We start from the raw sequence: 72,089 nt of genomic DNA, 5'->3' as shown, positions 1-72,089 counted from the left end.
GTTTCGAGTAGGAAATTAGGGGTGATTGTTGGTAATTCCATCTTATCGGCCCCTCACGTGTAGGTGACCGAGTTGGACCTATTGTGCCTATGAAATTCATTAGTGATGTAATGGGTATATGGGGTTACAATTGGGCTTTTATATTTGGTAACTACTTGTTAACCAAGTTAGGGTATCCCTATATATACATAGCCATGTTAGGGTTATTGTATGAGTGGGAGGAATTATTGTAATTGAGTTTTGTGCTAGTTTTTTTATAATAATAATACGTGAGTTTACCCTAAATATTGTGTGCTCGTTTGAGTTTCCGTTATCAATTCGTTCTTGATCATATATGGAGGGGTTGCATGTCTCTACGAATGCAACACTATAAAAATGTGTCACCTTTTGCACTAAATTGCACGGGAGGCTCGGAGGGTGTGCGAGCCGCACCATCAACCGGGGCACATAAGTTTCGGGGGCATAAACTTTTAATACATATTACATATATATGTTTTTTATTGTTAAAAATAAGGTTATTTGTAATGGTTTATGAGATAATTACATGCTCATGATGGAATCTGCTTATAATGAATCGGCCGATAAAAGTTTTATCCATGTACATTATCGAATAAAATTTTTTTTATTAAGTCATACGGGCCTATATATTTAGGCTCCGCTGAGATATTTAAATTCTCGGAGACAGCCCTGTTAAATTGCCACACTTTTTTCAATTTTCTCGTCAAACAAAAAGTGAAACATTTGAACCATTTTCTATCATACAAGTGCAACACTTTCTATCCAATCATACATATATTATTTCAAATGTATAGTAAACTAGTGGTATTCACCGGAGTGTTGCGACAAGAACGCAATAGAAATGCAATCGGTACTGATTCGGTTTGTTACGGTACTTGCATACATTATATAATGACCAAAAACGAAAACCCAAAATCTAAAGTCGTACACATGTTTGGTTTGTTGCGGTGGAACCTCGGCTTTGCACATCGAACCCTAAAAATGAAAAAAAATGAAGGAAAAGAAAAAACAATGCTACCCGATTAAAAAAGGAGGTTGTTGGGATCAGACCGACCAAGGGGTATATATCACCGTAGGCGGCATTCAAACTCCATGACCCACTATTTACTCTTCTAGTAAACGAATAACTCAACAAGCCATGTTTATTGTTTCTATCTTGTTTCAAGTTGTATACATTGTATAACACATGCTAGCTTTAACTAGTTCATCCTAGAGAAAATGAGAGGTTACCCCCTTAGTTTAATTTAAAAATAATTTTTAAATTATTATGTATGAGTGTAGAAGATTTTATCACTTTAACCTAGCATGTCTTTAATACCATTAACCCATGAAGGGAGTATTGTCCCACTCGTTAATCTTTTCCATATAAGCTTTAACGACCAAGACATTAAAGTATACCCCTGGGTAGAGGTGGGCAAAAAAAACCCGTTAACAGAACCAACATGAAAATCAAATCAATATCAAACTGGTTTGAAACCAATTATGTAGAAACCAGTTTAGAACCGATTGAAACTGTAGGTTTGGAACCGGATTGTAATACTCTCTACTGAAACATGTTTCGAACTAGTTAAGTGAACCGACCAAAAAGCTATTGTACCCCGAACAAAAAATGATCGTATACCAATCGAGGAACTGTTCGGTTCCAGTGATGATCAGTCAACGGTTTAACAAAATTAGTTTCATAATTAGTAATCACATTAATAACAAAATACGCAGCGGAATACAAAAACGAGTAATTACCATTTAATGGAACCGTACAGGGTCCGGTTACAAACAATACGAGTACGAGACGAAAAACAACCATAAGTAAATAAATAATAATCACGACATTATTTAAGTTTACCTTGGTTAATAAATAACCGGTTGAGAAACCGAGGTTCAACGAACAAATGCTAGATGACGAACTGAACAAACGAGCAGCGGTGGTGCACTACGGCAGCGGCGGTAGTGGCTATAGACACGTCGGACAACAGCGAACAAGCGACTACAACGGTGCTTATCAGCGAGGCTTCGGTGAGCAACGGTAGTGGCCTAAAGTTGGCTGGGTTGCAGAGGCGACTTTGGCGCAAAGTAATAGGGTTACGACTCTGAAGTAACCTCCAAGTTTTGTTCTCTGATTATGTATTATTTTCATAATGATTGACACAATCGTTATCTATATTACATATAAAACATTTTTTATGGACCAAATGGTAATTTTACAACTTTCAGTCGCCGTTTACAATTAATGGGGAGATGCCGCTAAATTTATTACACGGTGGCCGGCCGATGACTTTCAACTCATCCGGTGACGTTACAATTAATCATACGACGTTACAATTAATCATCAATTGCAATCAATATTATTGAAATCCCAATTGGTCATCCATTATGGTGCTATCATATTCATAATCATTAATTTCATTAACTCATCGGGGACCCTTCCTATCCCCTGCGTACTGTAACATTTCGGGTTTTCGTTTAAGTATCCTTGTAATCATACCCGACCCGTTTAAGGGTTCGGGTCACTCATTTAATAAAACCGACGCATTTATTGAGTATTTTTATTGTCTTAGTTTTATTATTTAATAGTTTAAGTATTCAACTTACAAGAACTTGACAATTTCCATCCAAACTCAAACTAAAACCCATTCTTGTTCCCATCTACCAACTTCAGGGACTTGTTATGTAAATTCTGATTTTATAATATAATATATTATATTCAAAAAAAATTATCCTAACCCACCCTTGGATCCAAAACCGACCCGACGGCACCCCACATCTTCAAAATCATCAATTCCCGCTCGTCTTGACCGATTACCTTAGGAAATTAGTATATTCCACCAAGTAAACGCGTAACCGACACTTAATTATAGTAGGAGCGTGTTAATTAGTCCGTAATTTGATAAATTAACCATTTTAAACCAAAACGAACCCTAATTTGTGATCTTATATAATCCCCTCGTTACGAACCAATTAAACTCGCTAAAACCTTCTCCTCCTCGTCGCTAACTTTTCCCCTAAACCTAATTTGATTTACACTATTATCCCGTCACTCAAATTACCCCTCCTTTGGCCGCAACTAACCTGATCGGTTTCACCATCTTAACCACAGCTCTAATCCAATTACAAGGTACACAAGAATTGCGATATGTCAAACAACATTATCCCTAAACTTGTTTGAAGGAACATGAACCAGATTATCCAATTGGATAATCTAGGGTTCATGTCCCTTTTAAACATGTGTTTATATTTTTGGATCTGCAATAGTTAACAACTGGCCATGATGGCTCAGTTGGCTAGTCCACTGGTTAACACAGGTTCGGTCGCGGGTTCGAACCCGGCCCAGCCCGTTTTGGTTTTGTTTTCTTTTTTTTCTTTTGTTAACTTTATTTAATAGTTGGTCCTTTTAATATTAAATAAATCCCTACACAACTAATCATTTAAATATTATAAACCGACATTTTGAGCCGTTTCCCCGTCATCCTAAAACCCGATTTTCTTTTATTTATTGTTTATAAAAATATATATATCAAATAATAAATTTTATTTTTCTTAAAACCGAACCTCTAAGTCTCACGAAACCCGGTTTTTTTATAGCTTTATATATTTAAAACCTTTTTAATCAAATTTTTACATTTACTACATGTAATACAATATTTTGATAAACCGAACTTAAATTGTTCATAATAAATATCCTTTTATAACTCCACGTTAATTTATATATATTACATAATATTTATTTATCAAAAATAATTAATAATAATGATGATTAAATACTAATAATAACAAGAGTAATAACTAAAACGTTAATTTAATACAACAACCATAAATAAAATGCCAATAAGATTAATAACCTTATCGATATCCAAGATCCATTATTTTGTCATTTATATTTAACTCATTTTATCGTTAACAACTAGGATTAATTGTCGGCAAATCTCGGGAAGCTTGATCGTTTTCCATCATAGCATTTTCTTTTATTATCTCGTCCTCTTTTACCCCTCATTAAAGGTAAGTAAATTCACATCCTCTTTTTTTTACCATTTTAAGTTTTGGGGGCGTTATGCGTTCACAATTAAATTATTGTTTACACTACGATTCCACTATATACGTAATTGAAATTGCTCGATTAGTTGAAATGTGCAAATGTGACTATGTGTTTACTTTATGTTGGTTGGTATCCTCATCCTCATTAGTATGATCATACGCCGTCGAATTAGCTCGTTATCAAAATGATTCGAGTGAAAAGACAACTTTAATTTATTGTTATACTAGTTGTAGTGATTTACAATTATCGCACGAAATTGTCATATTATTATTATATATACTCAAAATCGTGATTTACTTGCTCAACTTTATGTTGACAAAATATATATTTTCACGCATGGCGCAGGTAGCTTTATCGGATGAATCAAGTATTGGAAGTAGATGAGACCTTAGGTTGCTTAATGATTGAAGAACACTTTTTCTTGTTTTAAATTATTTATTATCGATTTGTAACGTTATTGTTAAGACAATGTTTGTGCTTTTGAAAATTGATATATGAATTAACAATTTAGATATTGGCACGTGTATTTTACTTAGTGTATTCTGAGCTATGATACAATCAATGTCGCGCCCCGGCATGTTCCGCCGTAGGTTGGGGTGTGACATATTGGTATTAGAGCCGAAGGCTATAAGATAGGTGGTTAGACGTAACGACCTAGTAGCATGCTTGGGGTCCCTATATGTGTTCCTATACGTGCACCCTACTTGTTTAAATTTTTGTACATAGCTTAGATTATTTATATTGTTCATCATATACAATTGTACACAAAAGCACACACTTAATCCGAGGCTATGCCTCACCCTCCAAAATTGTATTTTTTTTAAACTCTAGGACGATTTTTTTTTATCGGGAAATTCCTTAGGAAATCCCACCTTTTTTTACTCCCCTCTCCTTGAGGATGATTCGTGGGACGGATATGTAGTAACTGCAAGAGGGACACACTTGTTTACCGAACCCTTGACACCAAGGCTTGCGAGCCTAAAGAAGTGCAATGCGCATAAATCTCAATCAACCGCGAGACCTGGTTGCCTTCCTGGAGTGTTCGGTAAGGGTGTGGAACGTATTAGGCCAAAGCATACCACACCAAACGTACCCGAATCTACTACCCTCATTGTATCAACGTGGTCATGTGACGATCACATCCTTAAATTTATAACCGAATTTACGGTGATTTCGTGGCTAAACTAGGTTTTTCCGTATTGTGTTTTGTTGATCGGATGAATGAAGTATGTTCAATTTGGTGGTTCCCGAACTACTTCAACCATCTACCTCAAAACCCCCCTCAAATTCGATTTTCGATTGATTTTGTTTATTTGGTTTTTGATATTTTTCATTTGTTGGAAGGACCCATGGTGGTTCATGAAGCCCTTACCGACAAATGAACCCATGCATTTTAATTCAAGTTATGTTTTTCTCAAAATGTTAAAGATGATAAAATGTTATAAAATCAAGTCTCGTAAGTAATGAAATTCTCAACCTCGAACAAAATCCCAACCTCAATGCACGATTACTATATTTCGTCAACTAATTATACTTACGAACTTTACACCTTTTACCCTTGCAGTATGTCTTCTCGCCTCTTCAATCGTAATCGTCGCACCGGCAACTCTGGCCGCAGTATGTCATCCCGTATTGCTAAGGGCATCGTAGACGCCCTCACAACGATCATCTCTCAATTGCAAATTGGGAATGCTTCTTCATCATCCGCAACTCCGAACCCAAATGCTTACCCCCTCAAACAATTCAAGAGTGCCAACCCGCCCAAATACTTCGGTATCGACGGTGCTACCATTCTCTTCCAACGGTTCGAAGAAATGGAGAGCATATTCCTCCATTGTGAATGTCTCGAGGACAAGAAAACCACTTACGCCTCCAGCATGCTTAAGAAGAATGCCCTCAGTTGGTGGAACGGTGAGAAGCGCACGCTTGGCGCTGAGGTTGCCATGGCCTTGCCATGGGACGACCTCAAGAAAATCATGCTCAAGAAGTTTTGCCCAAAACATGAGCTTCGGAGGTTGGAAGAAGAGTTTTGAAACTTGAAACAAGAAAGTGGAAATGACACCATCTACAATGACCGTTTCCATGAACTGAGCCTTCTCATTCCCCACATGGTCACTCCCCTTGAACGTGCGATCGACAAGTACATCTTGGGTTTGCCTATGCAAATCCAAGACTCCGTTCTAAGTCGTGACCGTCAAACCCTCCATGATGCCATCACCTTAGCCGGTACCCTCACTGAGAACCACGTTAAGGCCGGGACCTTGACACGGAAGAGTTCTAAGAAGCCCAATGATAAGCCCACACCTGAGCCCACTAAAGAGTCTAAGCCCGAATCCTATAAGCCCGAGTCCTCCAAGAATAACAACCACAACAACTCATCTCACTACCGCAACAACAAAAGAAAACCCAACTCCCAAAATTATGTCCTAGCCCAACCACAAGCCCAACAAGCCCCTCTTATCAATAAGCCCTACACCGGCCCACACCCGTATTGCAACACTTGCCAACGCTACCACCCGGCCCAAGCCACTTGTGGGGTGTGCACCAATTGCCACCGATTCGGCCGCCTCACCCAATATTGTCAAGAAGCACCTCGTGTACAAGCCGCTCCACCGCGGTTCACACCATCAAACCAACCCAACCAAGCCATCCCTCGTGCTCCAACCATTAACCCCGCTAGGGCTTGCTACAATTGTGGTGACCCAAATCACCTTCGCAACGCGTGCCCTCGACCCGCCCAAGTTCACCAAGCCTATGTTGTACCACAACCTTACTACACCTCCCAAGCCTATCAAGTGCAAGCTTATCAACCCCATGTACCTCAACTCATGGCTCCCCCACCCCTTCAAGCTCAACCCATGGTCATGAAAGCCTATCAAGCTCCAACCTCTCAAGCTTCAACTCCTCAAACCCAAGAACCTCGAGGAACTCAAGGACAAGCTTTCACTATCAATTCTCATAAAGCCCGAAACTCGAATGATGTGGTGAACGGTACGTTTCTAGTTAACAAGCACCATGCTTCGGTACTATTTGATTCGGTAGCCGATAGGAGCTTTATTTCCTTTGATTTTGAATACATACTTGATGTGCCCCGTAGTAAATTATCTAAGCCCTTCACGGTAGAGATAGCAAACGGTAGTTCGATAACTATTGACTCCGTCATTCGAAATTGCACGATTCCTCTTAATGGACAAAAGTTCTCTATTGACCTTATCCCTAAGAAAATGGGTAGTTTCGACGTTATCATTGGTATGGATTGGCTCTCTCTCCATCATGTCGAAATTTTATGTTTTGAGAAACTCATTCGAATCCCTATCGATGGAGGCGTTATTCTAAACGTTCGCGGTGAAGGACCCTTCTCAAAGCTTAACCTCATGTCGTGTCTCGAAGCCCATCGTTACTTACGCAAGAAGTATGTCGTCTTTTAGCCCATGTCACCACAAAATCCGATGGAGAAAAGAAACTTTCCGACATCTCGATTGTCGGCGACTTCCCCGAAGTCTTTCCCGATGACGTTTCCGGATTCCCTCCCATTCGTCAAGTTGAGTTCCGTGTTGATCTTGTACCCCAGAGCAAATCCCATAGCCAAAGCACCTTACCGTCTTGCACCTTCCGAGATGCAAGAACTCTCAAACCAAATCCAAGAACTCACGAAAAAGGGTTTCATTCGTCCGAGTTTGTCTCCATGGGGCGCACCCGTCTTGTTTGTTAAGAAGAAAGACGGTACTCTTCGTATGTGTATTGATTATCGTGAGCTCAACAAGCTTACTATCAAGAATCGTTATCTCCTTCCGCGTATTGATGATCTTTTCGAAAGGAGCCGCATGTTTCTCTAAAATTGATCTCCGTTCGGGTTATCACCAACTCCGTGTCCACGAAGATGACATACTCAAGACCGCCTTCCGTACTCGTTATGGCCACTTTGAATTCCGAGTTATGCCTTTTGGTGTGACTAATGCTCCTGCCGTTTTCATCGATCTTATGAATCGCGTTTGTAAACCCTACCTCGACAAGTTCGTGATTGTTTTCATCGAAGATATCTTGATATACCCTAAATCCGAGACCAAGCACAAAGACCATTTGCGCGCCATTCTCGACTTGTTACGAAAAGAACAACTTTATGCTAAGTTCACCAAATGTGAATTCTGGCTAAAGCAAGTTCAATTCTTTGGCCACATCGTTAACGACAAGGGTATTCACGTTGATCCCGCTAAAATTGAGGCCGTTAAAAATTGGTCGACCCCGTCTTCTCCAACAGAGGTTCGTTCATTTCTAGGTTTAGCGGGGTATTACCGTCGTTTTATCCCCAACTTTTCGAAGATTGCTTCACCCTTTACCACACTAACCCACAAAGGGAAGGTTTACGAATGGGGTTACGATCAAGAGGAAGCGTTTCAAACTCTTAAGGACATGCTTTGCAATGCTCCAATCCTTGCTCTTCCCGAGGGCAACGACGATTTTTTTGTCCTTTGTGACGTTTTCTATTCAAGGTCTTGGTTGTGTTCTTATGTAACGAGACAAGGTCATTGCTTATGCTTCGCGTCAACTCAAGGTGCATGAGAAAAATTACACGACGCACGACCTCGAATTTGGTGCGGTCGTGTTTGCCTTGAAAATTTGGAGACACTACCTTTACGGCACGAAATGTTTGGTCTTCACCGAACATAAAAGTTTACAACACATTTTCGACCAAAAGGACCTCAATATGAGACAAAGACGATGGGCCGAATTGTTAAGTGATTATGATTGCGAAATTCGCTACCACCCCGGAAAAGTGAATGTTGTGGCTGATGCTCTTAGTCGTAAGAGTCATGTTAAACCTGTCTTGCTCCATTGTGTCACCATCCAGTCAGACCTCCAATACCGCATCTTCGACGCACAACACGTCTCCGTCACCGAGGGTAACTTACACGACGAGATGCCGTGTGGCGCCGAACTCCAACTGGACATCGGTGGGGCAGAAAAGTAGGGCTATCCCAGGACATCGGTCCCTTTAGAAAAATTCGGTGGGGCAGAAACGAATATGGTCTGCTTTAGAAAAATCGACCCAGGACACCGGTCCCTTAGATCTTTCAAGCCACATGTGCCAATGTAGGGCTATCCCATCAAGGTGGAAGGAAGTAAGATGGACTTTGTCGATGTCGGCTACCTGTTGAAAAGAAAAATACTGCTCCGCCTGGTAAAGCCACCCGGCAGGATCCTCCCACTATAACGAGGAAATGAAAGCTTCAGGTAAGATTTGTGGGTGGTGGTGGTTAGTTTGCCACCATCGGAGAAAGACCTAGACGAGTTGTTATCACGCACGGCTTGCATGGAGACGTTAAGGCTGCATTTTAGCCAGTATCTTCTTGAACATGGACGGGAGAAGGTGATAGAGATCACCGCTACTGTTGCACCGGAGGATAGGAATTTTGTAATCCTTTACAAGAAAACCAAACGGATCAAATTAAATGGATATCCAATTATCGGTTGTAAGACGACGAACCAAAATTAGATTTTTAATTAGTTTAGGGGCATAAAGGACATTATTAAGTTTAAGAGGTGAGTAGGGTGGTGGTAAGGTTTGGTTTCCAAGTCCATGAACCGGGATGGTCGTGCCATTACCAACTATAATATTTTGTGAAATGCCGTTATTAAAAAAAGATTGAAAATTACCAGGGTTATTTGTCATGTGAGTGGTTGCTCCAGTGTCCATTACCCAACTTTGATCCGGAGGATTAAGAGACACAGTGTACATTGCATGCTCAACATTTGTAGGAGTGTAAGCTGAGTAGTTGGCTTGATTGGGTCGGGGTCCTAGAATACCACTGGCAGTAAGAGTGGGCTGTTGATTAGATGCAGTGGGATAGGGGCCTGGTGGTGTTTGGTTTTGGAAAAGAGGTATTTGGTTTTGATGCCAAGGATAAGGATGAAGTTTGGACTCCATGGAGATGGTGTAGAAGTTTGAAGAGAATGAGGTTGTTTATCGAAGAGAGGTGGCAGCAGAAGGTGGGAAGGGGGAGGTAATTAGGTCAGTCTATGATACCATGAAAGAATTAATTCGGAATGATCGCCCCCTTTTCTCATTCCTTATCTCCTTATATAATTACAATCGGTATCCCAAATATCTTCTAATATAATACAAGATATGAACAAATATTCTGAGTAAATATATTATTCCTATTACCGATAGCCCAGAGACCGGTAACGATATTTGCACAACGCCTGCGAGCGGCTAAGGCTATGATTTAAGCTCGGAGTCAACCCCCCCCCCCCCCCCCAATCCTTCCCTTTGTTTTTTAGGCTCGCTCTATGGCGTCACCATGTCACTAGGTTGTCGAGTGGGTTCATAGTTAGGCCTGGCTTATGCCATCGGATCAAGATTATTAGATATTCTGTTGTTTACGATGGCGAATAGTACTTTTCTCCAATTGGTCCATCTGGGATCCTGATCGGATGATTGCAACGTTTCTTTCTTTTTTGTTATTTGTTTTTAAATATTCATTCTATTACTTCACTTGAAATCTCTATTTTTTTTAGTAAATTTTTTATGAACTTTCTTACTTTCAAAAGCGTTATTTTTTCCACTGCTATATCGAGTGTCGGTTTTGAGATGTGGTGGTGAATTTATTTTTATTACTTTTTATTTTTTTTTCATCTCATATTAAGTTCATATTATTTTCTAACGGGTACAACGAAATCGGCCGAAATCCTGCCCATCTAAGCGCACATTAAATGTAACACCTTAACTCTTTACACATTGACGTGTCATTATTACAGATATCAAAACCAAATTCATAAAAGTCTAAGAGCATTCACATCCCATCCTCTAAATTTATGTGAGGAGAGTATGTAAATATAGGGTGAGGTTTTGAGTGGTTGTGAGTGTAAATTATAGGGTGGAGAGAAAAATGCAGTGATTTTTTGTAAATTTAGGGAAACATTTAGGGAACATTGTTTGCCCCTATTTATATTTTAATATTTGTTGGATTGGTTGTGAGTAGAGGAGAGAGAAAACTGTAATGATAAATGTATAAAAAATATTATTTAATTGAACAGGAGAGAGAAATATAGTGTTTTTTAGTGCAATTATAAGGATAAAGATGGGGAATGGGATGAGAAGCTCTAAGTCAAATTAAATTTACTCAAATAACTGAAAATGAAAGTCTTTAAAAATCAACTTTAATACTCTCTCTCATCACTGGTTCCCAGATTACCTGTCAACAAATAAGAAAAACACAACAAAGAAAAATACGGCTGAGCCAAAAGTTACCCAGTAACAAAAAGAACAATACATGTAAAAACAGACCTACAGAAAACAAAATATATATTGAACTGAAACAAAAAACTAACTTGACACTAAACTGAGACGAACACAAACTCGAAATCCAAACCAAACAAAAATAGTTGCTTAACAAAACTAGAACCATGATCTGATACGCGATCCTAACGTAATCATATGCATAAATATAAACACAATAAAACATATTAAAATTACCACATAAGCATATGCACATACTAAATTACACGACTATGATGTAATAACAAAATAGGTCGTGTAACACAGAAGCACCCAGAGTCAAAAATAGAGGGGTACACAACTAGCTAGTCCATGCACCAAGGAGACGATGTTGGTGGTGTGCCCACATTGTTCCATCTCAAACATGAGTCTGGAGTCGAAGCTAAGATCGATATGTACGCCTCTAGGGCCAAAGTGCTACACAAGCACAAGCTAGAGACGCCGTGAACTTTGATTACGCACTGTCATGATAAGTGTCATGTCGTTGACGCCCAACGACAAGTCAGAATGCTCGGGTAACAGAGTACTGAAGCTAAAGTCATATAACAAAACATATTTAAACAGGAACATGCTACAATGAATACCAAATATATAACCTATTGTATGCTACAAAATTAATATAAACATATCATACGAATAAACTGAACTCATTATGTAACTGAAAGATAACAAAAATCCGCATTACGAAGTGACTGATATCGAATATAAAATGGAATAGAACCAATATTATGAGTGAAGAAAAATAGAATCTGTATCTTAAACAAAGCAAAAGCAAGTACAGACGAGTCACCCTCAAGTCGTAATCCTAGCACCTACATTTTAGTTATTATCTCACGCAAGATTTACTTAGCTTACGTTATACTATATTTGCTTAGCTTACGTTACGCTATTCCATTCTTTGGTCGATTAATGTTCCGGTGACGGAGACTTTTATGCTATAACAAATCTCTTTTTAATATCGTTCAAAATTATAAAAAACAACTTATTTCTTAAAATAAATAGTAAACTTATAACCATTTTAAGCAGCAGAACCCTTGGTTGTTAGTTAGACAAATTATTTTTAAAGAAATTAGAGAATAATCTTATAAATTGATTGTATTAACTTGTATATAAGTAACACATAATATATTGAAATAAACAATACTATATGAATTAAATTTTATATAGTGTTCCTAATAAATAAACTTTTAAATTCTTAAGATTTAGTCATTTATGTATACTATTAAAACAATTAAGTTTGTATAAATTGGTTGTGGCTCAATTGTAGAGCACTTACTTTACTAGTGAGAGGTAGGGGGTTCAAACCTCACTATCACCTATTTATATGGGAGATATGAGGGATGACCCTAGCTTGGTAGGGTTCGAGTCCTGATTTTACCCGGTTTTACCGGCTTCTTGCTGTCGTGCCGTTTGGCGGGCGTGGGGGTCGGGTTTTATTCGAGGAATCCCTCAATAGGTGGACCGCTAGGGGCTCCGTCCGTCCGGACTCGTGGCCGGAACGGGCTACCTTTAGCCAATGGGGGCCTCATACGGAGTACCCGGCGTTACTTAGTTGGTTGTTCCAAAAAAAAAACAATTGAGTTTGTGGACACTTGGCTTCTTTCTATTGAACAAACTCTATTGTTTCCATATATAGTATGTGAATTAAATGTGGGTTATTGATTAATTTAATTAACTTTTGAATTAGTAGAATAAAGCTTTATTGGTTCGATTTAACTTAATACATTTAACTAAAAGGTATTTGAATTGAAATAAAACAAAAGTTTAATTACAAAATAATTTATAATAAAATATACATTTACTTATTTATTAATGTTGAACTGAAACTCATAATACCTTAAGACTTTAGTTGTATATTTACTCAGGTTGCTATGATTTACTTTGTTTTTTATATTGTGAAGCAAAATGACTTTTTTTTGTGAAATGTCGAAGAAGTTGACGGTGGGCTAATATGATAATAACATGTTCATGTCTTCGTTTGGATTTTTAATTTAGGTGTATAGTAAGTTTGTGTAAGTATTAACTTTTTATGTATACAATCTAGATGTTTAATATTTTGGTTACAAACTTATGCTAAATATTTGTGTTGGTTTAATATGTTAGTTATAAAATTTTATGGTTACCTATATTAATATGATTGTTTTTATGTTTTCAACCCATGTGTAACATGAGCTACTATTATAGAAATATATTGGTGGGTTGGATACTTTTACATAAATGAATTTATGATCATTTATGTCGATTCAAGTTAGCCAATAGTCTTCATATCCAGTTGTTGTTTCATGTGTAATATATCTATTTTTCATGTCCTTAATATCTCTGTGAACACCAAATATAAATAACTTACAATTGTCACTAATGTTAACAGTACTTGGTTTTTCAGTTTTCTAATTTTTATGTTTTATGTAATAAAATCATTCATTAAGTCAGCAAAACTGAAACATCATGCTCTATAATATTCTGATTTTATATTTATGTTGCTCATCTTTTTCATATACTAACCATATTATATTCTATTATAGATGTCTTCAAAATTAAAGAAAACGTAATTTTTGGTCAATCAACGTCTTCCAATAAGAGAAGTAATTCAAACGGTTAGTCATTTTAATATTTTTTAGTTACCTTTCAAATGTTTTTTAAGAATGCATTTTTTTATAAACGTGCAGTTTCAACATCAAGAGAACTACTTACTAGCATTTTGAACGGTAAACACGTTAATACACTATATTGTATTAAAATAATTTTTTTATTTACTAAAATATAGAAAATAAAAATTAATATGTTATTAAATAAAAATTAGGCATTTGTAACAGAAAATTATAAACGATTTTTTAATATTTTTATTATTAACTACATTATCCCTTTTTGATAAACAAATTTTTATTAGCATTGAATGTATGCTTACACATTTCTATTTTCTATTTTCTTTTTTAGAATTAACACGAACCATAATTTTCAGTTATCCAATACTATTTTATTTTCTTAAAACAAAATAAAATATGTGTTTTAATTAAGATGTGTATACGAATTAATTTATGTTAATTAGAGGCACAAATATATTTCTCCATTATTTTTTTATTTATATTTAGTTAACTCAATTTATATTGTTTCCATACTTTGCAACAAAGTTCACAAATTTAGTTGTGGTCTATTTAAAAAGTCAGCCTTTTGGTTTTTAAGTAATATCAAACCAATTATTTTTTTTATATTTTAATTTGAACTAAAATTTTCATAAACACATTATGCTAAATAAAATCAAAAAGACAAAAATTATTTTGATTCATAGATTAGTTCTAAAAGTCGGTGTGCCAATAATGTGTTTTTATGGTATATGGATAAGAAGAACGGTTTGTGTGATGGAACTAGATTGCCAGTAATTAATTTGGGTAGGCGTTTTGTTGTAGTAAAAGTTATTTCAGGTACTAATACTGGTTATCACACTTATATAATACGTTGTGGTCTAACACCTTCAGATAAGAAACTTTAGTTTAAATTGAAGAGAATGTATTTTTTTCCAATTGTATTTTGTTTTGCAATGACCATTAACAAAAGTGAAGGTCAATCTATAGTAAGAGTTGACATATATCTTTGAGACCCGGTGTTTACACATAGATATACAACTCTATGTAGTTTTATCAAGAGCGAAGAGTGGTGTTAAAATTCTTATATTAAACAAGAAAGACAAAGTTACAAATAAAGAATAAATATTGTTTATAAGGAATTTTTTTTAGTAGCTTATGAAGTTTACATTTTCAACTTTTGATTGTGTTTTCAAAGATTGTAATTTGAATGTTGTTTGAGTTTATCTTTGTAGGGTTTTTGTACCAATATTATTTACAACTTAAAGTATGTTGTCGTCCCGAATAACATATAACAGCTTATGTTGTCCTTTTAAATGACATGTGTTTGTTCGAAAATTTAAATATTTCCACCCGTGTTATACACGGGTTAATAACCTAGTTGCGTTAATAGAACAAAGATTTCATATTATGAAATTAAGTGTGCGTAGGTAGTAAAAGTCATCAAAACAAGAAGCTCATAACTTTTAACATGTTTACACCTGCTCAAACTCTCTAATGAACTTAAATCTCGGATTGACAAATAGAAATCAAAGAAGTAAATGGACCTAACTTAATGACTGGGTTAGAGCAGAAAGCTATAGAGATGGAAGAAAAACCGATTTCTGGATGATTGATCGGATGCGATTGGCGCTAGGTTTTATAACAATTCACTCAATTATTCAAGGTTACAAAAGACACCACAAACAATACAAAAATACCATAATGGTCCCCTAACACATGCACACCAAACAAATAAATAAAAAACACTAAACAAGGAAATAAGACTCATAGTTCGAAATCCCCTACCAAAAGAATATACCTTTTACCCGTTGAAGCGTAGCCTTTACCCCCGAGTGCCCCCCCCCCCCCCAAATCGGAGATTCATGACATAGTTTGACGATTTTTCCCGTAAATCACCGTCTCCACACACTACCATACAATTTCCCTTGGTTAGCCACTTTCCATTTCATTTAAACCTTGGCAAGTTCTCCCCACTTTTAAGCTTCTTTATGACATGTTGGATTTCAATATCTTTGTCTTGACTTTCCATAATTCTTTGTAACAGTATGGGTTCTATTTGTGAAACTGTTGCAGTAAATAAGGTCGACCCTTGAACCCGTGACAAAGCATCTGCTGCCACATTATCCTGACCCTTTTTATTTCGATAAATAGTCATACCCCATGAGTTTCGTGAGTCATTTATGTTGTAATGGAGATGTGCTAAAAGTAGTCAAATAATTATTAACTAAACTACGCTTAACTAGAAACTTAGTAATACTTTAGACTCCACAAAATATCGACTAACCTACTGACCGAAAAGTGAACCAATCGACTCTAGTAAAGCTAAGTAAGTCCAGATATCGAACCCACAAGACTCTTTTAATTACGTAAATTAACTAATTAGACTCAACTGACCGGCATGGCTATTTATCTTATAATTATTAAAGGGGGGGTTTTTAATTAATTAATATTAAACTAATAAAATAATTAATTAATAAAAGTCAAATAATAAAACACAAGAGAATTTAGTTTGACTGATTCAGATGGAGATGCAAAACCACCTAGGTTGGAATCCCCAAAGTTTCAATTATCAAATAGTTGGAAAATAATTGTTTTGGAACTGGGATCATAAAACAGACACCTAAAAGATAGCCCGAACATGACCCTCACCCTTCTCAAGAAGACACCTATGATTTCTAATAAATTTTATTACACGCCAGTTATATATATATTAAACTCTCTTACGGTTATTTAAATAATTATGAACGAGGACCTTTATAGTGAAATCCTATCTTACAACGTGGAAATCGAAGGTAATTTGATAAATTCAATTGACTCGCTAGACAATTGTAACATCCCGAAATTTCTAGAATAATAATTAATGTATTATTTGCGTCGGGTGAAATAAACGAGTTAGTGGAACGATAATTATAATAATAAAATATAAAAGAGTAAGTAGGCTAATTAGATGGGATTAGTTATGGACCAAAAAGGGAAAGATGGGCCTTAGGTCCATGGGCTTAAGGGAGTATAAATACCCCTTAAACCCTAATCCTTTCCATTTTTCACTCATCTTATCCACCTTAATCCCTACACACTCAAAAACACACACATATCCCTACACCCTAAATACGGCCGAGATAGAAGAGTAAGATCCGAGCCAAACAAACGTTGAATCCTTGTTACACAAGATAGATACAAGACCAAAAGCTCATAACCAAGCTAAACCGTAACCTTAGAGCACGTAAAGGTATGTCTTTTACCTTAAAGTTTACGTTTTTATAAACGTTTAGTCTTGGAACTTGAATCTATAATAGATCGGGTATAAACGAAACATAAAGTTGTAAACTTGATGCTAAAACGAACCTAATAAACCCGTAAACCTAGTTGGAACGATTTAGCTTAAAAGATCGAACTTTATGATTCGTTCGGGCCAAGTTTGGGCCGAAATCAATCTAGGAAACGGGTGGGGCTAAGGCCGAACCATAATAATCGAATTAGGGGCACGAAGTGCGTGTTTTGGATGATAAGATGAACCCGAGCAGCCGCAGCTCGCTACAGCGAGCTTGCTGGTTAAGTTCGCCGCGGACTAAGTTCGCTGGTGATTAAGTTCGCCGCTGACTAACTTCGCTGTTGATTAAGTTCGCTGCTATTTAAGTTCGCCTACCGATAACTTCTCTCAAGTTAACTTCGCTATTCAAGATCGCTGAATGTTAAGTTCCCTTAACTTAGGTTCGCTTAAGCTAAGTTCGCCTAACACGTATGTTCGCTTACATTTAAGGTAACGAATCGGATGGCAAATCAGACTTAATTCGTTACGAAGAATGGGTTAGCGAATTAGAAAATAAATTAAAATCCTAATGGAAAATGTGTTACGACAAATAAAATTAACCCCAGCCAGGGGCTCTGCCCCTTGGACCCCGCTAGGGGCTGCCGCCCCTAGAACCCCGCTGCCAGGGGCGTTGCCCCCGGACCCCCGTTCGTTGTGGGTTATATAAAGATAGTAATACGATGCTAGTAGTAATTGTTAATTGATACGTGTAATTGTTATATAGTTAGTCGTGCACAGCTCAAGGAAGAAGTAACCATTAACAGTGAACGTAATCGAATTCAGGTGAGTTTCTAGCCCCATTTCCTTGTTATGTTTTCGGGGCTGTGTGCCTACTCGACGTGAAGTGTGAATACACTTACCTTGAGTGGTAAGTGTATGCTATAATATTTGATATGATATGTATATAGTTGGTATGAATAGATGACTGTCGATGCGTGAACGATCTTCGGATATTGCACGTGTAGACAAGGAAGGTAACGTTTGTTGGTGCGTGAACGATCTTCGGATATTGCACGTATCGTCAAGGAGAATGATATCCAAGTGGTTATAAGTGTGTGCGAATATTATTATGTGGTTTTCTTGTTATGTAAATGTTGTAATGATAGTAAGTGTGTTGTAGTCTAGTAGAATAAAGTGTGATAGGAGTGGAAAGGGGTCTGCTAAGAGTGTTAGTGGCATGACGATAGTACGTGGTAGGGTAAGCCTATGCGTGCCTTCGTTATTAAAGTGGCATAACGTGAGTGCGTGGTAGGGTAGCCTATATGCGCCTTCGTTATTAAGTGGCATAACGTGAGTGCGTGGGAGGGCAAGCCTCTATGTGCTCCCGTAAACAAGTGGCTAAGACGTAGGGGACAGTTAAGTGGTAAGGTGAACAGGTCAGACAATGGACTATGTGTCTTCAGGCACGTATATAATTGCACGTAATGGTTGTATGGTAAGTTTCTTGATTAACTAGAACTCACTCAGCGTAGCTGACTTTTAGTATGCACGCAAGTGAATATGATTAAAGAGCTTGCATGAGGTTGGCACGTGACATGGATCGAACGGCTGGCATTTGAAGATGGAAGAAATGATGTTTTAATATGATGATTTATGTTATGGTTTTAAAGAAAAGATTAAATGTTTTGTAATAAACGGTTAAAGTTTTATATTCCGCAAAAGTTTTAATTAACTCTGATATTTAGAACTGTGTTTATGAGTAAATCCAACACCAAATGTAGGGCACCGGTAACGCACTACAAAAAAAGTGACCAGTAGGGACTAAAGTATCAAGGGCTGATGTATCAGTTTCTAATAAGTAGTTTCTAGGACTGATTTATAAGTTACTGTTAGTATTCGGGACTAATTTTTATGTAACATGTTTTAGTGACTAATAACCAGCCGCTGATATTTAAGCACCTCATTTGGAACTAAATTTCAGTTGCAAATATATGTTGGCCACATATATTTTTTAAAGAAAACTTAGTGGCGACCGAATTTCAGTGACAAATGCATTCTCTCTATAATAAAAAAGTACATACATGTATAGACGACTGACGTTTAGTCTTTATATATGAATGAACAAGTAATAGAGACTAGAAATTAGTTCTTAAAACTCCAAAATGGATGGAATCAATCAATCATGGAGTAATATATAGTCTTGAATGTCGTTTGTATATGAAATTAACAAAGAATGATTTTCAGCCTTTAAAATATTTGACGAAAGTTATACTGTTTTAAAGAAAGTATCATAGAATGAAAATTATTCTCAAAAATCTATTAAGATACCTTATTTGGAACTGATATTTAGTCTCTTAATAGTTTTTAGGCTATATATATTTAAGGACTAGTACTATTATATCCCTAGTATTCGACGTAAGTTCTACCACTTTTTGAAAATCTAGTAGAGATTAAAAATCAGTCGTAATAAAGATTGTAAACTTTACTAGGGACTCATATTTAGTCTCAAATTTCAATGTTGTCATAAAGTTTTCATTAGTCTAATGTATTAGCGGCGAGTCTTAAGTTTACCTTTCATTTTTTTTTAAATTTTGTTTCAATTATTGAAAAACATTTTCTATTTCAAATAAGTATATTTATTATTATTTTTATTTATTAGAAAACGTCTTGATTTGTTAAAAGCCTTTTTTTTATTAAATACGTAACTAGAGTTTTTTTCAAATTATAACACACTATGTAACTCAAAAATAAAAATAGACTTGAAGGTAATATTCAATTTGATGAGCCTTAAAACTTCTCCCCAAATTCATCTTTGCCGCTCATATCAATTTTGAAGGTTTCATAAATGTTTTTCTGAATCCGTTTAAAATTTTCACCCTATTCATTGTTGCCACTCATATCGCCGCTCTTAATTCCGCATCGTCATCCCTGCTATATCCTTCATCCAAAACCCTAGTTCCGATTCCCCTAGAAAAAGCCTTTTTCTTTATAACTGCAACATCTGGCAGAAATCGATGGTGATTTATCGACTGAACTGAGGTTCAATTGCAACGAGATTGACAATGGCGGTACCAGAGGCTGGTTGTTAAGTGGCCACTGAATAAGATTGTTAAAGATTTGAAGTATGTGAAGAAACACTAACCGGACCCCGGGCAGATTACGGGTAACCTAGGGGTTAGATAGATGTTTCCCACGAGGGGTTAGACCCGGCAAAGATGGTTCTTCTGATAACCTGCAAAACAGACACCGTGAGCTCGTCACTGAGAAGGGGGGGGGGGTTCCTCCTTGTGACCACCCTCCGGCGTGAGAATCAGACTAGATTGCTCTTGAATATAAATGTATATTAAGAGATTGCTAGAGCAGATATCAGGTATAATATGATGATAATGTGATGAGATGATCATACCATTTGGGGTATTTATAGCCGAAGGTAGGTTTCCAAGGAGGTATTGCCGGCTGAATAGTATTCATGTTCTACCAGTTGTGGCCTACGAACGTGCCGTGCTGGTAGTTGGTGGGTAGGCAGCGGCTGACAGTGACCAGGCCTGCTGTGTACTATTCCTTTTCCACCAACTGCCGGCTATGCACGTGGTATGACAGGAGTTGGTGAGTAGGCAGCGGCTAATAGTGACATACAGCACAAGAGCATGCTGCACGCCATACTGTTGTCAATAAGCTGTCGTATCTTTAGTTAGATCTTTTGCCCATACCTCGTCAGGTACAGTACAAAAGATCTTCCCGTATCGTACGGACTGGCTTTTGGGCGGGAGTATTCCCCCTCCCGCCTTTGTGCGGGATTTTTCCCGGCTTTGCTCATTCCTTCAGGTGACACTGAGTGATTGAGAGCTAAGTGCCTTGTGCGTGTAGCCTTGCTGCGCGGGTGGCCTTCCCTGATGGCTTGTATCCGCAGCTGCGGGAACAGGCAGAGTACTTCACCATTGGGAGGCATTTCCTGCGGGAACAGCTTGCGTACTGCGCGTAAGGACGTCACGTCTCTGAGCATGGTTGGTCCTGCGGATCTAGTTGGTTTCTGCGCAGACGTCCCTCTTCAAGGCGGGTCTTGCGGGTCCAACTGGGCTCTGCTGGGACCTACCTCTTCAAGTCCCCCCAGTCCAATGTTCTTCTCATGAATGTTTAATAAAGTGAGGTGAACTTTTGGACTTAAGCAAAGGGTTTTGAAAAGGGTTTAGTTTTAAGGTTTTCCATGGGGATTCTTCCCGCGGAAGTCCTTGTCACTTGCAGAAATTCCCGACTTTCCTGCTTGATCTTTGGGTATGATGCGGGTAGGTCTGTAACCTCCTCGCAAGTCAGGAGCGTTGAGTCCCATTTGTGTGGATTCTCCATGAGGTTTTGGTAGTTTTGAACATAGTGATCAATTATGTTAAAACCACAAATTCCATCCTGGAGCTTCAAACAATGTAGTTTTCGACGTTCCCGCTATGCGGGGATGTTATTTCCGTTTCCGCAAGCATTGCCCAGAAGATCCTTCTTGGTTTCAATTCCCTGCGGAGCGCTAGGTATGTGAAGGGTTTTGCCTTGACACTGTACCCGCGCTCGTCTTACGGTTACTTTACTTCCAAGGTATTCCTGGCGTCAATTCCCTGCGGGTGCTAGGTATGTGAAGGGGTTTTGCCTTAACACTGTACCCGCACCCGTCTTATGGTTACTTGGTTGCCAAGGTATTCCTGGCGTCAATTCCCTGCGTGTGCTAGGTATGTGAAGAGTTTTGCCCTAACACTGTACCCGCACCCGTCTTATAGTTACTTGGTTGCCGAGGTATTCTTGGCTTCAATTCCCTGCAGGTGCTAAGTATGTGAAGGGTTTTGCCTTAACACTGTACCCGCACCCGTCTTATGGTTACTTGGTTGCCAAGGTAAGGGGTATTTTCCCGCTTACTTTTGAATCTTTTTGAATTTTGAAATTCGAAGAGTTGGTGAAAGGATAAGAACAGTCCAAACTTCTGAAACGTCGTGCGACGGTTTCTTCTGACTGTGTCAGGACGTGCAGGAAGTTATGGTGACGTGACAGTACCTGGTCATTCCAGACGCTTTTTCAGGCGCGTGGGCGCGATTTTTCGGGCGTGTGGCCGCGAAATTAATGGTACGCGTCCTTTCAACAGCTGTTGCCAGCTTGCTTTTTGCCACGTGTCATAGTTTCATTGCACCTTCGATTTCTCTCTCTTCCGCATTAAATTCATCGCATTAATTGCGATTAGTATATAAAGGGGGTGAGGGTTCTTTGTAATCCACACTTTCACTTTTCTCTTCATCTTTAACGATTTCCGGCGATTACTCACCTTTTCAGTCGAGCATTCTCTTGAAATCGTTTTCTTCTTCCATCTGCAAGATGTCTTCTCACGATGTCGAAGCTACAGCCCAGGAGGCTGGGGTGTACGCCGATGACAAGAGTACTGCTGGCGAGTGCCAGTGTGCTCTGCCTGTCGATCTATATCAGTACATCGTCAGGAAGTTCATGCTCGAGTCTCTCGAGCCTGAGTTTCCTGAACCCATTAGACGGTGTATGATGCCCCCAGAGGCAAGATCGGGGTTTATGCTGCATTCTTTGTTTATGGGAATCTTAGGTTCCCATTGACAAAGTTTGTGTACCGTGTCCTGGAGAGGCACGGTGTACACCTGACCGAGGTGCACCCGATGGCGATCGCCAAGATTCGCCACTTCGAGTGGGTGTGCCGGATTCTGGGCATTGAGCCCTTCGTCGACCGCCTGATGACCTTCTACTCTTGGAGGTGCATCCAGGGGTGGTATACGCTGATAACCCGGATTAAGGGTTTGAAGATTTGCGCAACCGAGCGCAATCTTCGCTCGTGGAAGCGGGAGTTCTTCTACATCTCCGCTCGCGCCATCCCCATTGCCATGAAATTTAAGAATGGGCAAGCTCTCCCCAGCCTTCACGCCTCCAACTACCAGGAGGCGGAATGGTTCTCGAAGATATCCCGAGTCCAATCTCCGGTTTACCGGTTTGCGGAGTCCGGGATGGTGATGCTCGGGATGAGCCGGGTGTGGAAGGATGCGGATGCGCAAAAGATCCCAATCGTCCTTGAATACGGTTCGAACTCTGTTCCTTACGGTATGCTCTGTTTCTTTTTGTTGATTTAGAATCTCTTCTAACTTCTTTCCTGTTTATTTCAGAGGGGAACGACTTGCAGTCGCTCCTGTATCCGCGGGAGGCTGACAGTCCCGCTCGGATGGGTACTCGTGCTCTAGATGAGAACGAGTTGCCCATCCCAAACGGCGGATCGGTTCGTGGAGGTCTACCCGCTAGGCCACGAGATCCTGAGCGCCAGGCGGCCAGGTAAGGCGCTATTCAACCCTCAACCCCTCAATGTTGAAACCTCTGCTGGAATTCCTCTAATCTTATGTTCTGATGAGGAATCCGCAGATGGTCCTCCGTTGGTGCGGAAGAAGAAGGCTGCCGGCGGGAAGGGAAAGGAGAAGGTGGCCTCCACTGCCGATCCGGTGCCTCGGTCTGATTCAGAGGCCGAGAGCGAGGAGGTGGCGGGGAACCCGGGTGGTGATAGGACCACTGCTCCGGAGGCTGTGACTGTCACCTCCGGAGAGCCCCGGATGACGACGGTGAGCGGCGCAAAAAGGCCGGCTCCATCGGGTTCGTCCCCGCCTGTCCGCACTTTCAGGCTGAAGAAAACCCGTAAGTACAAACTTTATTTTTAACTTCATAGCTTAATATCATTAACACTTGTCTTCTTTTTGCAGGCGTGGATGTTGACGCATTCCAGGGTGGAGCGCAGAGGAGTACCCCTCCGCCCATGACGGTAGGCTTGGTCAGCCTACCTGAGGCGACGACACAGGCGGCTGCGCCTGCGCCTGCTTCCGCTGGTTCAGTTGCTCACTCCGTTGAGCCGACTGTTCCAGCTGTGATGACATCACCGCCGGCTGTCAGTGCCATTTTTACCGCATCTTTCACTGAGCCGGCGGTTACTTTTGCTGCGGATTCCGCAGCGGCGACCGCGGCGGCTTTTACCATGCCTCCTCCGTCATCGGCAACGACGGCCGATCCTTCAGGTATGCATGGGGCTTATCGCCAACCTCTGCCTCCTTCCCATCTGCCTGACCTCTTGGATGGATTTCCCTTGGGTTCAGGTGATGGGTTTGGCGACTATCGGCCTGTTGTTGACCCTACAGGTGCGTAGGGTTCTTTTGGCCCTTTTCATATTTTTATCATCTTTTCCTAACTGCTTTATGTTTTTTGCAGTGTCGGATTCCAATGAAGTGTATGTTCCACGATGGAACATCCGCTGAGGAACAACCCTTCGCACACCTGTGGAGTGCGTGGAGTGGGCTCGTCACGCAGCTCCCAGTGGTGCGTTGGGGGAAGCCATGGCTAGCTACCAGGAGGGTAGGCTAACCAAAGAGCTTCGGGTTCTCCTGGCCCGGATGCAGCCGCGCGTCGAGCTGCTTTGTCGTGAAAACGACAAGTTAAAAGCAGCTCGCCTTCAGGAAGTAGCTCGGGCGCGGGCTGTCCGGGAGGAGAACGTAAAGCTTACCGCAGTGGCTGCGGAAAAGGAGAAGGCCTTCAAGGCCCTCGAGGTTGAAGTTCAGGCCCGGCTCGAGGCCCGTTCCAAGGCTGCCCAAGCTGTTAATGAACAGCTTCGGCTGGCTAAGGAAACTGCACGGAACGCAACCGAGAGGGCCACCAAGGCTGAAGCTGTTGCTGAGCCTCTACGCGTGGAGAATGAGGAGCTTAAGGCCAAATTAGAGGCTCTCCAGTAGGCTCATGATGCCTTGGCGATGGAAGACGCCAAAAAGCTCCAGGAGATCTTGGACCAGAGGGGGGTGCTTGACCATACTGAGCGGAAGCTAAAGGGCGTCGAAGAGGCTGCTGCAAAGGAAGTGTTGCTTGCCAACCTCAATAAGAGTGAAGCCGAACGCGCCCGTAACGAAGCTCAAGCTGCCCTCCAGGAGGCTCTGGTTGCCAAGGAATGGCTTCTTCGAGAAGCGTTGTCTCAGGTATGTTTAGCTTTATAAAGTCTTCGCGCTTTTCTTTGTAAATAGAAAAGGTTTTGATACTTGTATTTTTTCTTGTAGGTTGTGCATCGAGTCTTCACGGAGACGTCTTATGACGATGCTATGAGCGCAGCCCTCAACGCTTCTCATGAGGATGGGGAAAAGGCCGGCTTCCTGCTTGGTCTAGGGTTCGTTGAGAAAGGCATCCCGCCTTCCAACTTCCCTTTGTATAATGTTGATACTGAAGCTGTTTATGACCAAGCAGTGAATCAGTATGCCGCCTTCCCGCATCCGGTGGTGGAGAAGGTGAACCAAGTTGCTGCTGCTGATGATGGGCTAGCTATCCTTAAAGCTTTCCTTGAACCGCAACGCTCTACTGATGGTGCTGGTCCAAGTGGAAGTGGCCCTGAAGCTTGATCCTGAAGATCCCTTCCCACTGTTAGGATAGGTTTAGCTTGTATAGATTTATTTTCTTGTAGGCGGGTAGTTACCCGGCCATTCTTGTAACGAATATTATGAAATATAAATCTTTGTGCGGGTAAGACCGCTATTTTCACTGGATTCCTTGCTTTATAAACGTTACATGACTTGCATACTTTAGTTTAAATTAGCAATTTTCCAAGTGTTTAGAATAAGTTAACCTTTGAACGTGGTAGATAATAGGTTGAAGTTTTGCTTCCTCTTTCGTGATTGTGCGGGTAGGACCGTCACTTGCACTTAGTAGGATGGCTAAACTTTACCTACATCTGACCTGCGTGGAGGTTTTCCTCATCTTTTTTGAAATTTCTAAGTGTTTAGGATAAGTTAACCTTTGAACGTGGTAGATAATAGGTTGAAGTTTTGCTTCCTCTTTCGTGATTGTGCGGGTAGGACTGTCACTTGCACTTAGTAGGATGGCTAAACTTTACCTACATCTAACCTGCGTGTAGGTTTTCCTCATCCTTTTGTTAAAAATTCTCTGCTTTGAATAAGTTATCCGTTCGACGCACGGTTGTCAATAGGTTCGGTTTCCTCTCATGATTTGTGCGGTTAGGACCGGCACTTTCATTTAGTTGACCAAAGTTTACCTATGACTGACCTGCGTGAAGGTTTGCCATTTTTTGGGTTTATGCGGGTTTTGCCGCCTTCCCCACGCAACGACTTTCCACGTAATTATGCGGTGAAAACCGGCATATCCGTGTTGAATAAATTAACCGTTCGACGCGCGGTTGTTAATAGGTTAGTGTTCAGTTTCCTCTCATGATTCATGCGGATAGACCGGCACTTTCATTTAGTGGGATGACTGAACTTTACCCTTCAACTGACATGCGTGAAGGTTTGCCGTTTTTTGGGTTTATGCGGGTTTTGCCGCCTTCCCCACGCAACGACTTTCCACGTAATTATGCGGTGAAAACCGGCATATCCGTGTTGAAAGTTCATAAAGTAAATGTAAAATCATCAGCGTCGATGTTCTAAGGAGAATCATTTCCATTAGAAGTGGCTCTGGGCCTTTTCTTTACAAATTTGGAATTGATCTACATGCAAACTGTGTAATTGAGCTCCCTTCCATGTTGTTGGGATGGGAGTGCCATCGAGCCGATATGCGCCTGGTTCGGGATCTTGTTCTTTACGCAGCATGTAGTCTCCACATTGAAGCTGCAATTTTATTCGTGTTTTCCCCAGCTGGGGTTCTACACGCATCAGCCTGCTCAGCGTTCATTGCGCCACGAGGTGCGCGAGCGTCCCATCTCTGACAAATGCTTCGACCATGTCCTTAACGTCTGTGCATTCTTCAGTGTTGTGGCCTTTTGTCCTGTGAATGTCACAGTATTTGCTCCGATCAGCATTGTAACGATGTCGGATTATTGGAGCCTTTGGCCATGGGAGCTCCTCAGTGGCGAATATCTCGGTGACGCTTTTGGTGAGTGGCGTCCATCTGGAGTTCTGGTTTGACTGTACGTTATCCCTTCCGCCTAACCGATGTTGCAAGCCGGATGAGGTGTCAAAGTTTACCCTTGACTGCCAAATGCCTAGCTTCCGCTTTTTGTTTAGTCGGGCGGTAAGGACGTTGTCTTCTCTTGTTTTCTGGGTGTAGAAGTTTGTGCTCTGAGGGAGATCTCTACCCAGTTGCCTCTCAGTTTCCGCAAAGCGTTTAGCTGCTGTCATGATGGCATCCCATGTGGATGGCATGCCATCTTTACCCGTTAAGGTGCGGATGAGCTCTGGGTCGTTCGCGCCCTGAATAAAAGCAGCGCGAACAAGATCTTCGCTAATGTTACCCAGACTTAGCTTCTTTGAGTTGAAGCGAGTGATGAAATCTGGCAAAGATTCATCTTCCTCTCGAATGCATTTTAGGATTGTCCATTGCTCTTCGGTATACTTTCGTTGCTGGCTGAAGTGTTGGCTAAACTTCTGTTGGAAGTCTGCCCAGTCGTAGATGTGGTTGACCGGTAGACGATCGAACCACGCTCTAGCTGGCCCAACAAGCGTCATTTGGAACATGTAACACCACGTAGGTTCCGTCCAATTGCTGACGGTTGCCCCCACTATGAATCTGTTCAAATGATCATCTGGGTCAGATATACCATCATATGTGCCTATGTTGGACATTTGTTTGGCACTTTTTGGGGCAATTGCTTCCGCAATGTCCCTTGCAAATTTGGACGTTCCCGCATTTGCAACATTTGGTCTAAATGTTTTGGAGAAGTCACGTGGGCTTCCACCTGGGTTTTTTGGTTTGAAGGCTTCCCCAAAACGCCTTCTCGGTTGGGAGTCCGTTTCTTTACGCTTCCCTTTCGCCTTATGACGAGGGTTTGCGTCTCTATCGGATTCCTCCGAATCATCGTCCAAGTATTCTTCGAATTCGTCAGCCTGTTGGACGGAACGCAAGCGTTCGTCCAACTCAGCTTGGAATTCCTTCTGACGTGCCTCCGCCCATGCCTTAACTTCATCGAGTGTTTGGCGGGGGAGCCTTGTTCGTTTCTCTAACTGGGTATCGGTGAATCCCAGTGAGCGATTATTTACTGCACTTGCCCCAGCTTGGGTAACTGGGGTAGTGTTCGTAAAATTTACTTCACTTGCCCCGGCTTGGGTAACCGGGGTAGTGTTTGTAAAGACTGTGTAGCCGGTATTCCCCCCAGTAGCTGGGGTTGTGGTTACCGGAGTTTCTTTAACCATCTTTCCAGAAGTTTGAAAAAACTGAAAAGAAATGAAGTTATAGCTTTTGTCCCACGGATGGCGCCAATGAAGAAACACTAACCGGACCCCGGGCTGATTACGGGTAACCTGGGGGTTAGATAGATGTTTCCCACGAGGGGTTAGACCCGGCAAAGATGGTTCTTCTGATAACCTGCAAAACAGACACCGTGAGCTCGTCACTGAGAAGGGGGGGGTTCCTCTTTGTGACCACCCTCCGGCGTGAGAATCAGACTAGATTGCTCTTGAATATAAATGTATATTAAGAGATTGCTAGAGCAGATATCAGGTATAATATGATGATAATGTGATGAGATGATCATACCATTTGGGGTATTTATAGCCGAAGGTAGGTTTCCAAGGAGGTATTGCCGGCTGAATAGTATTCCTGTTCTACCAGCTGTGGCCTACGCACGTGCCATGCTGGTAGTTGGTGGGTAGGCAGCGGCTGACAGTGACCAGGCCTGCTGTGTACTATTCCTTTTCCACCAACTGCCGGCTATGCACGTGGTATGACAGGAGTTGGTGAGTAGGCAGCGGCTGATAGTGACATACAGCACAAGAGCATGTTGCTCGCCATACTGTTAATAAGCTGTCGTATCTTTAGTCAGATCTTTTGCCCATACCTCGTCAGGTACAGTACAAAAGATCTTCCCGTATCGTACGGACTGACTTTTGGGCGGGAGTATTCCCCCTCCCGCCTTTGTGCGGGATTGTTCCCGGCTTTGCTCATTCCTTCAGGTGACACTGAGTGATTGAGAGCTAAGTGCCTTGTGCGTGTAGCCTTGCTGCGCGGGTGGCCTTCCCTGATGGCTTGTATCCGCAGCTGCGGGAACAGGCAGAGTACTTCATTGGGAGGCATTTCCTGCGGGAACAGCTTGCGTACTGCGCGTAAGGACGTCACGTCTCTGAGCATGGTTGGTCCTGCGGATCTAGTTGGTTTCTGCGCAGACGTCCCTCTTCAAGGCGAGTCTTGCGGGTCCAACTGGGCTCTGCTGGGACCTACCTCTTCAAATTATTATTTTTATTTTTATTTATTAGAAAACGTCTTGATTTGTTAAAAGCCTTTTTTTTATTAAATACGTAACTAGAGTTTTTTTCAAATTATAACACACTATGTAACTCAAAAATAAAAATAGACTTGAAGGTAATATTCAATTTGATGAGCCTTAAAACTTCTCACCAAATTCATCTTTGCCGCTCATATCAATTTTGAAGGTTTCATAAATGTTTTTCTGAATCCGTTCAAAATTTTCACCCTATTCATTGTTGCCACTCATATCGCCGCTCTTAATTCCGCATCGTCATCCCTGCTATATCCTTCATCCAAAACCCTAGTTCCGATTCCCCTAGAAAAAGCCTTTTTCTTTATAACTGCAACATCTGGCAGAAATCGATGGTGATTTATCGACTGAACTGAGGTTCAAAAGCAACGAGATTGACAATGGCGGTACCAGAGGCTGGTACTGAATAAGATTGTTAAAGATTTGAAGTATGGAAGATTCAATGGTCGCCCTCAACAATCAATAAGGTCAAAATTAGGGGTTCCCGCTTCAAGTTAGATGCCTATATTTCCACAATGCAGGTTGGGTCTTGTAGCCTATTTTGTTCAATTCCATTTACAATGTTATAATTATAATTATAATTATGTATAACTAAAATTTTCAATTAGTTTATCAATTACTACTTGCCTACAATGTAAGATGTTTTCAGTAACATATTTGTAATTAGATTAAGATATTTTAAAGTTATAAACCAGTGTACTTGATATATATATTTTTATATTTTTGTTTGGATTTTTATTGTTCATTTAGCTACAATGTGTCGTTGTCTCTTGTCCTTCGAATTTATGGTTACTATTCTGAATTATTAACATGGTAATTTTATGTGTTTTGTTGTTCTTGTATCATGATTCATGCCTTACAGTAACTATTTGTAGGTAATGATTGAAATCAAGAGTCACATTAACTATTGTTTAAAGACATTTGAAAAAGACCACAGTGAGTTACAGATAAGGAGGTGATAGGCTTCTCAAAGCAGCAAAATGATATTTGCTGTTGGTCATAAGCAGGTTAAATTTTTGGTCTTCTTTTTTGTGTTTTTTTCTTCTTGTTGATGATGATAAGGTATCTATGCTATTTGATAAATTTATGGATTTGATACATTGTCTAGTTAGAAGAGTTTCAATGTGCCTGCTAAGATTTTTTTATGTTTTTTGTTGGTTTCCTTGTTATTATTGGATACTAAATTAATGTTTGGTTAATGAAACTTTCATATGCAAATGTTAAGATTCACATTACTAGCTACAGTTCATATAGAGAAAATGAGTGGTTACTTCATACTATCCTATCCAATCTGAGTTAAAGTCTCCACACTACAAAAAATAGTCACTCTTAAAACTTTTAACTATTCTTCTACATTTAGTTTTGTATATTTTATTCTGTTAGAATAATATTCTACATCATAAAGACGAGGCGGTAGCTATATTAATTTTAAAAGGAATAGCCATAACTATTGTTTTGATACATGAGGTAGAAAAAAGAGAGAATTATATAGTGTTAATGCTAAAGACAACAACAAATTCTTCATTGGATGTAGGTGTTGAACTTGTTTTGAGAAAAAAAAAAGAGGATCACTGGATGATATTGGCAGCTTAATGATCTCAATCACCTTCAAGTGAGACCGAAGATATTTGAAATCTGGTTGTTGCATTTGAGGAGGTACTGAAACATTAAGGGGAGATATGAAAAGAATGCCATTTTTTATGACTTCAAAGTTTCTGGGTTTTGAGAGCAGAGTATCCACATCAGCTAGTAATGGTGCAAATGGATCGGATGGACATTTCATCAAAAGGGACAATGTCAACTTGATCAGTTGAGACTTATTTTCTTATAGTTTATGAGTGGATTTAGACAATATGTTTTACAGTTCTATATGATGAACTAAGTATTGTTTATTCTTATGTATGAGTTGTTACCATTTTTAAATTTTCAATTAAAGTGTTATGATATTGTTGGTTTACTACATTAAGAATGGAACGACATCTTATCAGAGACCAGCTTCAGTCCGAAAAGTAAATGTATCAGAAACATGTATATAGCTAGGACTAAAGAAAGATGGTATCAAAACTACTTTTTAGTCACTAAAAGAAACACATTAGATTTGAGATAATATTATTAAGAACTACTTTTTAGTCACTGAAAGAACATATTGGGGACTAGTTTTCAGACTCTAAGCATCTTGGACAAGGGGAAAAATTTTATAATAAGACTGAGTTTTAGTCTGCTAAACATATCTAGGACTAAATTGATGGTATTTGAGAGTAATATTTAGTCTCTAAAGAAATAGATCAAGGACTAACATGACATGTTTAGAGGTATGATTTTTAGTCCCTAAAGTTATACATTAGAGACAGAAATATCATAGTATCTGAGACTAATTTCTAGTCACTGGAAAAAGTTTTGAGGACTAAAATGATGTGGTACCAGTGGGCAAATTAAGGACTGAAATTTTACGTAATGAAGACTGATCATTAGTCTCAGTTGGTGTTAAGCAACGAGGACTGATTTTTAGTTACTAAAACTACTATCTAGGACTAGGTATCCGTTACTGGCTAGGGACTGGCAAATCAGTCCCTAATAACCTTTAGATACCGATTGTGGAGTATCAGAGACTGATTTTTCAGTCCCAGATAACAATCTTTTTTGTAGTGACGAGGCCTTAAAACAATGTTAATTAATCAAACCTAGACGGACTCCTTACGAAGAACTAATCTAGCAATCTTAATCAACAAAGATCTAACAGATAATCTATCACCTTACAACTTTCTACGTTAGCAACACACTTTTATTCGTTTGACTAATAATAATATTCCTATGATCTTACTCGAATTCAATCACAAACTAGTCAAAAACACACAGTAGATGACCTAACAAAATCTTATCATATGAAATAATCACCAAGGATAATGTGGAATAATAAAACTAGATCAACCAAAACCAAGTACACATATGCATCAATTAAATAAACCAAACATTTACCGATTCATAAAACCATAACGAAAAGTAATAATCCAACTAAAATCAAACATCAACTCAGGTTCATCGATAGCCTAGGCAGTCTATTAAGTTTAGCCAAGCATCTTAATATCAAACAAAACAATACTGAAAGAAAACATGTTGAAAATAATGAAAACAGAAGATTTAAGGTGATAAAACCCGTAGTCTTCAATCTTGAACGTAAAGCTCTTCACCGGATGCTTCCTAGCCTTCAAAACCGTCAAATAACTCGAATATATTCTCCAAGAAACTCCAAATTCGTGTGGTGGTTGTATGATAATTTTCAGGTTAAGGTTAAGGGTGTATTTATAGTGAACTAGGCCTTAAACTAACCAAAATATTGGAAACTTTATGGGAAAACTGAGTCTATGCGGCGCGCGACCAGGGCCTGGCCCCCTAACCGTGCAACGCGACGTGATCAAATAGGAGGGCTGGTCTAATTGGTTCCTTTCCTGATACGTTTCGGCTTCTCGTTTAGGCTTATTTTAACTCGTTTTTCGTCCTTTTCAACTATGATCAACTTCCGGAACCTACAAAACACAAATATGTTAGTTGTATACAAATCTTAACTAAGAATAAACAAAAACTAATAAAATATTATATAAATTAAACAAGGGAAATATATATATTTATCATTATATCAAATATCCCCACACTTACTCATTTTTTGTCACTGAAAAAGTCTAATGCAATGAAATCAGAATCATAAAATATAGTCTTAAAACATATAGATTATATTAAAGTTTGGAAAATGCAAAAATTGTGATAACCGATATTGTTGTCCACTTAAACTCTAGCCTTGATCTTTACCAGAACAAGTAAGATCCAACAATTTCTTTATTTATATAATTATGTGGTTTACACAGTTAAGACCCGTTTATTTTTAGTTTTTACCGGACCAGACCACCCAACTTGACTTAACCCTCAAAATCAGCAGATTTGAAATTTTTTTTGTCTTTTTTTATGAAGAGTTAAGACGATCAAGGGTATTGTTTATCCATATAAATTTAAGCATCAAAGTTTACCGAAGCAGCCATTAGATATGATTAAGGTATAATTAATTAATTAGCTAGTGTTCCCCACAACATGACATACCCCCGTTATCAAGCAATACCCGGAACCCATCACCATAGGTGAGTATGCACGAATTAATATGTAGGGTTTACATGTGGCGTGTTCCTTGTGGTCCGTTTCTTAATGGTAATGAGGCGTGAGAAAGGGGATCCCACATGGCTAACATCGTGGATGATCAAGTCAGTAGTGTATTTGTACTTTAAGTACGTAATGATCAAGTTTAATGACTTATGTTTTGCAGATAACTACGGGTTTGCTCTTTTTTTAGCTATTAAATATTCACAAATCCACTTAGGAAATGTGAATACCCAAATGATAAACCACAAATAGACCCATAGTCTTCGAACTCGAGGCATCCCATCAATACAATATTTAGGGTTATAAAACCATACGCCAATAAAATGTAAAACACTAAAGCTAGACAGTTTAAGATTTATATCACCGGCTACTTGGCATACTCTAACGTTGAACCTACCTAAGCATCATATGATAACGTATTCAAATTTTAAAAGTTATAATATTTATAAGGAAAATTGGTTTTAAATAATCCCAACTATGCCCTATTGGTAAATATCAGTCCCAACTTTAACATTGCCTGGTGGCGGTCCCAACAATAGGGGCATTTATTTTTAATAGGTTGCGACTAACGAATGTTAACTCCGTTAGTCTGATGCTTACGTGGCATGCCTAGTTGTCAAGAAACTGATTACGTGGTAGCTTACGTGGCAACCAATCATAATAATAATAATAATAATAATAATAATAATTAATAATAATAATAATAATAATAATAATAATAATAATAATAATAATAATAATAATAATAATAATAATAATAATAATAATAATAATAATAATAAAACCCTAACTCCCTACCCATTTCTTTCCCACCATAACCCAACCACCGTCATCATATAATCATCAAATCAACCCCCAAATCATACTTCCAACACTAATTCAGGGCCTAGATCGTGTCTCCTTCAAGATCAACATTCATTTCCCCTCTTTTAACCCTAATTCAAGGTCTAGATCATGTCTCAGATCGGGTCTAGATCTGAGATTCAGTTGAAGGGGTAATAGATGGAGGTGTTTCCGGCGACGTTGCAGACGAGGCGGTGGCGGCGGAGTGCCTGAGATTAAGTTGAAGGGGTAATATATGGAGGTGTTTCCGGCGACGTTGCAAACGAGGCGGTGGCGGCGGAGTGCCATCGTGGTGGCGGTACAAAGATCAAGCGGAAGTTGCAGGTAGAGAATCGAGCAATAGTTGCAGGGGCCGGAGAACATGGTGGTTTCCGACAGTTTCTGTTTAGATGTCCACCGCCGGTGGCCGACGAGTAAGATAATGATTGTGGTCATGGGGTCTGGTGATGGTTATAGGGATGGACATGGTGGTGGTCATGAGTTCCGATGGTCGTGTCTTCCGGTGATGGTTGCAGGGGTGGTGGGTTGCATAGAGTGAATATGATGAAGATGATAATAAGTATGTATTTAGTAGTGGGTCCAACAAGATAGCCTACTCAGCATCAAATGCCACGTGATCTGCCAACTAGACCTTTTTGACACGTATGCAAGCCAACTCAGCAATGGACTAACGGAGTTAGTAAACCGTTAGTTGCGGCCTGTTAAAAACAAATGCCCCTTTAGTTGGGACCGCTACTAGACAAGGTTAAAGTTGGGACTGATATTTACCAATAGGGCATAGTTGGGGTTATTTGAAACCAATTTTCCTATTTATAATATTTCCACATTTCATACCAAGAATTGAGGTTGAGTATGGCCTGACCTTTCATTACTTATTTTCCATGGACAAAACGCTTTACCCACTAAATATTATATCTATTTGTTACCCATTTATAAAATTGCTCTTTCATTTTCAAGGCTGAGCCTACCGACACATCCCAAGTTAAGTGTGTTTTCTTTTATCTTATCTCATATTATTAGTAGTTTGAAAAACCAATTTCCGGTAATTATCATCTTCCATTTTTAAGCAAAAAACTATATCCAGGGGATATTTTTCAAAACTTTTTCAATTTTATTATTATTATTATTATTATTATTATTATTTTAAGTTAAAATTAAAATACAACTCAAATATCCTATCCACACTTAAATTTTGCATTGTTCTCAATGCAAGGATAAGGATGACTTAATAACAATAAAAAAAATAAAAATAAATTCGGACTACAAAAAAACTAAAAATCTAAAATTAAAAATAAAAATAAAAATTAATAAGCTAGAAAATGGAAAAGACTTAGGTGTTGTTTGTTTTTGAAGATAAAAACTGTCTGCAATCTGATTTCATGTCTGCAACTAAAGATGTGGTATGAAGGTCTGTAATATGAATATAATACTGTTTGTTTTATAAATTGGATATCGTCTGCATAAACTGAAAACTAGTTACATATCATATATATCATAGTAGATAGAAGTCATTTAACGTCTGTAAACTACTAAAATAATTAGTGGCGGTGTACGAACTATGGAAGTGAGTGGTGGTGTACGAACTATGGAAGTGGGTGGTGGTTGTGACATTCGTCAATTTCGGGTCACTTTTGTTATGTAAACCCGACCCGTTTGTAACCCGAACATTTCAAATATATAAAATATTAGATCTTGTCATTTAAAATATATAAAATATATAAAATATTTTTTTTTATATTATGCATTGTTTGACCATTTAAACATACCCATTTTTATGCAAACCATAAAAGAATCTTTATACCCAACCCTTCACTCCTTCCATATATATACACACCCATCTTCTTCATTTTACTCTTGCTACATCTCCAAAAAAACTCTCTCAAACTCCATAGATTCAAGGTTGTTATTTCTTATGTATTTTTTGAAGTTTTGACTTCTCAAGTCAAACTAACTATAGTCTTTCATTCTAACTTGTTCATCTAACATTACTAACTCTTGAATATGGTGGTACAACATATATATAATACACACCCCTTGTTTCCTTTATTTGTTACTTCACCGACTTTGGTTGGTTAAGTTTCGAATGTCATAAGGCAAGGCTTCATGGAGGATTTCGTGTTCTTGATATATATTTACACACACATAACTTATTATACATATCACTTATGACTAACTTCTAACCCTTTAGTTTGTTCATCTTATTTACAAGTTCCATGGTGTGGGTTTGTATAAGACTAACCTCGGTTTAACCGAAACTAGTCCAAACCGGAAACCGAACTTTTGTTTACTAGTTTTGTTAAAATAGTTGTTTAAACATGTTTATTGCTAGATTTGAGTTTCAAAAATCATTTTTACAAGTTCTTTGATATTAAGCATATGGAATCCATCTATGAACTCGTTGGGAGATGGAAACCGAACTAAACCGAAACTTTTGCTTAAAAGACTTGTAGTTAACTTTTTTTGTTGTAAAATTTAAGTTTTCTTCATTTATAAACCAATATACAAGTTCTATGATATTTGGGCATGTAGAAACCATCTATGAACTATTTGTGAGATGGAGACCGAACTATACCGACTTTTACTCGCTTAAGACACACAAGTGTGTTTTTAGTTATCAAGACTTGTATATTTCTTTAAAAAAATAGTTTACAAACTGATTTTAATTATTTTCTTAAGTACTTGGAATAGTTGGATCCAACTTGATCTCATAACATAGCTTGGACCGACAAAACCGAACACTCGCTTAACGTGCGTTGTTAGTTCTAAACAATAGATCTACATACTTGTTTAAGTGTTAGTATGTTTTAATGAGTTATCTCATAACAATTAATATTTTGGAAAGTTGACTTTGGGTTTGACCATTTGTCAAGACCCGAACCGACAACCCGAACACTCGTTAAAAACCCGTTTTAGTATCTTTAGCCTAATGGAACTTGCATTTTAGCATTTTCCCCACCTTATTACTTAACATTGGTTAAGTAAATATTAAGGTTAGATACTTTAACCCGGTTTTGAGCAAACTTACATTTTTTAAAAGGGTTATTATTATAAATTCTTAAATAGTTACATTTTAAACCTTGAACTTTAATTGATTAGTTTTTGCAACAATTATTTTATTTAAAGATCTTCAAGACAACCTTTCTAAATCCAAGACTTTCTTTTATTTAGGCTTCATACGTTAAACTCGTCGTTCCGGCAAATCTCCAAATAATCAATCTTTCAAGTTTATTACTTGAATGTGAGTAACTTCATACCCCGTTTTCTATCTTTTATTTTGGGGGTGACATTTCAACTTATCTAAACTAAATGTTTTATACTTGGGTCTTAAACCACAAACGTTGTTGTATACCTTACTTGAATAATTGCTCGATTTGGTGTTCTATGCTTATTTGACTATGTGTTTATCGCTTTTGGATGGTGGAACTATAAATCCTAGACCATTTGGCAACCCCTCATGGCAAGGTGTCGTTAACGTAATGCAATTAACGATAACTATAAAATCCTAAACTATTTGGCAACCCCTTATAGTTGGGTGTCGCTAACTTGTTGGCGATAACTATTTATCCAAGTTTATAGCTATTATTTATGGTTTTGTATACTAGTTTTGTGGCTTTTCATACTATATATCTATTGTTCAAACTTATGAATTGCTCACCAACCTTTGTGTTGATAAACTTTATTTTATGAAATGTTACAGGTTTGCATCTAGGTTGATTATGGAGTTCGGTGAAGAAAACGTCACAAATACCGTTAGGATATTAGCAAAACTGAAAAATATTTGATTTGCTATATTTTGTTATATTTTGTTGTATTTGAGTTATGAATATTTGGTTATGTGACATTTTCGATGATGTGAAATGAAATGAGTTTGTTAAATATTGTCGCTTTAAATAGTGTCATGCGCTTATGAGCAATCGTTGCACCCCGGCATGTTCCGCCGCCTTTGGTCGGGGTGTGACAGTGGTGATGGACGGTTATGGTGGGCGGTCGACGGTGATGGTGGTGGTGATGAATGGTTGTGGTGGGTGGTGGCGGTGATGGACAGTGGTGGTGGTGGCGGCGGACAGTGGGTGGTGGTGGTGGCGGACGATGGTGGTAGTGGACGGTGGTTGTGGCTAACGGGGGTGGTGGTGGTGTTGGTGGGTGGTTGACGGTGGTGGTGGCGGACAGTGGGTGGTGGTGGATGGTGGGTGGTGGTGGTGAACGGTGGTGGTGACGGACGATGGGTGGTGGTGGTGGTGAACGGTGGTGATGGCAGACGGTGGTTGGTGGTGGTGGTGGTGGTGGTGGCGGCGGATGGTGGGTGGTGCTGGACATTGGGTGTTGGTAGGATGTTAAGAAGTGTGAAGAAGGTAGATATTAGCTTATTTTCTAAGACCATAAAAGCAGTTTTCATATATTTTTTTTAAAAAACAAACTGTCTTTAGAGACTTATGTCTACGCGTCCGCAGACATAAGCCTCTTGCAGATGTTTGAAGCAAAAACAAACACAACCTTAGTTGGTTATATGCGCATGAAACATGATGCCAAAAGTCTTCTTTCATGAATGCCTTCGAACTACGAGCGTGCTTAGCATAAAATACCTCTTTCTCTCACGCACGAACATAAGCAGCAAAAATTCAACAAAACATATCTAATATTATATCTTATCAAGATGATAGATATGCATTCAAAGTACTTCACCAAAACAAGTAATATATAACACACGGCAAATCAGCAATAAAGTAATAGACATAAAGTATACGGCTCCACTGCTCCATCCCCACACTTGTCTTTTTCATTAAACTTTTATTGGGGATTGTCTCTCTAGCTCAATCAATCTTTCTTCAACTTAGAAAAACTAAAAAACACAAAAACAAAGAAGAACTACAAAAACTACATTAGGAACTCGATGACTTATACAAAACTTGAACAAACTAGACCGTAAAATATGACTCAAAATGCCAAACTAAGTACAAGAAATCACCCATGAATGATAACACAAGGAATTATGAAGCACATATAATGGTTTAAAATAATAATAAAGAAAATATGATGTGTGAAACATGCTAGCCGAGCTGTGCACTAGGTTCTGACCACCTGGTCGCGCGGCGTGGTTTAACCCCACCCAAACTTGGCTGCGTAGCGCGGCTACAACTCAGTCCTCGTCACGTGACGCGATGACACATATTTTCCAGAAAGTTTCGAGTTTAGGAAGCCTCAATGCCTTAGAAAAATTTTAGAAAACTTATCAAGCCTTCCTAAACCTATTATATATTATTTTTACGAGCAAAACATACCTGGAAGTCCGATTTCTCATAGATTCCTCTCTCCATGATGGTAATGATTCCTTGAAACGAATCAACGACACAAAATAAAACTAAGAAAAACTATTGTTAGTGACTCAAATAAAATATAAAAAAATAGAAAAAAAAATAAAATAAAGTATACAAACTCTACACTTAAGTTTTTACTCAAGAACTCATGCTATGTGAATCACGTGGATGTCTGAGTGGAGCTTTATCCACCTCGGTAGAACTCAAGTGCCCTCCAAAATACTGAATCACGATCCGACCATTTATCAATCTGGCTTTTCTTCTTTTTAACTCCAAGAACCAGCTCTAACTTTCGCTTACCACCACCACTGTCTCTATCACACTTGACTATCACTCGAGAACGCGAAACCTCTCGCTCCTTCTTCACAGTAACTCTGACCGAACAGAAATCGTCAAGACGTGGATCCATGCCCGAGATAAATGATTCTATCGAGTAAAATGGACAACGTGGATCAATGAGTCCGTCTTGACTGCTCGGATGTCTCATGGATTTAGCAATATAAGTGACACTATCATCGCTGGCTCGAAGAGTGATATTTCCTTCAAAAAACGTCAATGATTGCCCTAGCAGTACGTATGAACGGATGACCCAAAATTATAGGAACTCTTTCATCGGCCTCCATTTCAAAAACAACAAAATCTGTGGGGAAAACCAAATTATCGACCTTAACGAGCAAGTTCTCCACGACCCCCCATAGGATACTTAATGGAGCGATCGGCTAAAGACAACGTCATACATCTAGGGATGAGCTCTCCTAGGCCTAGCTTTCATATAAAGAATACGACATGAGGTTTATGATAGCTCCTAGATCTAACAATGCTTGACATATCGTGTCCCTTCCGAAAAGGCATGGAATGGTGAAAACGCCGGGGTCGGGTAATTGTTTTGGTAACCAATTAAGAACTACCACATAACACTCTCTGTTCACTGGAACAGTTGAAAGCTCCCCAAACCAATCCTTTCGTTTAAGAATATATTTCAAAAACTTGGCATATTTAGGCATACGCTGGAGAGCTTCATTGAACTGGAGATAAATCTCCAACTGACTGAACATATCAAGAAACTGCCCGTACTTCCTTCCATACTTTTGATGCTTTGGGGGAGAGGGAAATGGGACACGAGCATGATCAATAAGCGGTCATGGCCTAACCTCTCTAGGTTTCTTCTCTGAACTCCCTTCCACTACAGGCTCACTGGTCTGTGCGAATCTTGTTGGACCTAGTTTAGGTTGCACCACTCGGGCGCCTCCATCTCTGTTTCCTCATTTACTAACTCATCTTTCCCATCTTTCTCAACCTCTCTACTAACTCTCTCCGGACCAAAAATCCTACCACTACGAGTCAAGATGGCTTTTAATTGAGCAGCCGGATTAGTTTGAGGAGTACCTGAAAATTGCCCTGGAGGCCTCTCTTCTAAACGATGAGCAATATCACCACCGGACCTCTGAATATCAAGAATAGCAGACTGGTGATTCCTCAAAAGCAAATCATGATCGGTTAAAGTTTTATGCGTGGCCTGATCTCTAACAAGTATCTGTTTCATTATATCCTCTAGTCTTCCCACCCATTCAACCACTCAAATCATGCTCATTACTCATACCTTGCCCATTACTCGATCTCTGAACATTCTGATCCCCATTATACTGATCTTTCTGTTAGGACATGAAATGTCATGTGTATGTCCCCAGTTCTATCAGGATGGTTCGATATGAAAATAACGATCGTGAAACCAAGTTAACGGACTGAAAATGTCAAAAGAAACTGATTCGATCGAATCAGTATACGATATATAAACGAAACTTAGGAAATTTCACAAGAGAGAGCACACATTACACACAGTCACGAACCTGCTACTGCCGAAAATCCTCTCTGCCCATCTTCGTCGTGTCGGTCTTTTCCTCCGTCCCTAGGTGTCAAACCGTCTTAGGAATCGTAACCGTGCGTTGTTGATCACCACCGAATCGCCGTGTTAGAGGATTCCGCACTCTAACACGTTGCCCCGTGAATCGTTGGGAAACCGTGTCCCGCACCGGTCCGACAAAGTGGTATCAGAGCCTTTGGTTCTAGATTCACGTTAGATTCGTGGTAAAATTCGTGTTTTTCTCGCGAAAATCGTAATTTTTGCCGGAAAATTCCGAATTTTTGGTGTTTTTGATCTTGGTGTTCGTCGTGTTCTTGTCAAAAACTGTTAAAATTGTCATACTTTGGTGTTTTGGACTTAGAATTGTGTGTTAAAAGTTCGAGTTTCGTCAAGAACGTTCCTCGCGTTCTTCGTGTTCTTCGTATTTTTGGTGGTTTTGATCCGTTTTTTGGTTGGTCTTAAGTTGTTTTTGTGTTAAAAGTCATATTTTGATCTTATGTTGCTTCTTGATCTTCCAAGATTTGTGTTTTTGATTCAAAATTCGAAAATCCGTCAAAATCTTCTAATTTTGGAATTTCCAGATTTTCCGATCGAACGTGTCTATTTTTGGAACTCATTCGATCGAATAGCCTTCCTATTCGATCGAACAAGTTTAAACTTTGACCGAATCAGTTTTGTTCCCGCCGAGAATTACTCCTAGTTCATTCGATCGAACCAGATTTGTTCGTTCGATCGAATTAGTCACCATTCGATCGAATAAGTCTTTTATTCGATCCGCCGATTCGATCTTTGTCTTATTCGACTGTCAGAACCCGTTCGATTGAACCAGAAACTCTTTCGATCGAACCTCTCAACCCATTCGATCGAACCAGATTCACTTTCGATCGAATAACTTACAGATCAGCATTTCAGAGAGACATTCGATCGAACCAGAACACATTCGATCGAATAGGTCACTCATCCGATCGAATCAAACCCATTCGATCAACAGTTCAACGTTAAAGCAAAGAAACAAAGATGGCTGCAAGTTCGAGTACCAACAAGAGGATTCAATCGATTCTCGAAAGTGACTCTGAATCGAGAAGCTATAACAAGCCACCAAAGCTAATGACTTTAAACGATTTTACAACCTGGAAGACAAGATTTCAAATTCATATAACAGGTGTGAATCCTGGACTTTGGGAAGCTGTTCAGACAACTTGGGTGCATCCGACAAATGATGATGGTGAGACTTTGAGTTACTTTAGGCTGTCTGAAGATCAAAGGATAGCCTTTGATGCTGAGAAGAAAGCCTTCTCGTTACTGTCACAAGCACTTTCAAGCGATCTCTTCCATCAGTTTAACCAGTTTACAACAGCGTCAACTCTTTGGAACGCACTGGTTGAACGATGTGAAGGATCTGACTCACTTAGAGAAATTCACGCACGGGAGCTCAAGCGTGAATTTGATTTGTTTGGTCCAGAATCGGGAGAAGACATTGAATCGTTACTGTCGAGATTCTATCATCTAATGTCAGAACTCAAGTCCTATAATGTCAAAACAACAGGGACTGAAAAGGTTAGATGTCTTGCTCAAGGACTTCCAACCAGCTGGAACACCTTCCTGACAGTAATGAGAAGAAGTCATCAGCTGGAGACGATTCTCCTGTCTGATTTTATTAAAGAAATCAGACAAGAAGAGGCTGAACTAAGAGCCTCCTCCAGAAAACCGAGATCAACTTCTGACAAATCACTCTACATGTCAAAACCTCCTATGTCAGATTCAACTGATCATGCTCCGATGAAGACCGCTTTTGTCTCCTCAACGTCAAATCAATCAAAGGGGACTGAAACGAGATCTTCCGTCCCACCATCAACTTCTGGAAACTCAAGTACTAACTCCGGACCCAAGTCAACGGAGAAAGCAACGTTGAATACTGAAGGCTTGGGAACAGTAACAGTGGAGGTTGCCAAAGAACACATGGCAACTCTAGGCACGATAATTGAGTCCTACAGTTTAATGGTGGCGGGTAAGCTAGGAAATAGTCATCTGGACAGTGATGACTATGAACAGCTTGACGAAGATGATATGGAACGCATAGACATTATGTGGGCTCTTGGCAGTGCGTTCCGAAGGGCCAGAAAGTGGACGAAGAAAACAGGTCAGGCCCTCTCAATAAACAACAAATCCAAGTTCGGCTTTGATAAAAACAAAGTAAAATGCTACAACTGTGGCGAACTTGGTCACTTTGCCAAGGAGTGTTCGAAGCCAAGAAGGGAAGGTCACCAATATCCCTTCCGAACCACTTCATCATCATCCACTCCTGCTGCAGCTGCTGCAACTGTCAACCTTGAGAGACAACTGGTCCCTCAAAATCAAACCGCAGCAAACAACGTCAACATCAACAATGAAACTGCTCTTGCAGTTCAAGGGGATGAAGGCGAGACATGGAACTTCAGCATCAACATGGCTGATGTCACAATAGTAGATGGAAACTCTGAAACCGAGTCTGTTGTTTCCTCGACCAATGAAGAATATATTGTCGATGAACCAGCTGCTGAAGTCCATGAAGAAGAACCTGAGGTTGAAGTGGTATCTTTGGAGATTAAGGAGGATCACGATAAAGAGTCAAATGTTCCTCAAATATCTCCATGTTCGAAAATTCCCGCAGAGGCTGCTAAAGTTGAAGAAGTCAACGAAGTAGAGAGCACACATTACACACAGTCACGAACCTGCTACTGCCGAAAATCCTCTCTGCCCATCTTCGTCGTGTCGGTCTTTTCCTCCGTCCCTAGGTGTCAAACCGTCTTAGGAATCGTAACCGTGCGTTGTTGATCACCACCGAATCGCCGTGTTAGAGGATTCCGCACTCTAACACGTTGCCCCGTGAATCGTTGGGAAACCGTGTCCCGCACCGGTCCGACAAAGTGGTTTCTGCATCGTTTCTGGAAAAAGCTGGGAATCTTTGCTTTGCATTCATGGCAGAGACATCAAATGCCAAGGTAAGTTCTAATCCATCAACTACCAAACCAGAAAATGTTAAATGTTTAAAATGTGAATTGTATGAACAAGAAATTCAATCTCTAAAAGAGAGAATTGAAGATCTCGAGGCTTACAAACAAGCAGCCTCAAGATCTTTAATGGAACTGACTGACGCGCTTGCACAGAATAAGGCTTGGAAGCAGAAAGAGTCTGCTTTTAAAGAAAAGATTGATAGCCTTAAGCGTCAGAACAAGGAACTTGAAATATGTGTTCTGAATCAACAAGATTCTATCAATTTTCACATAAATAAGAATAATGTTTTGAAAAAAGAATTGGAAAACTTGAAAGCTGATTTTGAATCATTGAATTTCAAATTAAAAAGTTACTCAAATTCATCTTATTTATTAGAACACATCATTCCCGAGTTCCGAGGCAAAAAGGAAAAAGGCGTGGGATATAACAATGTCCCACCCCCGATCCTGAATCAATTTGCAAGCACACCAGGAGCTGTGTCGGATGATGAATCAAATGATTATATACCCGAGGACACAAACCAAATTTCTAAGTCTAAGGGAAAAGAAGTCATTGACCCGGCTCCTGAGTCCAAACAAAATGTTGTTGCCACAGACTTAGGTTCCACAACTAAGTCGGGCCCACCACCATCTAAGTCAAAGGCAACAACAACAAGAAATTCTCAGAAGAAAAAGTTTAATCCTAAATCTGAGAAAGTCTATGTGGAACATAGTACCCAGTTTGTAAAGGAGGGTAACGTTAATGAAAAACATAATTTCCCAAAACACCCTCCTAGACAAACTACACCCCAAAATATCAAATCCAGGGGGTACTATGATAACCGACAAAAACAGAGTTATTTGTCTCCACCAAGTCAAAGGGGGAGAAACTACTGTTTTTCGTGTGGAGAGGTAGGGCATATAGCAAGATTTTGCTATAAGTACACGGATCCTAAGCAGTACATATCGACTCCGGATCCGAGGTATGCCAAGTCACCTCCTAGGAGGCGACCGACCATTGACGTTCAAGGTCAAGAACGGTTTCACACACCGAGGTCGGTTTCTCCTCGGAAACCTCAGCCAACCTCACCACACCAATCCCCAAACCCCTCAGATCCAAATGTTTCCACTTCGACAAGTGAAACTCAGTCTTCAACCATCTATCTCAAACATGTTGAGAAGAAGACTGACTTTTGGAAACCAAAGAAAACTAACACTGTTGACAACAATGTCAAACCAGAAAACAGTGTTAATGAGGGTAAATGGATTGAATTGTACATTCGTGATGAAAATGGAAAACCCAAGACCGTAAAGGCTTGGGTTTCCAATGATATTTAAACCTTTTGTTTTTGTGTGCAGGTTGCTCTATATGATCCAAGATTCAACATGTGGATCATAGACTCAGGAGCTTCCAGGCACATGACTGGAAACATGAATCTCCTTTCAAGTGTCAGACAAATAAAAGGAGGTGCAGTTTCCTTTGCAGGAAATCAAGGAGGTTATATCACGGCCCAAGGAATTGTGTCTAATGGGCGAATTTCGTTTGAGAAAGTTAATTTCATCAAAGAGTTGGAGAACAACCTGTTGTCGATAAGTCAAATCTGCGACAAAGGTTTCAAAGTTATGTTTGACGACCGAGATTGCCACATCTTGGCTAAGGATTTCAACTTTCCTGAAGACAAGGTTTTAATGTCAGCTGCACGCCAGAGTGATCTCTACATTCTGGATATGGCTAAGGCAGGGTCATCGTCTCCAACGGCGACATGTTTTGTGTCCAAGGCATCCGAACGTGATACTGTCTTATGGCATAGACGGATGGGACACATAAATGTCAGGAACATGAACAAGCTTGTGCACAACAGACTAGTTGAGGGAGTTAATCTGAGAAGCTTTCGTCTCCCTGATTCGTGTGTGCAGTGCAAAGCAGGAAAGCAAATAAAAAGGTCCCACAAGTCTAAGAGTTTCCACTCGATTGATATTCCGTTGGAACTCCTTCATATGGATCTTTTTGGCCCAATAAGCGTCAAAAGTATCTCTGGGCACTCATACTGTCTAGTGGTTACTGATGAATATTCTAGATTCTCTTGGGTGTTTTTCTTGAAAGTAAAATCAGAAACGTTTGGATGTATACAACTGCTGGTTACAACTATTGAGTCTCAATACAATCTGAAGGTTCGAAGAATGCGGTCAGATAACGGTACAGAATTTAAAAATGCGAATGTTGAAAATTTCTGCAAAGAAAAAGGGATCGTTCAGGAGTTCAGTGCTCCATATGTTCCACAAATGAACGGGGTTGCTGAAAGGAAAAATCGTACGTTAATCGAGACAGCAAGAACAATGTTAGCCGACTCAGTGTTACCTGTTACGTTTTGGAGTGAGGCAATTGCCAACGCCTGTTTCACATTAAATCGGGTAGGCATTGTCAAGCGCCACGGCAAGACAAGTTTCGAGCTTCTTCAACGACGAAGGCCTAACTTAGAGCACCTGGAACCATTCGGAGCTCTTTGCACGTTACTTAAAAGGCACGTTGATAATAAGTTCGAGGAGAAGATTATCAAGGGTTATTTTCTGGGTTACAGCGTACCTCTCAAAAGGGTCTTCAACAGAACAACAAAATTAGTTGAAGAATGGTACCATGTCGATGTTCAACGCTACACAGAACCAGCCAAGAGGACAGGAGAAGACTGGTTGTTTGATTATGACAAATTGTTCAAGTCTTTCAATCTGTATGAGATTGCTATTCAAATGATGTATGAGGCGCAAAATGCACCTCCTGATGAATCTTTGCAATCTTCAACTCATCCTGGTCCGTCATCATCTTCCTCCACAGAGTCTAGCGATCAAGTTCAAGAATCTTCCGAATCTGAATCTGAAGATGAATCTCCAGCAGATGATGTACAATCGGCACCAACTCAGGTTACTTCACAACCTTCATCGTCAAATCAAGAAGTGCCGAATGCAGATCAGCCTCTAACGTCTACTTCAGAGGCACCACAATCCGCTCCAGTTCCTGAGCCGAACTTAACTAACTTGGAACAAAATGTTGTCGTTCCTGACAATCCGGTTGTTAGGACTGAACGTGATCATCCACAAGACAACATTATAGGGGACATTCAACAGGGTGTCAAAACTCGTCGACAGCTGAATTTTGGTCTCTACACAGAAATGATGGAGTCAGGATCAGTTGCTCTTAATGCCCATGAATGCTTCTTAGCACAAGAAGAACCACACAGCACCACCGATGCGCTGAAAGATCCCAACTGGGTCTCAGCCATGCAAGAGGAATTATTGCAGTTTAAAAGACTTGGTGTGTGGAAGCTGGTGGATCTCCCCAAAGGACAGAAGAAAATTGGCACTAAGTGGGTACTAAAATGTAAACGTGACGATCGTGGAGTGATTGTTCGCAACAAAGCCCGCCTGGTGGTCCAAGGGTTTAGGCAAATCGAAGGCCTAGACTACAATGAGGTATATGCTCCGGTTGCTCGTTTGGAGGCAATCCGGATGTTCTTGGGGTATGCATCTTTCAAGAAATTCAAAGTATATCAAATGGACGTCAAGAGTGCCTTTTTGTACGGTCACATCGAAGAGACCGTATATGTGGCACAACCTCCAGGTTTTGAAGACCCATATCACAAGGACAAAGCCTATCTGCTCAACAAGGCTTTGTACGGTCTTCACCAAGCCCCGAGAGCTTGGTATAAAGAACTATCCAAACACCTTCTGAACAACGGGTTTAGAAGGGGAACCATTGACTGCACGCTATTCTCAAAAGAAAAAGAAGGAGATCTAATTATGGTACAAGTGTACGTGGACGACATCATCTTCGGGTCCACGAATAAAACACTTTGTAAGGAGTTCGAACAAGTGATGAAAGAAAAATTTGAAATGAGCTCCATGGGTGAGATGAAGTTCTTCTTAGGACTTCAAGTTGATCAAAAAGATTCCGGTATCTTCATTCACCAGACAAAATACGTCAATGACATCTTGAAACGGTTTGAGATGTTGAGTTCTTCTTCACAGGGAACTCCTTTAGAGGTTAATCACGGGATTAATCCTGACGAGAAGGGTGAATTGATCAATCCAACTCACTATAGAGGGATCATCGGATCTCTAATGTACCTGACTGCTTCTCGGCCAGACATAATGTTTGCTACGTGTCTCTGTGCACGTTACCAGTCAAAGCCGAAGGTCTCCCATCTGATTGCAGTCAAAAGAATTTTGCGTTATCTGAAGGGTACTCCAGATTGGGGTCTTTGGTATCCTTATGATGACAACTTCGATCTTCATGCGTATAGTGATTCGGATTATGGTGGTTGTAAACTCGATTACAAATCAACAACAGCAGGATGTCAGTTCTTTGGAAGTCGTTTAGTAACGTGGCAATGCAAAAAGCAGACGTCAGTCTCCACTTCAACAGCTGAGGCGGAATATATTGCGGCTGCCAGTTGCTGTTCTCAAGTTATTTGGATTCAGCAACAAATGCGTGACTACGGTATTGAATGTTCTACTACTCCCATATATATTGATAATTCTGCTGCAATTTCAATTACCAAAAATCCGGTCCATTTTAGCAAAACGAAGCACATCGAAATTCGATATCACTTCCTTCGTGACTGCTACGAAAAGAAGTTAATCGATGTGATAAAAATCCCCACTCAGGAACAACGCGCTGATCTCTTCACTAAAGCATTTGATAAACCACGGTTTTTATATTTACTAGAGATCAACGGCGTTAAACGTATATCAGAAGATGTTCCTGAAGATATCATTTAAATTGTTTTCATTTTTTCTTTTCTTAAAAATTTAAAAAAAAAAATCCAAAAAGATTTTGTTTTTTTTTTTTATAAATTCTAGGGGGAGAAAGGTTTCAAGAAAAACCAAAAATTTTCAAAATTTTGAGAAGTTGATCTTGTTACAAGAAAGGTGATAGTACACAGACGCTATCATACTGAGACATCAAAAAGATTTGTTATTTCTGTACAGCTTATTTTCATTTTTCTTATATTAAATTTTTATGCATCACTATCGCTTAAAATTATGTCGGTTACCTCAGTTTGATGGACACATTTTCGGATGTGTTTTGGTCCTTACTTCTACTAGTAGATTATGAGGATAGCCATTAACCAGATGACTGAAAGTGATCGGGGCGGGTTTTGATGGGTTTTTTATTCTTTCGCTGAAAAATAGTCGGTTATACTTAGTTAGAAGGACACATACTCGTATGTGGTCGGTCCAGTTGATCCATTGGATCTTCAGGATAGCCGTTTACCTGAAGACTTTGACTTGATCGGGGCGAAATAATTTAAACGTTATTTTTTTAAAAAAAAGGACATTCATATATATTCAGAAAATGAGAAATTGATCCAACCTTGGAAAATGATAGATACACTGATTCTGTGAGCTTAACTAGTGAAGTTATTAGGCTTAAAAGGCTTTAGAACGGTCATTGTGTGTCATGGTAGCTTTTTATGGTGCGTAAAAGTAGATGTGATACAAACTAAATCTACTCGATTTTACGTGGAAACTCCTTAAGAGTTTTGTATGTCTTCATATATATCTTTCCGAATGATAGGCAGAAAAGCGATTACCCAGTCATACACGAGCCCATAAGTGTTCTGATTCCTGTAAAGATAGTGTGTGAAGAAACTGCAGTGATCCAGATTCGGGACTTGCAATTGTTTACTACTCTGAAGTCTATGTAACATTCAAAAAAAAAAAAAAAAAAAAAAAAAAAAAAAATTTTACCTTATGAGTGATTGAAACATTCTAGAGTTAACAATGTCAAGACTTCTCAATCATGGAGTAAGAAAGAAAACGGGAAGCAGATGAAGACACTTACAACCTTAATCAGACACTATGGGTCAAGGTCAATTCGGGGTGACTTGGGGAAAGCCAAATACGCTTTGAGAATAGATAGGAGGCATCATAATCTCTGAGTTGTTACCCACTTAAATTTTGAGACATAATTGAACCTAACTCGTATCACAGAAACGATGAAAACCATTTTAAGTTATTTACATGCTCACAACCTGTTTCTTTATGTCATAATACAGCTAAACACGGATCTGTGTGACAGTCACGTAATTAGTATGATTCCTGTTCGGATCTTTCTCACAAAAAGAATATTCATTATGTCTTGTTTAACTTCGTATATTCTGTTAAAAAAAAAAAAAAAAAAAAAAAAAAAAAAAAAAATTCCCGAAAAGTCTCAGTAGATAGTCATATACGTCTGTATGATTTCTTATTATAGATCCTTCTCAACCAAAAATAACGTGTTTTAAATTTTTGTACAGTTGTTTATTTCAGTTTGAATATTATAAAAAAAAAAAAAAAAAAAAAAAAAAAAAAAAAAAAGATTTTTATTCTGAATTAATTTTTTTTTATTTTATTCTGTTTTTTTTTAATGAGAAATCATCGTGACAGGTAGTCTGATCCCTGTCTGTTCCTACTAAATGTTTATCCAGTGTGTAGGAATGAAAGAAAACTTCATGCAGGTTGCTAAATGTTCATCTGTGCAACAGGCTGTGCATGAAAGAAAGAATGAAGTGACAAGAAAACCCAAAGATGTTTGAGCCTGATATTTTTCCATTTGTTACTAATGTATTATGATCTATATGTTCTGTAGGAACGAAGCTCTCAGGATTGGAAAATGTCTAAGAAAACTAACCAAGTGTCAAAAGTTTATGTTTTCGTGCAGGTTCAAAGGCATCACGATCGATGGACGGGAAATAAGAAATTTAAAAAATTTATTTTTCAAATGTTTTCCCTCATTCGATCGAATAGGTTGCTATTCGAATGAATAACTCGATCGAATGGACAGTTTCGATCGAATCAGTGTGTGAGAGAATGCGAACAGTTGTGAAGAGACTCATTCGATCGAATAGAATCTCATTCGATCGAATGATCCAAACGAACAAGTCCATTCGATCGAATAAGTCCAAAAACAGTATAAATATTCAAACTTATTCGATCGGACAGAATTATTCGAAAAATATTACGGATTTTCTCTCTCAAATTTGTTTTTCTCAAACCCTCTTTTTGATCCGATCACTTTATTCAGTTTTTCACGTAGATTACAAAAATGTAAGTTTTACTTGTTTTTAACCGTGTTTTGATCGGGTTTTTGGTCGTTTTGGTTTTCCGGGTTCGGGTGTTCTTCATTTCTGGGCTTCTGCTTGAATGAGTCGAATCAGTCTATTCGATCGAACGAGTTCCTTATTCGATCGAATGTGACTTATTCGATTAGTAGTTCGATCGAATCAGAAGTAAATGATAAGATCTATCTCATTCGATTGTCTGTTATCGAACCAGATCTCATTCGATCGAATGAATAGCTCACCCGATCGAATGTATTGCTCGTTCGATCGAACTAGTCCAGAAAATTTGAAAATTTTAAACGCATTCAGTCGTTTCGATATCTGTTCGTTCTAACACGTTTAAGTTTACAGATTCAATGGCTGAAGTTGCAGAAGTGGTTGCTCCATTCAAAACGTCTATCAAGCACAATATCGTGGCTTTCCTGGACGAAAAGTCTAGCCACGGGAAGGATTTTGCAACAGTTATCAAATTTCTGAAGAGGTCAAGGATTTCTGGACCTATCTCGAGGATCGTTGAGCCTATAATGTCAATTCAACAAGAGTTCTGGAGGAATGCCACGCACGACAAAACAGTCGTGCCGTCGGTTATTCGCTCCACGGTCAGAGGGCATGCCATCGTAATATCTGCCCAGGTAATCCGAGAAGTCTGCGGCTTTGTAGACTTAGAATCAGACCCTACATCATTACATCCTGCGGCAACTAGAGGATGTTTCGCAAGAATGAAGTATGACGGCGATCTCAATGCCGGTCTGCTTCACAAAGCCAACCTGTGCCCCGAATTCAAGTATCTGGCACACGTGGTGATGCATTGCTTGGGGCCTCAACGAACTAGCTTTGACAAGCTGAGGGAAAGCATGCAGTTCACCGTAGCTGCTCTAGTGATGAACCGCCCCTACAACTTCTCTCAAATGACGTTTGGTCATATGGTGGAAAACATCACGTTGAAACAAGGGAAGAGCGAGAAGTTTCTTCAGTACCCGAGGTTCGTTCAGATGATAGTTGATACTCAAGCACCGGGTCTACTGAAAGAAAATGAAGGTGATGTGGTGAAACTGGACCACATGAAGAATGAGACTCTCAACCGTCTCAAATCCTACAAAGAACGTCCCACCAGGCCACCACTCAAACGATGCTTCGGGCATATAGTCAATCCGTCCTACAGGGCCCCTCCGAAGAGGAAGTGGAGAAATGCTGCCAGTGATTCAGACGTCGAGAATTTACCGTATCAGGAATCCAGCGACGATTCTGACACTGAGGAGGTGGCGGTCCCGGAAGACACAAGGACAGAAGCTGAAAAACAGGCTGATTGGTATTTAAATGTTGAGGATCTGGAGGCTGGTGAAGAAGTTAGAGCCGAGAAACAACCGGCTGAGATAGATGCGACTGAAGAAAGGCCTGCAAAGAGGCAGAAGAAGAAGGTTACAAGAAAGTATCGGAGTTTATTTTCCGATCAACCACGTCCTTCAATGGTACCATCAGTTGGGACTTCTGCTGCCCCTTCTGCTCAACCAGCACAGCCACCAACACCGCAGTCAGCACCACAACCTACTCCTCAACCTCAACCGGAAATGTCTATACCTCAAAAGGTTGCATCTGAAATTGCTGATCTTCACAAGGCTATGATGAAGATGTTATTGTTCAAGACAGAGCAAGAAGAACAGAATCGACTCAGAGATGAGCAGATTTCTAAACTTCAAGCTGAGAACGAAATGCTCAGGCTTGAAAACAGTCAGCTAAATGCTACTGTCGCTGAACAAGGATCTTCGATCAACAAGCTGAAAGAGTCAAATCTAAGCCTTGAAGCAAAAGTGACCGAGCTGAAAGGAGATGTTCTTCGTCTGGAAGGTCCAACCAATGTCGATGTGGACACAGACGAACTGGACTCTTCTGATGATGGAGGTGAAGGTATTTAAGAGAAATTTGAGTGAATGTAGTGAGGACTTAAATGTTAAATCTTTTTAATTAATGATTTGTGTGTAAACTTAGTTTCATATGTAATGGTATTGTATTTCATGTTTATGATATTACATATGTTTATTTAAAATTTGTGTTACATTGTGGTTTTTAATCAACCAGGTGATGCTGATCCGTTTAATGTCCAACCGCTGCAATCAAAAACAGCAGCGGAATATTTCACGTTTTTACTGGACAATCCATATGAGCAGCAAAACTTCGCAAGTGGAGACTTGGAAGAAGGTGAAATTTCACACAATTTCACAGAAGAAGAACTGGAACAAATGTTTGAGCTATACAATGAAGAAACAGGCAAGTATCTGGCTTTGCCTTCAACAGAACAAACATCTTCTTCGGCTGCTACACCTGACTCAACATCATCTACGGCCGCTGATCCCTCTCAATTTGATGAAGTTGAAATGGAAGACTTGACACAGGAAGAATATCCAGAATACTACACGTCTCAAACTGACAATCTTCCTAACTCTGCAAGTTTCTTCCAAAATGTAACAGAGGAGGAAATACAGAAGAAGGCTGACAAAAGGTCAAACACAATGAAACAGCCTTCTGAAGCAGATCAAGCCGAATTCGTTGAGAAAACAGAAGAATGCAAGAAAGCTTTCACCGCTATTCTTGAGAAGATAAGGTCCAGACGACAAGCAAAGCCGACCATTCCTCACACAACGTCTTATAAGATGAAGGGTCGTAGAACTTCAGGAGAGATTATTGCTTGGGCGTGTCTGAAGGATCTTAATTGCATTGCTATCAAGAGAGAAAAAGGGGTTGAGTACTTTCAACGTATCACTGACTTGAAGACTCTTCCTACTTATGATCTAAACCGTCTGAACTATCTTGATATGCTTTACGCCAGTTCATCTCCATTTGCCACGTACTATCAGAGTGTATTGCGAAAGGAATACAACTCAAAATGGAAGATGATCACTCCACAGAGGCCAAAGAGATATACAAGTAAAAAGGAGATCGATCCGATCACCAACAGGCCAATGATTATCTTGAAGTACATGCCACCACTCACGATGAAGAAGATTCCTCTAAGAAAGATGAAGCAGGACTTCTACAAAGCATTCAGGCATTGGTACTATGATGGAAGACTGCATGAAGCAGTTATCGTGCTCAACGACAATGGAAATTGGAGCACAATTCGCATATTTGATCCTATGTGGCTCACAAACTTGTCACGGGAGGATGTCTATACACTATACAAGACAGAGATTCTTTATGCCCCCGAAGACAGAGAGCAAGCATTAACGTATAGAAATGTCATTAGGATTTGCTTTGCCTATGACATACATGCAGGATCAAACTGGAAAGAGCAACAGAAGAAGTATGCACAAGAAACTGAAGCTTAATTGTCATGTTTATTTTGTTTCTTGTTGTAATTCAAGGTTTAATCTTCTGATTGTAATTGTTCTTGAGTTGAATGTAATTTGTTTTGGAACATTGTGATAGATTGTGCTTAAATGTTTATCTAAAATTCCAATTGACAGCTTCTCAGGATTTGCGGAACCTATGGTAAGTCTGACTGACTGAACCATTTGATCTTGAGAGAACTTCATGAAGAAAGGAGTTCGTGGATGCAACGTGCGCACCACTAGCTTTGAGAAAAGAGAGAGTGAGATAACTCCAAGGGGGAGTTACGATCGAGCAAGAGAACTCGATTGATTATAAGTAAATAGAACTGGCTCCAAGGGGGAGTTTGTTAGGACATGAAATGTCATGTGTATGTCCCCAGTTCTATCAGGATGGTTCGATATGAAAATAACGATCGTGAAACCAAGTTAACGGACTGAAAATGTCAAAAGAAACTGATTCGATCGAATCAGTATACGATATATAAACGAAACTTAGGAAATTTCACAAGAGAGAGCACACATTACACACAGTCACGAACCTGCTACTGCCGAAAATCCTCTCTGCCCATCTTCGTCGTGTCGGTCTTTTCCTCCGTCCCTAGGTGTCAAACCGTCTTAGGAATCGTAACCGTGCGTTGTTGATCACCACCGAATCGCCGTGTTAGAGGATTCCGCACTCTAACACGTTGCCCCGTGAATCGTTGGGAAACCGTGTCCCGCACCGGTCCGACACTTTCCCTCGGTTATAAGCATTCTGGAAACCGGGTGGTGCACTGGACGGATGCCAGTTTGAATTGCTTTGATTCGGGTTATTGTAGTTATTCCAATTCAAATTGCTGTTACTGCTATAAGCATTTGAAAACTTGTTCTGACCAAAAACAAATACTACCTCTTGATTCATCAACGGGCACTCCAAAGTACCATGACCACCCCTGCACAAATCACATTTATCAACCTTGGCTTTGAGCTACTTCACCTCTCTAGTTAAATTCTCCAAAGCAGCAGCCACACTAGTGTCCAGATTAACCTGGTGCACATCTCGAGCAAATGATGATCTAAATATAATTGGAACGCAAAAAGAAATTAATGAAGCAATTGCTCTTTTAAAGAAAGAATTCGAAATGAAAGACCTTAGAAAAACCAAATATTGTCTTGGTTTGCAGATTGAGCATATGCGTAATGGGATACTTTTGCATCAGTTAACTTATACAAAGAAACTCTTAAAGCGTTTCAATATGGACAAAGCAAATCCTTTAAGCACCCCGATGGCTGTTAGATCACTCAATGTTTATAATGATCCATTTCGCCCTTGTGAAGATAATGAAGAGATTCTTGGTCCAAAAATACCATACCTTAGTGCAATTGGAGAACTTATGTATCTTACTAACTGTACAAGACCTAACATTTCTTTTGCAGTTAATTTATTGGCAAGATTCAGTTCATCCCCTACTAAGAGACATTGAAATGACATTAAACATATTTTTCGGTATATAAAGGAACTGTTGATTTAGGTTTATTTTATCCTAACCATTCAAAAGAAGGGTTAGTTGGTTATGCAGATGCGGATTATTTATCTGATCCCCATAAACCAAAATCTCAAACTGGATACATATTTAAGAATGGAGGAACTGCGATTTCATGGCATTCTCAGAAACAAACACTCGTTGCAATATCTTCAAATCATGCTGAAGTCATTGCATTGGATGAAGCTTCAAGAGAATGCGTATGGTTAAGATCTATGTCACGACACATATTGACTTCTTGTGGACTAGAGAAAGATCTAATTCCAACTCCTATCTATGAAGATAATGCAGCTTGTGTCTCGCATATGAAGGAAGGGTATATCAAAAGTGACAGAACAAAGCATATGCCACCAAGATAATTTAAGTATACTCCGGACCTTATTAAAGACAATCAGGGTGAGATGAGATATGTCCAATCCAACAACAACTCAGCTGATCTTTCACAAAAGCACTTCCCACAGCAACATTCCAGAAACACGTTCATGATATTGACATGAGACACATACGAAAAATGTAATGGCTACAACTTGAGGGGGAGCTATATACTGCCCCCTTTTTCCCTTAGCTAAAGTTTTTCCCACTGGGTTTTATTTAGCAAGGTTTTTAATGAGGCAGTAATTCAAGATCCCGAAGTTTTGAAAATGTGTCAGCCAAGGGGGAGTGTTATAAACATGTAGGAAAAACATATCCATGTGATGAATGAAATTTTCAACACCAATTATTTGTGTATGTCTCCTAAATAATAATTCCAATAGTATATATATTTACCTCATGTAACATAAGAAGATTCACATCGACAAAGTTACTGATTTGTCTATTTTCCTATTCTCTTGTTTCTTTGTTATATTCAAGTTCACATATTACGTTAATAATCTTGTTATAATTAGGGCTAATATTATAACATTAATTTAATATTGTACTCGGTCCTTTAAGGTAATTTTGTTAAATATTGGGCTTATGGTTTAGAGTTTGAAGAGCCAAGTAGTATTTAAAGTAATATTAGGTGGTCTTCTACCTCTATCTGCATCTTTTAATGGTTTGATGCCGCTTTGCACCAACGACTGGAAAAATGCTGCTAAGTTTTACTTTTGGTTCCGACAATGGTCATCACAAACCCGATATCGAAAATCCACAAGGGTCGGTATCAAAATTTCATAGGGCCCGGTCGTGATTTTAATACTACAATAAAACTAAAAAGAAAATTTTCACAGGGGTCGGCCAAACCTTGCACCAAGAAGGTAGGTTCGCCCTGCTAAATTGATGGACAAGATATAATCAAAAATAAAATACAACAAAACGAAATCAGCCCCGCTCAAAAATAAAATAAAATAAAAACCTAATGGAACAAAAGTTTGAAAACAAATATATATTTAAAGTTTTATTATTAAGTGTTAATTTAATGTTTTTCTTGCGCTCTTGAGGTAAATTTGTTAAATATTGGGCTTGTGGTTTAGAGTTTGAAGAGCCCAATACTCCTTAAAGTAATATTAGGTCATCTTCTACCTCTATTCTGCATCTTTAATGGTCTGACGCAGCTTTGCACCAACAACCGGAAAAACGCTTCTAAGTTTCACTTTTGGTTCCAACAATGGTCATCACCAACTCGATATCGAAATTCCTCAGGGGCCGGTATCAAAATTTTACAAGGGTCGGTCGTGATTTTAATACTAAAATAGCACTATAAAGAAAATTTTCATAGGGTTATGCAGACCCTGTATCAAAAAGGTAGATTCACCCCTAATAGTCAATAGTTAGGATTATTTAAAATCTAATTTTCTTTAATTGATACACTACCAAATTACCAATTATTGCATCCAAGATAATTCTCGTACAAGTGAAGAACATCTCCAATATGATTAAAACAACAATACAAACTACGGAAGATGAAAGCAATATGTGATAAACCACTCAAAATTATCAAGTTTTATCTAATCATCCCTCCGACCAATGATGAGTATGCTTTTGTTGAAACCCTACTATAAGCGTTTCTAGAGTAGTGAACAAATGGGTACCGGGGTAAGGGTTCCCTCCTCCAACCCTTTTTTAGAGTAGGGAACAAGGGCAAAAACTATGTTTGTAGGTGTCGAGCCTTCAGATTTTCCAATATTGTATATGAAATTGTTGATGATTTAGAACATTCTTTTCTTTTAAGAAAACCGTCTTTACTACGTGTTGGATGGTCGTGAGTTGCTAATGGTGTCAGGTTAGCGAGCTAGTGGGTTAAAAAATTTCCGATTATGAGGTCCGAGCATGACCCATATGTTTAGTTGTGTCAAAAAAACTCTCTCTAACCCCAAAACACTTGAAAGTAGTGTTGTTTTTCACGCCGATGTATTTAATGTTGTTTTTTTTATGTAAATAGGAGTTATAAAAGTTGATATAATAGTATTTTAAACATATTATTCTTGCTCGAAGAACTATTTTTTGTACATAGAACTTTTGTTCTCTTGTTCGTTACTCTAATCCCCAATTAACAAATTGGGATTATGTAGTATGTTCGAAACTAAATGAGCCACATGAAAAGAGTTGGAGAGCGGGGAAGTGTGAATTGGTAGTTGGAACTAATGGATGAAAGTTGGCAATCAGTTCAAGAATGTAAAGTATTTTCCCTACTATAGTCACATGAAAAATTAATAATCAAACCATCAATCTTCAAATAGTAACATTGTTTAAAAAACCTTACAAAATAAAATGTAAAAAAACAACACTTAAACCGTTTGTGTTCGGGCTATTCTGCGAGTCATGTTGTAAGGCCCCGTTGTCGGTGCCCTACATTTGGTGTTGGATTTACTCATAAAAACAGTTCTAAATATCAGAGTTAATTAAAACTTTACGCGAAATATAAAACTTCGACCATAACAAATTACATAACCTTCAAATCTTGTCTTAACAAACATTCATAGTCAGTTAAAATCAAAACATAGTCTTTAAAACATCATAACATTTCCTTGAGATGTCAGTATCTTCAATTCCATGCCTTGTGTCCTCATCAAGCGAGCTGCCTCATTCTACTCACCTGCGTGCATACTAAAAGTCAGCTACGCTGAGTGAGTTCTAGTTAATCAAGTAACATACAATACGTCCATACACATTCACATATACACACCCGAAGGTACATATACATACATAGTTCTTTACTTTCCTTCATACATTCATACTATCATACCTTCCTTCTTGCCTTTCGTACATACACATATACATATACCTCGTCCTAATACATTCGCAGATATTGTTAGGGTATGTTCCCTACATTCACGGATATTATTAGGGTCCGTTCCCTACATTCGCGGATATTATTAGGGTCCGTTCCCTACATTCGCGGATACTGTTAGGGTCCGTTCCCTTTCTAATCATACCTTCCATACCTTTCTATACATCCGTATTCATAACTTCCATACATGCATACATGCATACATACATCATTTATATTTCATACATATATATCATTCATATCTTTAAACTATCCCTTGACGGTACATGCAATATCCGAATATCGTTCATGCATTGTCAAGCATTCATTCATACAAAATTATATAAGACATACACTTACCACTTAAGGTAAGTGTATTAACAAATCACATCGAGTATGCACACAGCCCCGAAAACATAACAAGGAAGTGGGGCTAGAAACTCATCCGAATGCGGTTGCGTTCACCGTTAATAGTAATCCTTATCTTTAGTTGAGCACGGCTAACTGTATATCAATTACACGTATCAATTTAACTATCACTACCCATATCGCGTTTCTACTTTAATTATTACCCTCAACGGACGGGGGTCCGGGGGCAGCGCCCCTGGCAGCGGGGTTCTAGGGGCGGCAGCCCCTAGCGGGGTCCAAGGGGCAGAGCCCCTGGCTGGGGTTAACATATTTTTCATTAACATTTTATTTTCATTAACTGTCTTAACACATTTTGCATTAACATTTTAAATTATTTTCTAAGTTGGGCTTATTTGCTAAGCCTAAGATAATGGGCCAGTTTGCTTTATATTAGATATGGGCTTAGCCCAACTGTCCATTATGGTACCTGGGCCAACCGGATATAGGCCCAAAACCCAACATAGAATTGGCTAGCAGAGAACCCAACTTATGACCGAGAACCCATCCTGACTGAGAACTATGGTCTGACCGAGAACTCAGGTTTGATCGAGAACTATGGTCTGACCGAGAACTCAGGTTTAACCGAGATCTCGTGTTGACCGAAATCCCATATTTGTCCGAGAACGTGGGTTGACCGAGAACCCTTGTCTGATGCTTTCAGCTTATTTTTCCTATCTTCAAAATCCATTTTAGGCTCAAATAACGGTTTACGGTCCATGATTACACTTTTAATCGTCTAAATCCCAACCCCATATCCGTTTGATGTTCGTTAACACCCCATTGCCAAGATCTAATCAGTTTCTAGCATAAGGCTTGAACCTTTAAGCATAAAAACGTCCATTAAGCTAAATCTAGGGTTTTCTTGATGAACCATTCATAACTATAAGTTTGTTAAGTCCATTCTAATCAAAAAGTTTGCAACTTTATGATTTATCTAGACCCGATCTACTCTAGGTTTGAGTTTCATGATTATTCGTTCATAAAAACGTAACCTTTAAGACCAAGAACATACCTTTAGACGTTTGTAAGGTCACGGCTAGCTTGATACGTGGTCTTGGACTTGTTATCTTGCTTGTATGATCAAAGGTCTAACGTTGATATGATCGGTTTAAGATTTGGATGGTGGCCGGCGGCTATGGGAGGTGTATTTGGCTTAAGTGTGTGTTTTAAGGTGTAGAATGGATGATAATGGAAAGGATTAGGGTTTAAGGGGGTATTTATATTCCCTTAAGCCCATGGACCTAAGGCCCATCTTTCCTTTTTAGTCCATAATTCATCCATCTAATTAGCGTATTTACCTTTCCTTCATTGTTATTATTTTACTTACCAACTCAAGTAAACTTTTCCATTATAAGAAATAATATATAGAATATTATTTGAAATTTTAGGATGTTACACGTGTTTTGGTTACTCTGATGATTAACCAACCTATCTTATATTGTTTTTATGACAGATATTGTCTACAATATTTTGGAATGGAAAAATTGATAGAAATAACATTAACTATGGACTACTAGCAAATAACATGCTCAATTACCGAGTTGATTGTTGACAATCTCATCTTTTAACATATTTGTTCTAAAAGAGGCGCGACTTACAAGAAAAAAAAATTTGGTCATAAAACTCTATTTTTCCTAGATACTCAACATTTTTGTCTCTAACAACTTTGTAACCTTAGATCAAACCTTTATGAGCGTTTTTCTAGTAAAGCCCCAGTTATTGAACTTGCCAGAACCATAGAATCTCGGAGTCAACAGTGGTAGAAGAAGTGAGTTGCGCCAGCTTTGTAATGGTGACGGGCACCAGTTTGAGGCAAATCTGGCAAGCACCCAACCTCTTAGACGGTGAAGTAAGGCCCCGACGACAGTGATGAACGACTATTCATTGGTATGATCAGTTGAGAATCAGAAAAATCCCTAACACGCAGAAGGCTACCGGCAATGGTGGTGGATGTTCGCGACGATGGTGATGATGGCGGGGGTCAATTGCTGGTGGTTAGCGTAGGTCTTCAAGTGGTGGTAGTGTGGGGTTCATGTTGAGTTTTACGGAGAAAAATGTCATGTTTTCTGACAAAAACATTTTTCCGGCGACCAGAGAGTAATGGAGTTAAGATTTCATTAGTCACAGATTGTTAGGAAAAATATGTTAAAATATGGGACTGCTAGCAGTCAAACCGCTAGTTAAGAACGTTATTTGCTAATAGTCAATTGTTTGGATTATTTAAATCCAATTTTCCCAATTTTTATAAAGGGATTCAACCCACAAAATTTATTAAAAACATAAAATAAGGGTTACAAACTTGGTGGGGGTGGCTAGAAGGTCTTCCTTTGAATTTTCTTCTACAGGTCTCATATTCAAATCCTAGTTTGTGTACGGTTTGAAATATGGACATTATCACTATAAAAGAGGATTATAACTTAGGTGATGAAGTATGTCAATTTATGACCCTTTAAAAGACACACCGATACCACTATCACATGGATCATGTTAGGAAAGTTTTACCGAACAACAAAAGGAAACAAGATTAATTAGTCATATAAAGATACTTGACTTGTGGTTTTGGTTTTCCATACCCCATGTTATTTTGTACATTTATGTTATTTTGCATCACACATAGATAACTAATAACCAATCAAACACGTACACAAACGTTGAATATTCCTCTCAAATGGGGAGATAAACCTATGTCTCCTTGCCTTGTGTATATATTCAGTTTAGAAAACAATTTTTTAACAAAGCAACTCACAAACTCATGAATGCTGCTCCTAAGCATATACTTTTGTTTATCTCGATTAAATTAAGGATGAACACCGCTTTATATTTAATGTTCATATTGTTATGTTAGATGCGATTTAGTGTTAAAGGAAAATAGACTTAACAAATTTTTAGTCAAAGAGAGACGACCATTAACATTTGATGTCAAAGAAAGAAAGACTATAAAACATAAGGGCCTTATAATTGATGAAATTTTCTATTGTAATTTCCAAATTTCTAGAACTGAATACTGAGAAATAGTTCAACAGAATAATTGTGCTTATATTATTTGAAATGCGGAAACATTACATTCCAACCATTGTTTATATTTTACAAATTTTGAGATTGAAAAAATGAATTATTAATTTTATTTTTCTTGTTTGTGAAACAAATATATATTTGATTGTATTGTATAATAGTCAGGATACAAAACCGAACTACCACGAATTTTTTAGAAAGGTGAATCGTGACATGGCAACATGACCACAATTTATTTAGAGGAAGCTTCGGAAAATGTTATTTTCAAGTATTCTTTACAAATTTTATCACATATGAAAAATAGGTTTGATATATATACTACTCTCCTTTTCGATGTGTGTATAGATGTCACGATTTTATCACATATCCAAATATAAGATTGTTATAAGTTCACTTTTAGCCGTTTGCATAGTTAGCCTAAAGATAGCTAGTGATACAGGTTGATAAAAAGTTCCAGGTCAATTTAGTGTATAAAGTTAGCTTAGAAAAATGTAGCTTCAGAGTCCTGTAGAAGTTCGTTGAGAACAAAAACATACCTGCACTTTTATTTATAATGAATATTAAATCAAAGTTGTTACCTCCAAAACAATATATATATATATATATAGGGTTTGGATCAAATACAAATGAAATTAACATGCTAAACGGGAGAATCGTTTTTAGCAGGATTGGCTTTGCTGTTCAAAAGGGGGTTGCGGCGCAGCTTGTTGCCCGTTTGCCTGCCACTTTATTTTAATCGTTTTATAGTAAATTATATAAAACTTTTAAAAAAATTATGTGTACAAGTAGAGTAATTATCATTGAGTAATTATAACTTGTACACATAATTACTCTACTCGATTCTCATGTTTAACACGTTAATTTCATTTGTACGTTAACCTTCCCCTATATATATAATCAGGCTATCTATGATGCCTATGTAATAAAAAATAAACTTTAGTAAACGTAATATACAAAAAAATCAACATATTTGACTGGTCTACGTTCTACACAGTTCAAAACCACTGAACGAAAAATAATATATTCAAAACTACGTTGTTTCCTAGTACCATCGTCTATATTCTAAGTTTCCAGTCAAACTCTCTCTCTCTCTCTCTCGATCTCGATCTCGATCCCTCAGTCTCCAAGTATATATAACTAACTAACTGATACCCATCATACCCATCGGCTTCATAATATTTCATTCAAACAAATATAAAACCACCCATAATAATATTTATGATTATGGCTTTTAAAAAAACATTCACCCTTTTTGTTTTTGTTGTTATCTTGATTGTTGTTGTTGAAGGAAGACCACTGTGTGAAGAGTTTGCGAAAGCAAGCGATCTCTACTCATCGGTTTACCAAAATGCGAAATTCAGCATGTCGTTATGGTTGGAGCAACTCCCGTCTGGTCCTAGCCCAAAAGGACCCGGTCATTAGTTTGGTCACACGACAAATAATAAGCGACTTTCATCTAGCTGCTCTTATTTTGTTTTTCAAGATCACTTTTCTGTGAACTTGTTTGAAAAGGTTTTGATGCGTATAGTGTAAGATACATGTATGAATTTCTTTCATCTGTTGGTTGAATTTTAGTTTCGTTCAATTTGAATGAAATACTGTTTTGGAAAAATGTAATTAAGCAGTTAATGTGAGTTTATGGAGATCTTATTTCAAAAGAGTGATCTCTTTGTAGCTTGTAATATACAATGTTTTAAAAACTTATATTTAGCTCGTATCATATCAGTCTAAAAAAAAAATACAACCGGTTAAACCGGGTTAATAGTTTATCTTGAAATTTCTTATAATAATTTAAATGTAGTAATTCCATAATTACGCATGTTCCAAAAGAAAATTAATAATAAAAAAAATAATAGGAAAACATTCGATTTAAAAAAAAATTCAAACGTTTACTTGTTTCAAAGTTAGCCGCTAGGTTAAAAGTATTTTAAAAAAATATGACCCATAAATATAAAAAATCTCTTCGGCTTAAAACCAGTTTACCAGTACAAACGGATATTTTAGAAAAAAAAACCGTCGATTCAATGTTTTAGAAAACCGTCCAAAAATGTATAGCTCAAAAATACTGGCATATATATGCAAAATATGATTTAACTGGTTGTTTTTTACCAGGTTATAAAACATTGGTAATATATATGTTTAACCGTGTGTTAAATTACTCAATACTAGACGGGTGCCCACACATTGCGGTGGATGTTTGAACATGTTAATATCATAACAATTATAAGTGTTCATGGTTTTGTTTATAACCTTGAAATCGTTCAAACCGATTATCGGTTTGGTTTCATGGTTGATTTTTAAACTTTCAGTAAGTTGAACGATTTCAATATTTCCAAACCGTAACGAATGGTTTGGTTGATGGTTTATACTGGAAACCGGTCACACGAAACCATACCTGACTATAAATATTGAATGCATTTTAATCTTTTTTATTATTTAGTAGTAGATATGTTTTGCTATATATATCAGTTATAGTTAAATATAATTGAACAAAGTCTTTCTTAATACAACCTTAAATTAACTTAATTCTAGTATGATCTTTTATAACTTTTACTGTTTTATTTCGTCTCCTAGGCCTTCCATTAATGTTTACCATTTATGTGGCTAAAATTATCATTCTCATGTTATGATCCTCTCGAGTATTATATTTTGTTGATGCTTATCTAAAATTAATGGTACAATTACATTAATAATAATTTTAAACAAAATTTATTATGAAAGCTTAAACTATGAAACCAAATTGGAACCAGACCGTTAGTAACGGTTCTTTAATTTTCAATGGTTCAGTTTTGGTTTTGGACGACAAAAAATTGTACTTACCGGCATCGAACACCCATACATAACATATTCATTTTATAATGTAAGGCCCTGATCCAGGTGCCCTACATTTCGTGTCGGATTTACTCATAAACACAATTCTACAAATCAGAGTTAATTAAAACTTTCGCGGAATATAGAACTTTCAATAAACATTTCACATCATTTCAAAAACTTGTCTTAAACAAACCTCTTTTGTCTTTCATAATAAAACATCATCATAAATACATCATAAGTCTTTGGATGCCAGTTTCTTATTCTTCTGTCATATGCCCTCCTCAAGCTAGCTGTCTCATCATATTCAACTGCGTGCATAATAAAAGTCAGCTACGCTGAGTGAGTTTTAGTTAATCAGGTAACATACAATACATTCTCAGACATTCACATATACGTATCCGAAGATACAAATTCATACTTAGCCTGCTTATACTTCATACGTACATCTGTGCAACTCATTAATTACTAACTGCCAATTTACTAAATATCCATAAGAGGAACGTCACTTCATATTCATTTACTATTGTCCATACACGGAGCACTATATACTATCCATAGAATGAACAATCAAAGGAACACTTTGTACTATCCATAGAAGGAATAACCTATGTATTATCCATAAAAGGAACATTATATACTATTCATAGAAGGAACAACCTATGTATTATCTATAAAAGGAACACTATATACTATCCATAGGAGGATCAATAATTATTATCTATAGAAGGAGCACATACTCTATTATATATTATCCATTTAAGGAACACCAAGGTCCATAATCCTTATCTACACTGTCACTTTCCACATCCATGTACAATAGAAGCTAGAGGGATTGCCATCCTAACTTACTATGTACCGTTCATACACATACTCTGGTCTCTTCTTTCTATACACATTCTGTTTCATACATTCATATATACATATATCATACTAGGCATACTACACATTGCCTTCCCTGACGATACGCGCATATCTGAATATCGTTCACGCACCGACAAACATTAATTCATAACATAATTGTAATATAAGTATCTCAACAATCATTGTGACATACACTTACCTTACCACTTAAGGTAAGTGTATTCACATTCACATTGAGTATGCACACAACCCCGAACACATAACAAGGAAGTGGGGATAGAAACTCACCTATCTCCTGTTTCTTTTCGAATTTATAGCAATACCCTTCTTTAATTGAGCACGGCTAACTGTATGATAATTACATATAGCAATCACTAACCTTTTACTCGTCATTTAAGTTTCCTCCTAAAACTTCTAAGTTTGGAGTATTATATTCGAATGGGGTATTCCATTTGAATGGAGTATTCTATTTTAGTGGGCATTCTATTCGAATGGGCATTCTATTCGAATGGGTATTCCATTTGAATGGAGTATTAAATTCTAATGGACATTCTATTCGAATGGGTATTACATTTGAATGGAGTATTCAATACTAATGGACATTCTAGTCGAATGGGTATTCCATTTGAATGGAATTACAGATAGCAATCACTTAACTTTTACACATTATTTAAGTTTCCTCCTAAAACTTCTAAGTCTGGAGTATTATATTCGAATGAGGTATTCCATTTTAATGGAGTATTCTATTCTAATGGAGTATTCTATTCGAATGGGCATTTTATTCGAATGGGTATTCCATTTGAATTGAGTATTCTATTCTAATTGACATTCTATTCGAATGGGTATTCCATTTGAATGGAATTATAGATAGAAATCACTAACATTTTACATATCATTTAAGTTTCCTCCTAAAATTTCTAGGTATGGAGTATTCTATTCTAATGGGGTATTCCATTTGAATGGAGTATTCTATTCTAATGGGGTATTCCATTTGAATGGAGTATTCCATTTGAATGGAGTATTCTATTCGAATGGAGTATTCTGTTCGAATATACCCACTGTAGGGTATTAAATACCATATTTATCATTTTCACTTCATATTATAACATATATTCTCATATTTTAGTGTTCTTTTATCTGTTAAACATGCTCCTTTCTATTCTAGCCCAAGATCTAGCTTACTCATCAATAAAGTTTACACCTTTATTGGTTTCAAACCTGTTTAAGCTAGATCTAGGGTTTCTTCATGAACCGTTCTTACTCACGGGTTCATTAAGTACACTTTTAACATCAAGTTTATATTTTTATGGTATAAAAATACTCGTTTTGCCTTAGTACCAAGTCTTAGGGCAAACCGTTCTTAAAAACACAACATCTAACGTAAAGCATGTACCCTTTTACGTTTTATAGGCTACGGTTAGCTTCAACGTACGACTTTGGTCTTGTTCTTGCTTGCTTAGCTAAAGATCTATCAAGATCTAGGCTAGGTTCTTGGATTTCGGATCTTGGCCGTAAGGAGGTTTGTGTTTGAGAGTGTTTGGCTTAAGTGTGTGTTTTTGAAGGTGTAAGCTATGGTGTATAGATGGATGGAAATGGAAATGATTAGGGTTTAAGGGGTATTTATACTCTCTTAAGCCCATGGACCTTAGGCCCATTTTTCCTTTTTGGTCCGTAATAAATTCCATCTTTAAAGCCTACCATCTTCTATCTTTATTATTATCTTATTAGTATTATCCTACTAACTCTATTAATTCTTCTGATGTAAATAATATATTAAATATTATTCATTGAAATTTTGAGATGTTACATATAAAGTTGAAAAAATTATAAAATATCATATTCAATTTAAAGAGAATAAAATGCTCGTTTTTATGGTGTAATTTTTGTGTTTACAGAAATAATAACATATGAAAAACTTATGGCCATTCATTAATCGTTGGTAAGATGTTGGTTTAAATGTAAAATTAAAACATAATACGGTTAGGATGATGGGGAATAATTTGGGTGAATTATGTTTTGTTTCTCACGTTTAGGATCTGAAAATCGATATAATTCGACGTATCACCGTAAACGTGCGATGAAACGTCATAGCCTCCGGCAGAATCCAATTGCATAACATGACACGTACAAGTAGATGAAACGAGATGATAGATTGAATGATAATCGAGCCGAAAGATTAATTTTCATTGATAACGATAACCAAAGGATTACAATGATTCTTATACATGCATACATCTCGATCCACCTTGAGGTGGCCTATCATTCTAGAGAGATTTCCGTCGCATAACGATACTCGTTGAAGAATACAGCCAAAACTCTAAGCCCAAATGAACATGATCAACTTATATATAGGCCCAAGCCCCTATTCGCTAACATCACTAACGAATTAGGGGATACTGTTAACGAATGGCTCCCCATTCGCTACATTCCATAGCGAATGAGATCTCTTTAGTAACGCATGAGCCTCATACGCTACACCTCTAGCGTATGAACTCCTAACTTAAAGAATGAGGCAATTAGTCTAACGAATGGACTCCATCAGCTAAACACACTCAGCGAATGGACCATATTACAATATCGTATAATGACTAAACTACCCCTAGACTATTCGATCAGCTATGCACAAAAAATCATGCATTAACATACTCCCCCCTTTTCTTAGTAGTCGAATAATTTAACTACAAATCATCAGTCCCAATAAATAACTCCTCCTTGACTAATGATTCTTGGGCTTGTGTAGACAGACAAATATCTAGTCTTTTATGCGAACCAATAACTCATTGTTTCTCGTATCAGATCTCCTCTTCAAGTAAGCATCTCCAGGTGATCATCCCGATCATCCAACTGGCATAAGATATGGATCAATCTATCAACAATAAGCAACAAGTCATCTGCTATCTATCCGCATCAGTAAAGCAGAAATATATTTACATTTGACCTCATCACACATCTTCATGAACAACCCAATCATTCAAAAGTTTTCTCTTCAGTTTTCCATGTCTTGATAACGTCTATCCAAAAATATCAATCTTTGCAGCTTTTCTACATACCATTCGCTTGGATGCAATACTGTTTTGGGCATATGATGCAGAGATCCAACCTCCATTAATCAATCCTGAATGATCTGATTCTTCAGTCTAATGACAAGACTCGTATTACATTCTTCAATAGGATTAACCTGTCCAAGAATTGTCCCCTTCAACAGAAGTAATCCGCCGAATACTCGTAGCTAACATAGTCATGATTAAATTCCTTTAAAATGAAGTAACCGTATAGACACTCGTAGGTTACATAATTAGGTTTCAATCTGGAACAAATCAACCAACAATCGAAGAACAATTGCAGTCTTGAACCCAATCAAACATAGCCTTAAACCATGTATTACCACCAGAATTTTAGTATCTTTTCAAGAAACCCTTGAAAACGTATCAAGAAACCAATCAAATAATACTCCTTGAAAGTTTTATCTCCCCACTTTCTTGACAAATTCGTCAAGGTCTTGAACAAACATCAAACATCTCCAATAAACTCCTCTTTTAAGTTAATCGTGTTCTCCCCCTCGGCTAGTAGATACGCATGAAAAGTCGGCCGTAAAATATATCGCCAAAATTTTTAAGTAGAATGCCCGACTTATTAGGAATCTCCCAGAAAAAATTTGATTAAGAAAATTTTATAAAATACTTTTTTTTAATTAGGGACACTCGTCTTTTATGTGGTACGCATAAATACCCTCCTCATTTGCTAAAAATACATCCTTATACGCTACACATTTCCTTATTCACTATAATGATTCACATTCGTTAAAATGGTTCTCATTTGCTAGATAACCTAACGGATGGGGTCTCATTCGCTAGAATAGTCCACATTCGTTAACAAACTGGCGAATGACTGGAAGATTAACGAACGACCAAGACCCCGTAGAGATAGGGATGTGTAAGGCCCCGTCACCGGTAACCCTACTTTCTTGTTGGATTTACTCATAAACACAGTTCTAAATATCAGAGTTAATTAAAACTTTACGCGGAATATAAAACTTCATAAAACATTACATATCAATTCATAATCATGTCGTAAAACATTCCTTTTGTCTTTCCAAAATTAAAACATAACTTATAAAACATATCAGATCTTCAGATGCCAGGCTTTAGTCTTCTGCCATGTGTCCTCCACTCAAGCCAGCTGTCTCATCCTACTCACCTGCGTGCATACTAAAAGTCAGCTACGCTGAGTGAGTTCTAGTTAATCATACAATACCATACAACACCTTCTTACATACATACGTACTTAACCTCATAACTTTCTTTTATACACACATAAGTACTCATACCTTCATTCTTACTTACATACTTTCTTTCTTACTTACATACTTTCTTCCTTACTTACATACTTTCTTCCTTACTTACATACTTTCTTTACATTCATAATCATACGTTTTAAAGAGCCTTTCGCCCTATAACCTCACAGATATTATAAGGGTCTGGTCCCTAACATCACAGATATTATAAGGGTCTGGTCCCTAACATCACAGATATTGTAAGGGTCTGGTCCCTAACATCACAGATATTATAAGGGTCTGGTCCCTAACATCACAGATATTGTAAGGGTCTGGTCCCTAACATCACAGATATTATAAGGGTCTGGTCCCTAACATCACAGATATTATAAGGGTCTGGTCCCTTGCTTTCGAATATTAGTAGGGTTCAGTTTCCTCTTCGTTACCATACAACCATGCAACATACCTCGAGTATTATTAGGGCTTGGTACCCTTTTCGTAACCATACAACCATACAATCGTCATTTCCTTCTTTTATTAACTTTATTACGTTCATACACATAAACATACATATCATACTTGCCATATTTATAACGTTACAACCTGACAGTACGTGCAATATCCGAAGATCGTTCACGAACCATCAAGCAATCATTCATACATATCACATATATCACATATGGCATACATTTATCACTTAGGATAAATGTATTAACAACACATCAAGTATGCACACAGCCCCGAAAACATAACAAGGAATGGGGCTAGAAACTCACCTGGATCCTGTTACGCTCGCCGTTGATCGTAATTCCTTTCTTTAACTGGGCTCGGCTAACTGTATAACATTTACACATATCAATTAACTACTACTACTCGTTTTGTATTTCTATCTATATATGACCCACAACGAACGGGGGTCCGGGGGCAGCGCCCCTGGCAGCGGGGTTCTAGGGGCGGCAGCCCCTAGTGGGGTCCAAGGGGCAGAGCCCCTGGCTGGGGTTAAGCTGCCAGGTCAGCTTGGAAAAATTTTATTTTCGATAACTGCCTTAACACATTTTCCATTAGGTTT

The sequence above is a fragment of the Bidens hawaiensis genome, unplaced genomic scaffold, assembly GCF_021521415.1.
Source record: "Bidens hawaiensis isolate Kalapana, Puna unplaced genomic scaffold, B.hawaiensis_p1.1 tig00007410_1, whole genome shotgun sequence".
Lineage (NCBI taxonomy): Eukaryota > Viridiplantae > Streptophyta > Magnoliopsida > Asterales > Asteraceae > Bidens > Bidens hawaiensis.
The sequence above is the reverse complement of the archived record's forward strand: the minus strand, read 5'-3'. Positions refer to the sequence as shown.